At 39.5% G+C, this 72089-nt stretch overlaps 1 protein-coding gene across 1 annotated transcript; it reads left to right on the top strand.

Moving 5' to 3' along the window:
- Positions 1–23137: 23137 nt before the first annotated feature.
- On the top strand, positions 23138–58189 carry SLC30A8 (solute carrier family 30 member 8). Its single transcript, XM_007122720.2, has 8 exons — positions 23138–23208; positions 34407–34606; positions 42937–43083; positions 46214–46367; positions 50196–50346; positions 51975–52080; positions 56480–56614; positions 57892–58189. Exons 1-8 carry the CDS (start codon positions 23138–23140, stop codon positions 58035–58037), a joined length of 1110 nt encoding a protein of 369 aa, XP_007122782.1. The 3' UTR covers positions 58038–58189.
- Positions 58190–72089: the final 13900 nt, after the last annotated feature.

The raw sequence follows: 72089 nt of genomic DNA, 5'->3' as shown, positions 1-72089 counted from the left end.
AGAGTATTTGAGAGGATCGGGGAACTGGCTGAAAAGGGTGTGTGTTCTTGGCAAAGCTAGAAGTAAGTGACTATGGAAACTGGTGGGGTGTATGTATTTCTATTTTCAAATTTATACCCATATCTGTAATTTTGCTTGATTATATAAGGAATAATCATAATCACAATGCTACATGTACATCACCTTATTGGATCTCACAGTAGCCCTAAGAGATGAGATAGGCAGATCAGGGCAGGTACCACCATTCTCATTTTACAGGTGAGGATGCTAAGGTCTGAGGACATTAAGTGATTTGCCAGCATTAACTGTAGACAAGTCTGTGAAAACATAGCCAGGCAACACAGCATGGTGATTAATTACTTAGACTCTGAAATCAAACAGAACTTTATATCCTGGTTCTCCCATAATTGTCATGTTAGCTTAGGAAAGCTACCTCAGTCTGAGCCCCAGTTGTCTCAACTAAACATGGAGTTATGAAAAACACATCTTCAGGTGTTCGTGGTGATAAAATTACATATAATATATAATGCACTTAGCACTAGTTATGGCACAAGCAAATATTTGGTAAACATGACTAGCTATTATTACTGTTGTTTGCAGGCAGGTTGCCAAGACGGCACCCAGATACAGGAAAGATAGGTAGTCAGTTATCAGAAATGGTCTTCAGGTTAGGTACCAGGTTTTGGAACCTAGGAGAAACCTAGTTATCAGAATTCAGACAAAATGTAAGATCAGACTTAGTAGTAGACCTCTCTTGCTTGCCTGTGCACCATCCCTTCCCTCTTCTTTTAGTCACAGCACCCCAAGTATCCTTTGGGACACTACTCCTTCCAAGTTCTTGGCGGCTGTGCTTCAGTGGGGCTCGACGCTCCAGCCCTGGAGGGGGCATTCCCCCAGGCCCAACTAAATAGAAGCCACGCTCTGGCTCTGGTGATGGGTTCAGCCTTGGGCAGGTGGACGAGGCTAACCCCATTAGAGTGAGTCCTGGGACTTTTGTGCAAACTACTAGAAAAAGAGGCCCTTTCTCTCCCACTGGGGCTGCCGAGCTAGTACAACATAGGTCTGAGGGGCTGGAGGCCACCTGGCCACCCGAGGGGACACCTTCCTGATAGTGAGGTCAACCTGGAGAAATGTGGAGCTGACAGATGTAGGGAAACTGAGTCCTGATTATATGGTTCGAGGCAGCTAGACAGCAAATCATCTCTGCTCCTGGTTGAGGCTTTTTTTTTTCCTCTTTATAATTGGAGAGTTTGTGATTCTCAGTTCCAAAATGTCTTTCTTGCTTATCATCTGGAAATGTCCTAGATAATGAGGCTACTCTGTGTGCCAGGTGGGTGAGAGGAAGGCTGCAGAGATTAGCCAGCCAGCAGGAGCATCCACGCTGGGTCCCTCTGTAAAGAGGGGGATGACATTCCGTCCCCTCTCTTCTAGTTATTGTCCCTCCTGACCCTGCCAACCCCCTTTCTTGAAAAACTGTATCTGCTACTAAGAGTTTGTGAAAGTAACACCGTTCCTGGGTTAATTTATAAATGACAAGTGCTTTCCTGATTTCCTGAGACAGATTCAAAGTGTGAGAGTGTCTTGTGCCCCAGACCTTGAGAAATGGGATTCCTAGAAAATGGTTTAATGTGGTTTGTATTGTTTTATCTCACCAACTATTAAGAGCATTTTAATTAAGCTCTGTTGTATGCATCCCTTACTCTTAATAAAACCCTTTATTTCATAACTCAGTTCAGAACAATTAAATATTTCATTTGAAGTGCAATCCCCCATTCACCACCCTGCCTGTATTGTGCAGATAAAGGAGTTGGGGGTATATGAAAAACTCCTTGAGACTCAGCCGAGTGTCATGATCTGGGCTGAGAGGCAGAAGCCCGGGCTCTAATTTCAGCACTGCCTGAGAGGCTGGGGCAACTCAGACTTCTTTTCCAGAGCAAAAATGAGAATGCTGAAATTGGTTGACTTCACTGAGCCTTGGCAGGAAGTATTAGGGAGACAATGTCTTCAAAGCACAAAAAGAACTTGGGAAAAAAAACTTCACATTACTTTTGGGGTCAAGAAGATACTCTGATGGATGCAATTACATAAGCAAAATGCGTTATTATGGACTCAAAAGCTAGCACAGGGAGAACACTGGGGTGTGTCCCAAGAATGCTCCTGCTCTAGAAGTCCTTTATTTTTCTATCAGTTATGATCACATGGAGTTCTACATAGTCAGCACTTTGTTTCATTGACTGCTCCATTAACTCATTAATGCACTACTTATTTCCTGAGTGTTTTACTATTTTTGCAGCACTAGAGACACCCAAAGTAGCTCAAGCAAGGTTGGTCACTCATTATTTCATGAAGCCAACAAATATTTATTGAGCACATACTATGTGCCAAGCAATGGAGAAATGAAGATGTGAAGACCAGCAGCATCAACATCCCCTAGGAGTTTGTCAGAAATATAGAATTTTGGGTACTACCTCAGACATAGTGAATCAGAATTTGTGTATTCATGAGATCCTCAGGCAATCTGTATGCATGTGAAATTATGAAAAGGGCAGCATTAGGAAGGCATATGTCATAATGGAGTTTAGCGGGAAAAGAATGGACTAGCAGTCCAGAAGCCTGGGTGCTACTGGTTGCCAACTTTCTGCTCTGATGCTTGCTATGGAACTGAAACAAGTCACTCATTTATGTTATGACTCAACATATTATCTTCAAAATGGAGATAATAATATCTGCCCTTCCTCTCTCAGGTGCTATTGTGAAGATCAGATGAGAAAATACTTGCAAAAGCGTTAGTGCCATCCAAAAGCAAGGCATTGCTATTGTATATAACATTGAAGGTTTGGAGAAATTTCTGCGTATCATGCCTGGCTGCATTGCCAGGAACTGGGATTTGATTCTGATTTAACAATTTCCTGCATTATGACTCTATGTTAAAGCATTCTTATTTCTAGGATTCAGAGATGTGAATAATGGGTTTGTTAAGGCACCAGCGTGCTGTCAGGTTCTAGTGCTTTTTAACAAATATATACAGAGATTGTCGTGGTAGACATTTTATATATTCAACTCATTTTTGTAAAACTCATTACGGGCTTGCCTACTGGGAAAAACTGTTGGGTATGGCAGGCTTGGTTCCCCGCCACCCCACGGAAAGTTTATTTTAGGATGGTGATGTAATATACAAAATAATTAAAATTCATGGTATAATAATTTAGTTGCTCTGGGAGAGGTTCACACTATAGGTGAGGACACCGGTAGATGAATAAAGCAAAGAGATTTGTAAAACCAGAACATGACAGATTTTAGAGACTATATTTTTCTCACTTGCTTCTTTAGCAAGCTCTCAGGGCAGATGGGCCACAGGACATCCACAGGTGCTGGAGAAAGCCATCGCTAGATCACTAGAAAGTGATGACCCAGCTCCAGGTGGGAACGGATACCTTGTCTTAGCCATCATTAAATTAGAGAATTCAAACACATATCACTTAAAAACAGGGGCTCTTTTCTTTCCTATGATTTATAAAGTTTCTGCAAAAAAAGTGCTATCATACTGCCTGTCTACAGCTAGAAATGACTGTTAGGGGAAATTAGATTAGGATTTGGATGAGAAAAACAATGCTCATGTTCAACTGAAAGGACTGTTGGGGAACCCCTGCATTCTTGGTTCATAGCCCCCGTCCCCCTTGCCCTTCCTCTGAATTGCTAATCAGATTCCACAGCAGGGCATTGGAACCCAAGGGAGTATACTTGGTGGAGTAGCAATGATCTGGTGATGATAGAGCCTGGAAAATCAATCTGGAGGAATTAAGTTTTGTGACTGAACACTTAAGCTGTGGGGTAATCAACTAGAGCGAATTCCCCCATCAAAGGTTGAGCTGAACCCTGTCAGCTTTAAATCCCTAGCCCTCCTATTACACAGTGTTTTGTTTTTAAAAAGTGAATTAATTAGCTGTTTCATGAGCCAGAGGCTCACGATTCCTGCTTCAGCAGATTCTCAGCCATGTGAGACCCAGAGACTGGAGGATACTGAGAAAATAAGTGGGGATGGGGGTGACAGAAAGCCATCCTTTTGTAGGCTATGCTTCTCCGGCCATAGACTGTCCCATAGCTGTGTGAAAAATGACCAAGTCAGCCCTCCAGAATGACGGCTAGAGAGACCCCAGAAATAAGAATGAGGAGATCTGAGTTATATTCTAGGCTGTATGAGGTAACCATCTTCTTTGTTTCTCTAAATGGAAAACCAGCAAGAGGAACTGCTCTAGTGAGCGTGTGTTGAACGCCAACTTGTAAACAGCTAAAGGTTATCTTTGCCAAGTATTATCCCTACCTGCCACTCTGCTGTCCCTTCAGTCTTCCGTTCCAGTTCTCTTGGTTCATTTTAGGGTACTTACTTCTTCCCCTGTGCACCCTTCACCCTGGATCCCTCCTGGTCACACCCCGAAGTCCTCCAAGAGCTTTGCGCTATTTTTTAATAGAAGTAAGTATTTGTGTTACAAGAATTCTTTCGTGATGGTAGTTTTCTTTTACTCCACAAGTAGGCATTGAGCACCTACTAAGTGTTAGAAGACAAGGTCCTTTCTCTCCCTGAGATTCTTTCTGGGCAAGGGAGGCAGATGCCAAATAAATCAACAGATGAAATCAGTTCATTTCATTAGCAACAAGTGGAAGAAAGACAGTTCTTCTGACTGAAGATGGGGTATGGGTTGGGAGCCAATTTCTAGAGCATTGGGTAAATGCTCATTGAGGCTGGGGGAGATGAGCTGAGAAGTAACTGATGAGAAGGGGCCAGTCATCCTGAGACCTGGAGAAAACCATTCCAGACAGAGGAATGGCAGATGCAAAGCCATTGGCTGGTTTTAATACAGAAAGTGCTTGGGTATAGGCTGATAGGAAGGGGGGTTTCAGGATTTACTGGAAACTGCATTTGCAGAGTAAACACATTCTTTTTGCTTATATTGTGTTGATTGTGTGCTTTTATTGTGAGTGGCTTGGGGAAGATTTATAGAGATTTTTATGAGCAGGGAAGGGCTCTCTTGCCAGTGACACATGTGTGACTTCTGCTCAGAAGGGCTATGGCTTAGATATACTACAGGGTAGAATATGGGCCATTCCAAGTGTCCAAGCTATAAAGTCTGCTCTTTTCTGATCTGCTCCAAAATAATACCAGAATGTATGAGTGGCATAATTATGGGTATTACTTTCAAGTCTGCCTCTAATTTTTTTTACATAAAAAATTAGAATTATTAATTATACATTATTCCCAGCATACCTCACAAACCGGTAGGTAGTCTGGCTGTCTTCTAGATCACTCTTTTCTTGCCACCATTAAAATTTCTTCTCAGGTAGCTATTACAGTGAAACTGGAAAAATTCTGATGGCTTAGTTTGCACTCAGGTGTCCTAGGAAATAGTGACTGAAGATGTTCATTCTCCAAATATATGTATTTGAAGAGGGACAGTGGTTTTACTAGCAGAAAGTGTTTGGACATGGGTGAGTTCACACATAAGTCAGGATTGTAGAAGACCAATATTCGGGCAAGAGTCCTTCCTAGAGCTCCTGAAACTACATCCTGTAGCTCTTTTCCATCCATACAGAGTTGCCTACGATCCTAACGTTTTAGAACACTGCTCCTTCCCCCTACTACTTTGTGGGATTTAGGCTCATGAAGATTAATGTTGTGTCATTCTAGAAATGCTTAAGATTCACAAAGTAATGAAAAACAATTTTTTAGCTATCATCATTTTTGTCCTCCTACAAGGGCTTTTCCTTTGGAGAATTTCTCATTCATGTGAAGTAAGAAGGTTCTACTGAATAACGCAAAAACATGACAATTATAACAATAGCCAACATGTGTAGTGTTTTCTGTTTGCCAGGCTCTATTCTGAGCACTTCATTCATATTGACTCGTTTAATCCTTGCACAACCCTGTGTAGTGGGTACTGCTGCCCATCTCCATCTTATGAATGAAAAAATAGAGACACTTACACTTAATTCCAACACTTGTAAATGGGTGGATAATTTGGGAACTCTGAATATGCGATGTCACCTCCATGAGAGCTTCAACCATGGAGTCACATCCTGGAGAATAGGATTTACTAATCACTAAACTCATTCTTGCAGAATATGCCAACGGCTTCCACTGTTTGGGAGGAGGATGACTTATCAAGAAAATTTATTCTCGATAGAGAGTGCTATAAAGCTACAGAGAGGTTTTTGACTTTTAATTATTAACCAGTGAAACAGAATTTCAGATGACTCCCTCAGATGTAGTTTATATTGTAATGTTTTATATTGCTTTATGTACAGAAGTCAGGAAAGATGGCTCTAAATGAACTTTATAGGACTAAGGGAGAGCTAGAGGTCTCAGCTTAGCGATGAAGGCCCTCTGGCTTCATATCAGCAGGGAGCCACTAGCAGCTCAAGAACCAAGATGATGAAATCTTCATTGAAACCTGAAAACGTCAGAGGTACGAGGCCTTTCAACCTAAATATTTGGCTTTTAAGGTAAAATTGCAAGTTAATGCTCACAGCAAGGTATGTCTCATTTCTTCTCTTTTTATGATATTTGCCTTTTCCTTATGAACATGACCAAGAATTCACTTCCTAGAGGTTACCAAAATTGTGTAATTGCTTTTATACTACCTTTGTAAAGACTTTTAACTCTTGCAAATGTAACTCAGAAACCTTCTGGGTCCAGATATTGTACCCCCTCTCCCTTTTTTTCTCTCTCTCTCAAAAAAAGGAAAAAAAGCCTTTCAAAACAACAGTTGCTCACAAATAAAATAAAAGCAACTGCCCATCTGTCATTATTGGTCTTTTAAAACTATAAGTTGTCTTTCTAATTCCTCTTCAACTTTTGACATACAACTCAAAACATCTTTTCACAGACAGGTTACGTGGTTATTTCAAATACTGTCTAAAAACTCCATAAGGAGATTTGATTAAATTCAAAGCACAGATGACTGATACTCTTAAAATAATTGCTGCCTTACTGATTCAACACATGAACCTGCCGTTTATTGCACTTTTAGGTGAACTAATCTAAATTAAAATCTTCTAAGATCAATAGATCATTTTTTTTAAACCAGAGTATTCTCAATGCATTACCAGACTGGGTAAGTCATATTTTCAGAACTTGAAAGCCTACAGCAATCCAAAGCTAATGTAGATTTGGGGTAATATTTTACAGCAGGTCCCCCCTTTTATTATTATTATTATTATTATTAGGCTGCTCCACGCAGCATGAGGGATCTTAGTTCCCCAATCGGGGATCGAACCCGTGTCCTCTGCAGTGGAAGTGCAGAATCCTAAACACTGGACCGCCAGGGAATTCCTCTACCCTACCACACATTTTTTGCACAAACATATTAAAAGAGATCAGCCATCCAAAGTGTAAATGTCTCTAAACGTTCCTGTTCATTCTCTAAGCATACCTCCTCACTTGAAAGACATCGTTTCCTTTTGATGTGTGAAAGTACTGATCAGCCTGGTCTTTTATTACCTGAATAATAATTTGAGTCATTCATCTTCTCATTGCTATCAGGTGAAGGTAAAATTTTGCTGAATTTACAGAGAGAAAATAGTGGAAACCATTCAGTTAAAGTTGAAAGTCACTCAAAGTTTGGAAATCAGGCAAATACTTCTGAGCCTCTGAGACAGGCCCAACGCCCACAGAGAGTCAAAGTTGGTAGAAGTCAAGTATAGCAGCCCCCTTTTCTTGGCTTCCATGGCAAGCAATATTGAAGCCTTAATTTGGAAAGGACAGATCCAAGTTTTGATCACCTTTGTCAGTAAGAGTGTTCTGAAAAGTCTCCAGGCAGGCTTTCGTTACAAGCTAAGAGAAACTTGAATGTATAATAAACTGTGAGATTAGCAGCTCAGAGTGTTTTCTAAACAATAAACTCAGAGTTCCACTGTATTCACAAAGCACTTCACAGCATTAGCTATTGTCTCTCACCCCCTTAGTTCATTCACTTTGTGTTAAGGAAACATTTGAGACCGGCTCTGAGCTAGAATTCTTTGGGAGTCAGTCCATGCTGCCTCTTTTCCATGTTCATAATTTAGACAGAGTTTGCAAACAAGAAAGAAGACTCCTGGCCAATGCCTGGGTTCTGGCTGCTGAAGTAACCCTCTTCATTTGCAACATTCACTTTAGTCAAAGAGGAAGCTAAGGGAAATGTGAGAAGAATACATTCTCTTAAGAATTATTCTACTATCTTAACCTGACCACCCATTCAGCCCTTCTTCCTTCCTCTGCACTGCAACCTTCCCTGCCCCACAGTGTTATTTCACATCATCTTGTCATAAGTGTGGTCATTAAGCCTAAGTTTCATTCCGCATGGCTTTCACCCCATATTTAAGATGCTCTCAGGAGGCCTAGTGTCTTGAGAAGCGGTAGAAGCTATAGTACTGGGAAGGCACAGTGCTAAATGAACATAAGATGTCAAGTGTTCCTACAGCATCATCTATGGCATGTGGACTTTTACTGAAATGGAAAGCAGGGTATCAGAGTTGTCATTTACATTTGACTTGAGTCATTGGGTATTTATACTCAAGCTAATTACTTATTAGTAACTAAGGTTTAGAAGCAATGATAAGACTAGCTTTTGTCTGACCTGTAGACTCACTCTAATTGGTTTACAGTAGGATCTTAATGTGGGGAAATGAGAACAAGAGATCTATTTGCTGCTGCAAAGACTGGGCGCTGGCATCTTTAATAACAGGCAACATATTAAGAGTTTGTGGAGGGTTAGGCACTATTCTAAGCACTGTTCATATATTATCTCATTTAATAATCACAACAATCCAATAAATTAGATTTTATTATAATCATTGACATTTTACGCCTAAAGACACTGATTACACCACTTGCCCAAAGTTACCTAGCTCATGCGTAGCAGAACTGGGATTCCAACCCAGGTTTTCTGCCCCCAGGGCTCATACCCCTCACCACTGCCATACAGACCCTCCTTGTCTGTACTCATCACAGCCTCCAACAGCTGGGCTCACCATCTATAAGGACTCTACATCTGAGGTCTGACATCCACTGAGGGCCCCAGATGAAGTCACAGTTGAGGCAGGAAAATTCAAAGATTCTCACACTCTCATTTCGTAGCACTTGGTATTAGGATCTACACCACGCTCAATCTCTGTGTGTTCCACTTAAGACCTCTGAGCTGCCTGATCCCTCATCGAAGTCTAAGTCTCCCTTCTGACAAGTGAGGACCACAGAGCCTTGTGTTCTTGTTGAGGATCACGCTCTGCCTTTATTCCACAGAGGACCTCAGTCTCCCTTCCCCTCCATGGGGCTCTGCTCCTCTGTATGGGAATCCTTGAATCAATTGCTCCTTAAATCATGACTAAGTTTGCATGGTTTTTGACATTGTCCTGGGCATTCCTCTTTACCAGTGAATACACACTCCATAGGAGAGAGACCTGCCGGACTCGGTTACCATTGCAGGCAGCAATGAGAACATTTCTTGGCATAGAGTAGGTATGCAACAGACATTTGTCAAATGAACGAAAGGGAAGCTTCCACATCTTCTGTCTCAAGTTAGAGGGCAGGCTTCAGGCCAGGCTCTGTCTCCTCTACCTACACTATTTGCTTCTTGCTACTGAGAAATTAACCACCCTCTCCTGGGCCTAAGTTTTAAAACATGACAATAGACAGAATGTGCCAACATTTAAGCTTTCCCATTTTACTCAGATGACACAGAGACTAAAGGTCTATTCCCCTGACCACAAGCCTTCATGTTTTAAAAATGTGACCTCCCTGATTTTATGCAATGAATAAACAGACATCGGAATAAGACTAATGATGACATTTACATAAATAGGCCATCAATATTAAAATAACACACGATGGATGGACTCTTTAAATGTAAATTAATTAGAAACCTGAACTAATTTCATTACTAGTCATTAATACCTGGGGGATATGAGCATACTTCTTGAAATACTGAAATGAAAGTTTATGGTATCTTTTGTGTGTAAAGTAATATGAAAGTTTCATAACATAAAGCAGTATTTGGTTTTTAAAATTATAATTTTTTTAAAGAAATCATATATTTCACTTTGTCATTTTTAAGATTTTTTGAGCTTTGATTTACCACTTGTTTTATGTAGTCACTTCAAGGCTTTTTAGTACCTCTATATAGATATGCAATATCGTCACTTTCTAATTTAGAACATAACATGTCATTCTTAATATACCTCACATACAAGATAGTTGCTTATTTTAATTTCTCAATTCACTTTGAGATGTGGTGGTACAGAAAGGACACTAAGACATTGGGAACTACTGATGAAGAAAATGAGCAAAGACTCTGCACTGGGTATTACTGGTCAGTAAAAATACATATTGACTTGCTGTGGGGAAACCTCCCTTCTGTTCACAGTTGAGAAGCAAGTGCTTGGTTAGTTGCAACTTGATAGGCTCTTGGTAGGCAATGTCCAAAGCAGAGGCAAAGCTCCGGTGGGGAGTGGATGGGCAAAAAGATCCACTAATCCCCATGAGCAAATTCTCCAAAAATGATGCCTTTTCAGGCCTTAAGACTCAAAGAGAACATTGTCAAAAGGTAGACACTGTTTTAAGTGCTTATTCCCCTGAGAGTAAAATCTGGTTTAAGGGGATGCAAGTCTTTTACTGCAGGGAGAGGAGAGTGAGGTTTGTGTCAAGCCTTTGTGATAAGAACACTGTATAAGTCAGAAGAGGCTAGGTTATGCTGTAAAAACAAACAAGCCACAGATCCTAGATGCTCACAGTAGCGAAGATTTGTTTCTCCTTGTTTTACAGGTCCAGTGCAGGTCAGTAGGGAGGCTCTGCTGAATCACTGTTGTCATTTAGGTACCCAGGATGAGGCAGACTCAACTTCTACGCAGATTTTTGTGGTTGTCAAAATCACAGGGCAAAATCAATACTGGGGGATCTCACACTGACATTTCAATACCTCAAACAGAAAGTAATTCATGTAACTTTCACTCTCAGCCCATTGGGCTGAATTAGCATCCAATCTCAAGAGGGCAGAGAAGTCCTCCCCTGTGTCCAGAAAGAGAGGAGAATAAAAATCAGGGGATGGCAGTAAAGACTGCCACATGTATAGCACTATTTAATGAAACGGGGAGGGGGGAGTTGTGATACTAAAATTCTAGCGTCAGAATTATATTCAGTGAGAAAACTCTTCTCATTTGGGAAAATATCTTGGTAGGCATCTCAGTGTGAGGATTGAGAGCTGACTAATCAGGCAATAGAAGATTATCCCTGAATTACTCTGAGTGTGATAAATTTAAGAATTTGCTGTGATTCCAAGAGGAAGAAGAGAAAAGAAAAGAAAAAGAATAAAGAGATAGATGTCAGCAAGATGCAGAGATTGAGACAAGATGAGTAAAAGATCATGGAAAACCTTAAGTCCTTTAGTAAGATAACTGATGTATCTTTTCAGAACAATGATGACTACAGGTCCAGTTTAGATTTTTTACATGGCTGCAATTTAACTTCTTTCTTCATTTTAGCCTGCAATCTTCAATAAGTCTGCTACATTCATCAATGCACTGTGTGCATAGATTTCTTCTGTGAAAAAATGAAGGAAAGTTTCTTTCCTGGTTTAATACATGGCTACATAGAAACAGAAGCTGAAGGCAGACACCCTCCTGCTCTTTATGCCCAAGAAAATTGACAAAATACAGGGAAGACTTTGGATGTCCATAGGCCATGGAATTTGGGGTTAAAGCCAAATCTTTCAAGGAGCCAGGAGATCCCAAATTGGTTATATCAGTATATACCCAGGATTTTGTCAGGATAAGAAATGTAGGTGTTTAAGAAAGTTTTTTGTTGCATTTATTGAGATTCTTGAATCTAGTCCCCAAATTTGGGTATGTAACTTTGTCTTATGGGTTTTGGTTCTTTCCTTTAAATTTTTCCATTCTCCTACACTTTCATTATTCCTTCTCTACTTCACAGGAAGAGACACCAGCCCAGATTTGCATGACTCTAATGTGGTCAATGGAGGAACCAGGAGTTTATGCCACCAATATTCATGTCTACTTCTGGAGTCTTAGATAACATGTATATTTTAGGAATTTCTTTTCAGCTCAAAAAAAATTCACCAAATGCTGGTATAATTCGAGATGCACATGGAAAACTGGTGCCATCAATGGGGTGACATTATGGAGAGCAATGACTTCTATCACAGTGGTTCTTGAGGCTTGGGAAGCCAGTGTGGCTAGGATGCTGGGAAGTGCAAAGCTTCCTGCTCCAGATTTTGCCAGGTGGTTGTGCCCTCTTTTAATTTCAACTGCAATTATAAGGATGATAAAATGGAAAAACAAATATTTGTGCAATGAATGGGAAAAGCCAATTAGTTTTGCACCAATGAGAAATAACGCAGAACTCCTCGCGTCTTATAATAAAATTGGCTCTTTCCACATACATTTTTAAAATGCATATATACTGTCGAAATGTACTTAGAAATTTAAATAGCACTGGGATAAAATATATTCTGCAAGTTGTTTTTTTTTTTTGCGGCACGCGGGCCTCTCACTGCTGTGGCCTCTCCCGTTGCGGACCACAGGCTCCGGACACGCAGGCTCAGCGGCCATGGCTCACGCGCCCAGCCCCTCCGTGGCATGTGGGATCCTCCCGGACCGGGGCACGAACCCGTGTCCCCTGCATCGGCAGGCGGACTCTCAACCACTGCGCCACCAGGGAAGCCCCTGCAAGTTTTATTAAAAGAAATCAGCAATAAAGTTTCTGAATTTTAAGAAGAAAAATAATTATAATAGGATCTAGGCGTATAATAATTTAGTAAATGTCAGAGTTGTGTTTTTTTGCTTCCATAATATGTTCTTGCATGATCTTCTCTTCCCTCGTGCTGTCTCCACCCGCATCCAAAGGAAGCATAGATATATCTAAGACTTAACCAGTTAGCAGTGCAATTTCAAGCTTAATACCCCTGCCGGCTCCAATTTTTTTTTTAAGGTAGAGAAGTCCAGTCTATTATAGCTTTTTCTCTGACTGAGTTGAAACTTGACAACTAGATCTGGAAGTACTTTGTGATTTTTTTTCATATTTGATAAGACAAAAATTTCCTATGTGACTACAGGCTGGTTTTATATATGAAGTATTAATATGGATATCCTTTATTTACTAAGCAGTTACTATTAGCTTTATATGTGAAATTCATTTTATATAAATTATTGCATTTAATCTTTATAACATTTCTATTAGAAAAATCTAATTATCCCCATCTTACAGATAACAAAACAGGTTCAGAAATGTTATGATAACCCAGCTACTGAGGAGAGAGATACACAAGTCTACATGAGTGCAAAAGGTTTACTCTGAATCACTAGTAAGTACATTACTCTGAATGTAATTCTTACTAGTATCTTCTATCCACCCATCCGTCCAATCATCCATTCAATCATTCCTTCATTTATTAATTTCTAAAAATTGTATTATTCACCCATGATACTGTGTACCAAGAACTGGGGATACAACAGTGTGAAACAGCAAAGCCCCTTCCCCCAAGAGCTTACATTCTTATAGGAATAGATGAGGCCAGACACAAAAGACAAAGAAGGTAACACAGATAGTGATAAGGGCTCTGAAGGGAATGAAGAGTGCACTGTGGAGAAGAGAAACTGGATATGGCTGAGACCCCACTGCTTTTCACAAAAAGATCTGAGAAGGGCTCTCTGAGGAGGGGATATCTGAGCTGAGACCCTCAGGATGAGAAGGTGGCATCCACATTCATGGCCAGAAGGAGGAGGGTCCCAAGAAGAGGACGCAGTATCGGGGAGGTGTCTAAGAGGGCCAATTCCAGGTAATGGAAGCTTCTCTTTTAAGTGCCTATTTAAAAAACCAGGTAACTAGTTCAGTGGAAATGATCCACAATCAATACCACACCATGCTGCTTTCTAGAAGAGAGGTCACTGGACTAGTCCTCTGGTTTCTGTTGATTACCTTAAGGTCAGTATTACATCTTCAGGTGTTCATTTTAGATAACTCTCAAGTCTATTTATTGTATGTACCACATTTATTTTTGAAACTTAGGAGAAAGGAGTCTCATGTGGAAGTTCTTGGGGAAAATGATGGGCAAGTCACACTTCTCATTAGTCTTTTCACATTACTTAATGTCTTAGTTATATGACTTTTTTTTGGTATCCTTCCCATTTCCTCTCATCTACTGAATAATAATTTGCTGAGTGTTTGTAAACACTATGCTGAAGAGTAATAACTGAAATTCTCCATAAAAGAGATGTGCGATGTAGAGTGACAAGGATAATTTGGCCCTTAGGGTGTTGGAAGAGATATTATATCTTGTGCACTGCCATTACTTCCGCAATAAGACTAAGCCAGACGAGATTCACCTTCTTGTGACATTTCCCTGAAAGACAGGAAAATATCTGGACTCATATGACAAAGTAAACGTTTCATTTTAAGTTGTCTAACTCTTCAGAACAATGTTATAAGCGTCAGTGTCTGTAATTTCAGGCTCTAGAGAGTGAGATTTTCTTTTAAAGCTGTGAGCAACTGTAAGATAACGCATGATGTGTGATACTGTTTTTGATTGACAGAGCCAGATCTGATAATCCAAGGGGCTAAGATAGGAGTTCTAATTTTTAATGTGGGCATGGAAAGTGACTGGGGTTGGTGATATTCACATTAATATTCACTCTGTTCAGGTTCTGTGAACAAATGCTATATATATTCTTCAAGTATAAATATGTTGACAGTCCTGGGACATGTTTGCTGGTTTGTGATGGCCTATAGTATGTCACCCAGTACTGTACCGAATGGGTTGCTTTGCAAAGGCAGTTCTACCTTCGATTTTACATTCTCAGAGAGCAGTAATTTGTCTGTATAATTCACTAGAGCTTAGGATAAGCTTGGAGCTTAGCTATTAGCAGCAGGAATTTCATCAAGGCTTGGGAGGAAGGGGAGGATGAGATGGATGCCAAATGTTGGGTTGAACAAAAAGCTGAGGTATCTCCGAGGGCTTCTTGCTTTCTTCTTTAACTTTCCTCCCAACGAAAAGCAACTGCTGGGAATTTTAGCCTGCTCAATTTGCTGGTAAACAAGACATGAGTTGGGACATGGACCTGGATTTGCTGACTTGTGGAGGTTGTGGGACAGGAGCCACAACCATCAAATCGTCTTGGTCCAGTAGGTGGAGGACAGGCCTGGGAGTCTCCCAGCAAGAGCAGAGGAAAGAAAAGAGCTTTATTTTGATGCTACCTTAGGATTCACCAGACAGCAACCTCAGAAAAATTGGGCAAATCTGGTGGATAAAGGTGTGTGTGAAAGAGTTTTTAGGTCAGTGAAACTACTGTGTATGTTACTATAAGAGTGGACACATGTCATTCTACATCTGTCCAACAAGACAGATACAACACCAAGAGCGAGCCCTAATGGAAAGTATGGACTTTGGGTGGACTACAGATGTATCACTCTGGTGGGGATGTTGATCATGGGGGAGGCTACAGGTATGTGGGAGCAGGGGGTATATGGGAAATCTGTACCTTCCACTCAATTTCTCTGTGAACCTAAAACTGTTGTAGAAAAGAAAGTCTATTAATAATTAAGAAATGACATGTAAATAATTAACTGTTGACAGGCTTATAAGTCATTCCTAAAATACACATTAAGTTGGACTGTAAAAAAAAGTTCGTGTATGTCTGCCCATAAATGCACAAAGAATTCCATGAAGATATTCAGGATATTCTTAAAAATGGTTTATTCCCTGTATCTTAGCCTAGGATCTCAGGTAGGAGGACTTACTGTCCATGTCTACCTTCTTAAATTTTAAAGATATTTTGCTGTGGATATATGTTACTTTTTAAATTAAAAATAGGCTAAAATTTTTATGTAGGTGGTATTTACCTTAAGGCATGTTTCTTTGATTTTTTTTTTACATAAATGACTTCGCAATATTTAATGTGAGTATTTAACAATATTAAATACTTCAGAAGTGCTTCTTTTCTTTTTTTGGAAGTGCTTTTTTATATCTGAAAGAGGAAGGGGATTACTTTTACTCAGAAGAGTCTTCTGAAGTAGCCATCATTCAACATTTTCTGGTTAGGAAATTGGGGCAGAAAGAAGCAAACATATTCATTGACACATTGAAAATTTGTAAAAAGGACAGAATTAGAACTCGCAGCAGCCAAATCACAAACTGGGCACATTCAACGTGACAGCATGGTCAGTGTAGCAGCAGCGTCAGTTAAAAACGGGCGGCTGGGCTGGATCCAGGTGTCAGATAAGCTAGCCCTGAGGAGCAATATCCTCAGAGAAGAGTTCAACAAGGGAAGTAACCGTGCTGTCTAAGCCATTAGGCAGAAATTAAATAATTGCATCTTCCTAGCAAAGAGTTTGAATTAGTAGCAAATGACCATGTGGATTAGAGTGGAATGCCTGAGGCCTGTAATCTGGCCTGTAATCTGGCCAACCAAGAGTGGAAAGGGTATATTTGAGCAGACAATGACTCCAGTGTGTTCAAATGTTAGGTCTAACCAGTCTACCTCAATTTAGTTGGGGGCCTGGCCTTTATTAAAAAGGAGAAATGACTATGTATTATAAAGCAGATTAAAAAGAACTATTCCTGATATATTTTAGATAGTAACCCCTTATTGGATATATCATTTGCAAATATCTTCTTCCATGTGGTAGGTTGTCTTTTTGTTTTGTTGATGGTTCCCTAGGCTGTGCAAAAGTTTTTTAGTTTGATATAGTCCCATTTGTTTATTTTTGCTTTTGTTTCCCTTGCCTGAGGAGACATAGCTAGAAAGGTATTACTAAGACATGTCAAACAGCGTATTGCCTGTGCTTTTTTCTAGGAGTTTTATGGTTTCATGTCTTACTGTAGCATTGTTACGTCAATGAAAAATAAATTTATAAAAGAACTATTCCCCATCTGCTGACAGCAACAACCATAATAACAACGATTCTAAGAAGTGATGGAGAATTAGTACTCATTGGGACATTACATTAATCATAGAATGGATTTCTCCTTCTGGTTCCTTCAGTTGAAAATGGCCAAGGGGCATCTGAGTTTACTATTTACCAGCTTTCTTGGAAACTAACTTGTGACTAGGAAATGCAGGTTATGACAAATCCCATTCTAGCAAACTTGTATCAAAAACTGTTCATACTGTTTTGTCATGTTGATTCTTGTTGCATAAATAATATTTAAAATATAGGAGGACATTGATTGCCAGTGTCTGTGTCTTGGGTATCATTTTTGTAGCAGTTTAATCTAAATGTTTATAATGTTTAAAATGAAATGCTTATTCAGTGATTGATGAAGTATCACAATTCTGGTGAAGACTCAGAAAAATCTTAGTTTCAGATTCTGAAGGGTAAAGGGGAATATTAGGCACATTAAAAAAATCTTTTGCCAAATAGAATATTTTCAATGATGTGTTATGTGTTAGCTTGTTATAATTAAATATTTTTCTTCTCTTTCAGAGTTAGCTAACTGTGAAGGAAATGGAAATTCCCATCTTTTTCTCACTGACCAATATCTGGGTGACTGAGAGTCTTGGGGTGCAAAAGGTAATATGATGCCTTACTTGTCTTACTGGATGCAAATTCAAAGAACTCATCCCCGGGCGGTGGTGGTGAAATTTGCTACAGTTGGATTAGCAGCATTTAAGAATGTGGACTCACTGGATGCAAATTCACTGATACCAAAAGAAGAGATGAGTTAGTTGTGATGTCTTGTGGTTGTGCTTCCAAGCAGAAAACCCTGCTGCTGTCCTCTGACGCACTTTGTGTTTGACATAAAAAGTGATGGCTCAGCCTTTCAGAGGAAAGCTTCGAGGCAGCTTTTGTCTTATCTCCTGGACTATCTCCTGAGAGGCAGGCTTGTCAGCTTCGAGTCAAATAAATCCAGGCTTTGAGATTCGGAGGAGAAGATGAGCTATGCCTTTGCTCTCTTGGCAGTCATCTGGGGACTTGCTGTGAAAATCCTTTGCCTAAGATGAATTATCAGCCCCTCAAGACTTTCACTAAAGGAAAGTAAACCGTACTCATGAAAATTAAATGGTGGCATTCCAGATAATGACAAGAGGGTGCTCTCTCTCTCTCTCTTTTAAATTCAGGAATTCAGTGCTTTGGTTTTCAGCGATGCTCTGTGCATTTATAGATCAAGGAGCTGGAATATTAGGAAGAGTGTTTTTGTCTGCCTTTCTTATTCCAATGCCTTAAAATCATAGCTTAGGTCCTTGGCACCTTTTCTTGCTTGCCAATGTAAATAACATAAAGAGAGACACATACTGTGGTGAGAATATGAAGTCAGCAGAAAACTGCTTTGGAGTTTGCAAGACACAGTCAACTATATCTAGCTCAGAAGGTGCATTTAAGGGTTAATTAGTTTAAGTTGCATAATATTTGGAAAAGGAAGCATGAAGCATGGAGACTAATCAATAAAATATACACTTCGTAAACTTTTTAACCACCTAGCCCCAATATTTCTCCCCACCAAAACACTGTTTGTTTATTTTTATATTATTTATTTGCATTTATCAGCCTTAATAAAATATTTCTTTTATTGTTTTTAGTATCGATATTTTATCAAGTCTTTCTTTTCTCAACAAATACAAGCTGTATTTGCACTGGAACATTTCTATAGCTCAAACTCTTTAAAAATAAAAATGCCGCCCCCCCCAAAAAAGAGTTAGTGCCAATTTATCAAGAAGAAAATAAAACTCAGATGGCTTTCAGTCCATATTCAAGTAGAGTATGAAATATCAGGAGATGGTTTGTGTTTTATACATGTTCACTTTAGATTAAAATGAAAATTTCATAATGTTCTTTAAAATACAATCCAATTAAATTTCCAGTGTCTTTGTTTACAAGTTCCTAGATGGAACTTTTGAAAGGCTCATACTGTAGTAATAACCATAAAGCCACCTTGCTAAGAAAATGTTACCCAACTTAGAAATAATGTCTTTAGAGTCTATGTGGGAATACGTAAGTCCAGAATCTTTAGTAGGTGATTATACTGATTGAGTCTGCATTTTCTCTCCTGTTGTGTCCTCTTTATTGAGGACACATTCTGAATGGCACTCTACTACCAAGTGCGGAGCATAAGGCAGGCACAAATCTATTATTTGAGAAAGTTGAGCCCTGAGAATTTGAGGCAGCTACTCAAAGTCATACAGCTGATGGCGGGTTCAAGTTCCCAGGTCTTGTTTCAGAAACCTCTGCTTCCATTACTTGAGTAATTCTTAGCCTCTACTAAGGCTGGGGTCAATTTCTCAGGGACAGCCAAGGTATTATACTTAGACATGGCCAAATACATAGCAACTCACATCTAGATCAAATTGGTTACATGGTAGATACTACACTGAGAACTTTTATACACAGTATCTCTTCTACGCTTCACAAGAAGTCTGTAAGATGGATTCTATTAATGTCCCCATTTTACAGATGAGAAATTGAAAACAACAGAGGTCAGGCAACTTGTTCAAGGTCATATATATAAGAAAATGGCCAAACCAGAAACTGAAACTAAGTCTGTCTGTACATCTGAAAGTCCACACATTAAACCACTCCACTCCATGGCCTCTACACATAAACAAGAAAGATACAAACAGGATGAAAATCCACATTTATTATTTAAAACAAGCACATTTTCAAATGTCTTTTTAAGGAATAGTCATATGCAAACAATGACAAGATGAAGTATTCCTGAAATACGAGTTTAAATTTTGGGAATGCAAACAGTGAGAACTCAGTACTTTAGTGTGTAGGGATGATTACAATGGTTCTGCATAAATACACACATCCTTTCTGCAAGTGAAATAGCAGACTATGTGTAAGACGTGTGTAAATTATTTTTGCACCCGTATTAGCTACCACTTGTAAAATCCTATTAAGAGGGCTTCCCTGGTGGCGCAGTGGTTGAGAGTCCGCCTGCCGATGCAGGGGACACGGGATCGTGCCCCCGTCCGGGAAGATCCCACATGCCGCGGAGCAGCTGGGCCCGTGAGCCATGGCCTCTGAGCCTGCGCGTCCGGAGCCTGTGCTCCGCAACGGGAGAGGCCACAGCAGCGAGAGGCCCGCGTACCGCAAAAAAAAAAAAAAAAAAAAAAATCCTATTAAGAAATTGTTGTCGACAATAGCCAGCACTGGGGAGCAGAACGAGATCTTTGGTTGTGTCAGTTATGTTCTCGTGGCTGATGGAATATTTATTCCCAGAATTAACTGTTATAAATTGTATGTTGCCCCTTCAGTTGCTACAAGCTTGAGATGGAGAGTGGGCAGAGAGGACAACCTGTAATTCAGGATGGTTTGCAAGCTGGTTGCCTAGGAAACCGGGATGAGCAGCAAATGCCCACCAAAACTGACTTGTCAACAAGATAGGGGATTTTCTTTTTGGATCTGCATTGCTTTCTGAATACATATTTTGTGACCCATATGGAGTCTGATTTGGGCCATTAGCCCTTGGTGGGCTGTGTATGCCAAAGTGGGCCAAAGGTTAGCCAGGGAGGATAGGAGATTTTTCATAAACATTGTGCTGACAAAATACTGGGGGGAAAGGGCATGATGGTGCAGTTAAAAAGGGGGTTATAAGATAAGCTAATCAACAGATGAGTATTTTACATAACATAACATGCTTACAATTCTTATCATAACTTTACATCTAAATTTGTAGTAGCAAAACTTACTTTTCTTTAACATAAAAGTTTTATTTGTTGTAATCCACTGTTCCCTGCTCTTATACCAGAAGCTTTGATTTATAGTAGAGTAGTTTTCTCCAAGGGTAGCACTTGGAAATTCACAAAACTTTGAGGAAAATAGTACCTAATTTCCCTATAGTTTTAAAGCATGCACACGTAATTTTTTATTTTTAAATGTATCACACATGTACACATATACATTTTATAAGTATGTATACATGGTGCATATATATTTAAGTAGAATCATATGAAATTGCTGATTTTAGACTATATTGGGTCTACAAAAATGGCAATTTTATATATATATATATATATATATATATACTTCAACTTATAAACAGGAAAGATCATAGAATACATTTTTTTTTCTTGTCCTTTTTTGCTTGGGTTCCCATTTCCTCTTTTCCCATCTCCACCTTACCCTTTCTATATCAGCCCTACCCTGCCCTTCTCATATATCCTCATTCTATCCTTGCCTCACAAACAATTCACATTAACAAACTATCAATAGTATATATCTTCATAGTCATAGAATCATAAACATATGTGCAGCTATATATGGGCTAGCGACCAAACTTATGGTGTGGAACCTCAAACTTCCAGATTGCTTTTCCCCTGTTGAAATCTATAGCCAAATATTCTCTTTCCTGCATTTAAATAATTCTTATCTCCTCTGCTTTGCACTAATCTTTAATGGATTTCAGCCTGGTTTTACGTAGTTTCTTCACTTTTTGACACTCATTCACTCGAATTCTTTTTCTCTTATTATGTGCTAGAAACTACTCACAATTGATTCACATTGTAAAGTATGGCAACACATCACACGATAGATTAGTAATTCTTTTCTGGTTTCTTACTTTTGCCTCCACAGAATAGCCTATTATTTGGCAAAGTTAAGAGTAAGAATGTAAGGGAAGGAAATACTTTACTAGACCCAGAATTTCTCCTGCAAAGAAAAATGGCCTCCCAGAGCCATTTCTCCAGTTTCCATCTGTCAGAGCAAAGTTAATGACCAGGTAGGCTATGGGGCCATATGAAAAGACCTTAGAATTTATGTTCCAGAGGAGAGTGTTTGAAATCTTAAAATCGACAAGAGGTACAGCTTCACGACGGATGTGATAGAAGACCTGGTGTTCTCACGCTCAGCCAAAGGTGACTTCTCCTCTCACTGCTTACAGCCATTGCCATTGAATCCCACTTTCCTTACAGGAGACAATATTTATTCTACTAGGTCACTGTGGGCGATCTCTGCTCAGCCGTATGGGCAGATTCCCAAGATGCTGAGCCACTGGACTACTCCAGGACTACACCACTCTGAGTGCTCTCCCTAGGGACTTAGTGTCAACAGATGAAGAAGGAAATGAGGACTTAGAGGTGGAGGGTCTACGCCCTCTTCTCCTCTCTGCACTCGCCTGCCCCTGCATGCATCTCTACAGGTCTTGGATGCTCTTTGGCCCACATGTAAATGCCTGCCGTGTGACGAGGCTGTTGTCCTTGGACTACAGTCCTTTCTCTTATTTGGAAAGGAAAGTTCTTTGTAATGAAATAAAATTCATAGGAGTTTGGGGGTTGAAGGTCTCTTGGGATCAACTCAGAAGAGCCCATTTCTAAGAGTTGTGATGGGTTTGCCTGGTAGGGGTTCCTTGGGCTGGTCTTTTATCCTCAGCAGAGGGTACCCTGGCCAGGGAGAACACAGCTCATTCTGTTTCTTTTGTGCTTGAGGGCTGTTATTTATTTAGAAGCTGAGACTGCCCTTCTCCTGTCTGTCAAAAGGGTTTCAAAGCTGCTGCACCAGGAACTGTTTCAGATTAGAGACTTCAGTAACTAATGATCCATGTCCTCTTCAGTAGTGAAATCCCCAAATGGTCCTAGGAGAAGAGAAGTAAATCTTGACAGATGCTTAGAGGGCATTTTAGAACTAAATCCTAGGAGAAATGCTTTTAGGTTCAGAAACAGACCTCCCCACCCACTGCCAAAAAAAAAAAGGAAATTTAAAGAGGAGGGAAAAGATATTAGTGTACAGAAAGGCAGCTGTTTGAGCTCGCCCAAGTGTGCTCTGAAGACCAGATCCCTACATCAGCAATTAGCGGGTAACCCTTGAGCTCCTCTACCTCCTAGACAGCACAGTGGAATCAGGTGGCGTGGGAAGTGCGCGCGCGTACCCATACACGTCATGTGATCCTACCTGCAGGAAGGTAGTTTCTGTGGGTGAGAGAATGAAGCCAGGTAACATTCCAAACAGACTGTAGTTTTAGCAGATCAATCAAGAACATTGACGTGGGAGGCTTGTTATTGTAATCCCGGAAGCCTTTTCATTTTTTCTTTGGAAAGTGTGTGAATAATCGTAATGCTGTTTTGTTTCCAAAACTAGACAGTGAGTTAAAGAGCAGCAGCCGTCGCCACAATAACAGCACCACCACCACCACCACCAACACCAAAATCTTTTATCCTGGCCACCATGGAGTTTCTTGAAAGAACTTATCTTGTGAATGACAAAGCCACCAAGAGGTACGCCTTCACACTAGACAGGTAACCGACATCTGATACTGCTTCACAATTCTCTGTGTCTTGAGTATTCACTAAGTCCCTAGATCCTACTGCTTCAGAATTGGAAACTTTTGCTGTTGCAACTTGGGGGCGTTTTGTAAAATTTTATAAACTGTTGGCCAAGTTATATAATTCTTATCCTGAAAAAGGCAATACTCTGTAGAGTTGATTTGCTTCCTTAAATATCCTGAGTGTACGAAGGACATATTTTATTAGTATATTTTTCATCTGTAGATTTTCTTCTAAAAAACAGACACATACAATCTGATGTGTTTTCCTTTCTTTTCCTCAATTATTCACACTTTTAAGATAGATAGTAAATTTTATTAAATTATATTTAGAAAGAATTAAGGCTTTTCAACTACGTGACAAATTGTGGTCACACTGATCTTAAGTTAATTGCTACTTTCTTAATTATATAATATCATTATCACATATACACACCTATAATAAATATAGCTGAGCTTAATGTTCTACATAGCTCTAGTTCTTTTTACTATCTCCCACAGTGCCATGTGCAATATATTCATTCATTTCCCCCTTATTTAACAATAATTGATTGAACGTGTGTATATATACTGGAGACTAAAATATTCCTAGTCCTATATCTCTGTCCTCTTGAAAGCCTGAGTCTAATGTGGAATGCATATAAGAAAGAGGCAATTACAAAATAGCATATGTGTTATTCTGGGGGTATACAGTAAGAATACCTCAAGGGAACCTAGGTCTTTTCAGAAGTGATAGGCTGAGAACTGAAAAAATAAAAAGGAGTTAGAGTAGGGTTAGGGAAACCCTACATAGGAAGTAGGGTTAGGAAAGTTTTCCTGACTGAGATAATTTCCTGGCAAAGACAGAGACAAATAAGAATGAGACTTTGGTGCATTTGGGGAATTCAATCCAAGTGGGGAGCAAAGAGAAACACACTCAGAATACATAGATAAATGAATGAGAATCTGAAATAAATTCATGTTAGAAGCAGAATTTAAGAGAATACTTACCCATTAATAATATGTGTAATGTTTTTGTGTCTTTCATGAAAACAAATTAATATTCCAAAGAGTAGCGGCATTGCGTTTGATAGCATCGAATGTTTAAGCAACTGCAAAGGGACTTTTTCTTAGGATATTTATAACTTTGCTTAAAAAATATATATGACAAAGAGTCTAGAACATCTATTATCTCACACTGTAAAAATTATTTTTCTAAGAAAATAATATTAGATGTGATTTATTGAGATCATAAACGACAAAGCCTCACATTAGGTCAGGTAGAAATTTTGAACAACAAATTGTTAACACTGTGGACACTATTAATAGAGCATCTCTACATTATTAAAATAGCAGTATTTCCCTTCTCATGAAACTAGACCATTAGCACTCTGTTATGCAAATAAAGCCAACTGTTTATGGTTATAGGGTTTCATTCACCTCATGAATTGGTATGGTTTTCAGGATACAGTGATGATAAAAACTGTCAAACTAATTTTTATTTTTTTTCCAAATAAAAACAATTGAACCTAGATGAGATTATTTATCCTGATCCCTCATTTCACCAGTTAGGAAAGTGAATTCCAGAGAGAATAAATGCCATTTTAACGGTTGGATGTCTAATTATGGCAGAGTTGGGAAGTGGACCATGCCTCCTGTTTGTGAATTTTGCTCCCCTCCCCGTCTCCTGCACACACACTTTCACCATGTGGCCTCCTGGGTCCTTAATCTCTTTCCTTCTGAGCTCATATGAACCTTGATCCCCTCACTAATTCACTTTTCCTCACCTCTCCCAATCTCCTTTCTCATATATTTTGTTCTATCTCTATTTCAGAAGTAACTTTGTCCCCTGAAGGTCCTTCTCTTTTCTCCTTCCTTCTTTATTTTTCTACTTATCATCAGCTTTCCATTTAAGTTGTTATCATCTGTTAAGAAACTTATCTAGAAGCAATCTGTATTCTCTAATTACACAACAAGAGTGCTTCAGTTATCTATTGTTGTGCAAGAAACTACCCCCAAAATGTAGTGGCTTAAACAACAATCATTTTATTAATCAGAGTTCTCACTCCATGTGGAGTTATCAAGGCTTGCTTGTGAGGCTGCATTCTGCTGGTGTCTGGGATGTGCTAGAAGGTCAAGGATGGCTTCACTTACTTGTCTGGGGTCTTTGTGTTGCCTTTGACTGGTCTTCGTGCTCCTTCCCATGGCTTCTCTCTCTGTGTGGTGTCTCATTTGATCAGATTAGCTTGGACTTTTTTATATGGCAGTTCAGGGGAGCAAGAGAGCAGCAGTGGAATCTGACAGGTGCCAGACAGCCTAAGACCAGAACTGGCACAGCACCATTTTTACCACATTTGATGGGTTAAAGCAAGTCCCAAGTCTGAGATTCAAGGGGTGGCACAGTGGATTCCATCTCTTGCTGGCATGCGCATATAAATGACAGGAATTGTTGGACATAATTTTAGAGACATTTTAGCAAAGGAAGTAGTAATATTAGGCCCTGTAGGTGCTATTGTGTAATCTCTCCCCCACCAATCCCTCCAATTCCCTTTCCAGTGATGTGATTCCCAATGCTAGGGGTCATGGTAGCAAAGAGATAGTTGTATAAAGTTGACCTACATACTCAATATGGTTTTCTTGGTACTGGAAACAAGCTTTTGTTCTTCCCAAGTTGTATATTAAAGAAGTGCAGGGAATGTGAGGGCAGGGCCAGATGGTAGGGACAAAGTACTGGAATCTTTTCAATGTGAAGTCTTAAATTGTGTGTGTGTGTGTGCGTGTGCGTGTGCGTGTGTGTGTGTGTGATGGCAGGACTTCTGGAATGGTGGTGTAAGTAGCTCAATGGACCTCCTTCCCCAGTGAAACATTTTTACCATTTTACTGGTAAAAATAATATTTAAAAAACTCCAACAGTTTAGTCACCGGAAATTGTCTTAAGGGCATACAGGAAACTGAGATTTATTCAAGAAAATCTACTAAATCTCAGTATAAAGCAAGAGTCTGTGGCATTTGAGCCATGATCTGCCCTACTAACCTCTTTCCCCTCCAAGCTTGTTGTGATGGAAGTTCTACTCTGGTTGGATGTGGCCAAAAGACAGGGATCTCTCTCCTCCCAGCTTCGAACTGGGGCTACAGTTCACCCCTAGAGCAAAGGGCTGCTGGAATCTCTAATTGCCCCAGCTGCATATTACAGAACCTGTATTCAATGCAGACATGGCCAAGAGGACTGGGGCCCCCTTCCTTCACCCAACCCCTACTCATAGTCCAGGAGCAGCAAGCTCCTGAACACCCCCGTCCTGGCTCACACATAGGGTGAGGTTCTTCACCACCCACTTATGGAGCAGAGGTGGCACTCCAGGATAAGTGGGTCACTGTTCCTTCTCTCAGTTTTGGGGCAGTGATGCAGAGGTTCTGCCCATGGGAGAATCAGGCTATAAGAACAGAGAGCTATGCATCGTTCCCTTAGAGGACTGATGATACATCACCTAAAAGTTTACTTGGAACAGAACATGGGATATTTCAAGCATAAGGGCACTGTCAAAAACAATGAGCATCTTGCTGTTGAGCAATCAAGAGCAGGCTGGTTGCTTCATCAGAGCAACAAGCTAAATGGTAGACCAGTTAGAAGTTTAACAGAAACAGCTAGGGAAAGACAGGTAAAAAGAGCCCTCCTGGAGTTGGCACAAGCCACAAAGATTAGCCTCAAATACTATCCCTGTAAGGAGGCTCTTATGGACTGACTGTTTTTGTCATCCCACAATTCATACACTAAAACCCTAGCTCCCATGTGACTATACTGGAAACAGGACCTTTAAGATGATTAAGGTTAAATGAGGTCATTAGGGTGAAGTCCTGATAGATAGAACTAATATCTTTATAAAAGAGGAAGAGATACCAGAGAGCTCTCTCTTTCTACCATTTGAGAACATAGCAAGAAGACAGCCATCTACAAGCCAAGACCACCAAAACCAGATTTCTAGCCTCTAGAACTATGAAAAAATAAATTTCTGTTGTTTAAGTTACCCAGTCTGTAGTATTTTACTATAGAAGCTAGAGTAGACTAATACATGGCCCAACTTTAATTGGATAATATTGTAATGTATGCCTCAGGATACTGTTGAAAACATTAGAGCGATCAGCAAGTTATTAAGGAGGACAAGAGCTGAGTGTGATACCAACACAGGCAGAGCAGCCAGAAGCTTAACAGTGATAGCATGGAAAAAGACAGTCAAGGCAAACATGATTAAAATGATCACCATCCCTGGGAAAGGGGGTAGGGGGAGGTAAGGATAACTGTGCACATGTCCAAGGCTGCCCTCTCTGAGGAATGGCAATAGAGTCTACACAGCAGGGAAGGTCAAAGAAAATACTCCACTGAACTAGACAAGCCAATTCACTAACCAAATAAAAAAGCAAACAAGTAAGCAGCAACAATAACAAGCCCACTGGGGATCAGTATTCAGAATTGCTACAATATATTACCTAAAACATCCAGTTTCCAGAAAAATATGACAACCTATGCAAAATAACAGTAAAAAGAGCAGGTAATAGAAACTGCCTTTGAAAGAGCCCCCATGCTGAACTTAGCATTCAAAGATTTAAAGCAGCTATTGTAAATATGTTCAAAGAATTAAAGAAAATCATGTTTAAAGAATTAAAGAAAGGCATGATGACAACGTCTCATCACATAGAGAATATCAGTAATAATAGATAGAAATTATAAAAAATAACCAAATTCTGAAGTTGAAAAGTACAATAAATGGAACAAAGGGACTCAGCAGTAGATATGAGCTGGCAGAAGAAAGAATCAGTGACTGTGAAGACAGGTCAATAGTTATGCAACATAAAGTACAGAGAGAAAAAGGAATGAATAAAAATTAACAGAGCCTCAGAGAAATGTGGTACATAGTTAAATGTCCTACCATATACATAATGGGAATACCAGAAAGAGAGGAGGCAGAAAAGGAGCAGAAAAACATTCAAAGGAACAAATTTCAAAATTTGGTGAAAATATTAATTTATACATCCATGATAGTCAACAAACTAAGAAGAATCAAGGCAAACAGATCTATACTCTGACACACACATCATAGTTAAAATATTGAAAGCAAAACACACAGAAAAATCTTGAAAGCAGTAAGAGGAAAAAAGACTCATCGTGAGCAAGAGTTTCTCAGTAAGATTAACAGCTGACTTCTATCAGAAACAAAGGAGACTGGAAGGCAGTGGGATGGCATATTTAAAGTACTGAAAGAAAAAACAAACCCTGCCAATCAATCAACTTTTATCCAACAGAACTATCTTTGTAAAATGAAGGTGAAATAAAGAAATTCCCAAATGAATAAAAATTGAGAGAACTGTTTGCTAGCAGATTCATTTTACAAGTAATAGTAAAGGAAATTCTTCAGGCTTAAAACAAATGACACCAGCCATTAACTGGAGTCAACACACAAAAAATCAAACAGCATCAGTAAAGGTAATTATGTAGATAATTATAAAAGACAGAATATTTACTCTCCTTTTTTCTCTTAATTGATTTAAAGATAAATCACATAAAATAAAATGCATGTAATCTTTGATGAAATGGAAAACTTCATAGAAAGATATCAGCTACCAAACTCGAGAGGAAATAGAAATCTGAGTAGACCAATAACAAGTAAAGAGATTGTATTAGCTTCACACAAAGAAAGCCCAGATGTCTCACTGATGACTTCTACCAAAGATGTAAAATAGAATTAATATCAATTCTTCCAAAAAATAAAAGAGTGAACATTTTCCAACTTATTCTATGAGTTCAATATTCCACAGATAGAAAAACAATAGAAATGAAAACATACAACAGAAATGAAAACATACTTCCACAAAACCTTGTATACAAATTTTCAAAGCAGCATTATTCATAATAGCTGAAAAAATGTAAACAACCTAAATGTCCATCAGATGTATATCCATACAACTGAGTACTATCTGGAAATAAAAAGGAATAAAGTACTGACGTACTGATATTTGCTATAACATGGATGAACCTTGAAAACACTATACTAAGTGAAAGAAGCCGGTCACAAAATCTATATAATGTATGATTCCATTTATAGACAATGTCCAGAATAGGAAAATTTATAAAGACAGAAATAAGATTAGCGACTTCCTAAGGTAGGATTGTGTGTAAGAAGACTGGGGATTTACTGGGTATGGAATTTATTTTGGGGGTGATGAAAATGTTCTAAATTAGATTGTGGTGATGGTTGTATGACTTTGTAAATATGCTTAAACCCATACACATTAAATGGGTTGGTGGTATATGAATTATATTTTAATAAAGCTGTTTAAAAAAGGGGTGGAACATTGGATAGCTGGTCTGGGACAAGAAATTACACCTGTTAGGTGAACATTTCTATTCTCCACTCCCTCATAACATTTAATCAAATAAACGGTCTCCATATTTTGCTCACTATACTCTAGCATTCCAAGCAACACCCAAAATGATCATTTTAGAAATGTGAACCACATAATGTTACTTCTCTAGTCAAAACTTTCCAACTTCCTCCTTTTACATTTTGAAGAAAATGAAACCCTTTACAATGGCCCACAGAGTTCTGCATGATCTGACTTCTGCCTACTTCTTTGACTTCATCCAATTTCACCCTCTCTTCTTGCTACAGTGGCCACTATGTAGTTTCCTTTCTGTTCAAGACAAGCTTCTGAACAAGACAAGTTCTTTCTTGCCTTTGGGCTTTTGCACCAGCAATGCCCTCTGCTTGTGATGTTCCTTCTTCATGTGGGTCTGCTCCTGGTTATCTTTTAAGTTACTGATGAGATATCATCTGCAGAGGTGCCTTCCCCTACCACTCTATTTCAGGTAGCCTCACCTTTCCTCTCCCAGTCACTGCCCATGATACTACACAGCCTCTGTTACTATCAGCTGGTTTGCTGTGTTCCCCTCTGCTAGGATATAAGCTTCTTAGGTCAAGAACTTTGCTTGTTTCAAAGGCATGGTATCATTAGCACCTCTGATGGTGCAGGCAGGCAATACATTTGTTGCATGAATGAATACATGAAGTGTTGGAAATGCATGGCAGGACGTAAGATTTTATCTCCTCTCCCAACAGGAGGAGTGATTTAAGGCTCTTGGGAAAGGTAATGTGAAAGTACAAAAACAAAGTGATTTTATATAGTCAACATGTGAAGTAAGAGTGTGACAAATATTATCAGCTCCACTTAAGAGATATAGAACCAAAGGGGTTTGACTTCTACCAACAGACAAAAATAAGATACAAAATTAAAAAAAAAAATGCTTCTCCAAGATCACAAAATAAAGCTCCATTTTCTAATTCTTATTTCAAGAGATGAACTCTAAGTTCTAGGCTATTGACATCAACTTTTGTAATATTTCCCTATTTTTCTTCTCTGTTTCTCCCCGTTTTTTCTTTTTGATGCTACAGTAAGTTTCTTTGCTCTGGCCGACTGTTCCTACTCTTCAAAGCGTCAGTGACCTCTGGTGATTTATTCTTTGAAAGTAAATTCACATTTCATATTTTGATGCATTCTAGCATTTGCTTTTTAGAACCTTCATTTTAAAATTCTTCTTAGAATTTGCATCACTTTTCAGATCAAGAGCCTGTACTGCATCTAGAGACACTTAGACCACTTTGCTCTTATGACATGATGAGGAATATATTTTAACTTCAGTTTTTTTTTTGTTTTTTTTTTTGCGTTACGAGGGCCTCTCACTTTTGTGGCCTCTCCCGTTGTGGAGCACAGGCTCCAGACGTGCAGGCTCAGCGGCCATGGCTCACGGGCCTAGCCGCTCCGCGGCATGTGGGATCTTCCCAGACCGGGGCACGAACCCGTGTCCCCTGCATCGGCAGGAGGACTCCCAACCACGGCGCCACCAGGGAAGCCCTGACTTCAGTTTTTTAACTTCTTTTGGAATCACAGACCCTTTCAGGAGCCCAGCGAAGACGGTGGACTCCCATCTCCCCTCATAAAACACATACACACACATGTGAACACACTGTATCCAATTTCAGTCCTGCTTTGGATTTCTGGCTTAGTGCTTCAAGGAACAATCTCAGCTCAAAATGTATCCAGATTGGTTAATCTTAGGTCTAGGACAAGGTAGCAGCATTTAAAAGTAAAAATTGGCCAGGTTTCTTGCACTTTTCCTCTTGTGGCATTGATCACAGGCTGTTCCCCTGGTGGAATTCCTGCCTTGGTCTGCCTTCTAAACTGTTCCAGGATAAGTTCTCTCTCAGTCACTCACCACCTGGTTTTCTCTGCCCACAAGATTCACGAAAAATAGAAAATAAAGTAAAGCTTCATATGGCCAGAGTGGTCATATGAACAATGCCAGAATATTTGGTGACCCTGTCCTGCTCACACTGCCTTCTCAGCACAAGGAAAAAGGAAACCTCCACCATGTTTTCTTATTAGTTCTCTGGCCCCTCTGAGTCGATGACCATTGGTGACTAACACTACTACCTTATACGGTTGTTTATTATCAAGGTATGTATCACATTACAAAGGTGAAAATTTATAGGTATGAGTACTCTATGTGCCTCTTGCCAAATAGTTCTTATTCCAATATGAAGATTACTTAGAATTGCTCAAAATCCTGAGTGCTATTAACATCATCGGCAAAAACATTCTGAAGACAATTTGGCGATATACATCAAAATACTTAAAAATGCAGATACTCTTTTTTTAAAAATAAATTTATTTATTTATTTATTTATTTATTTTTGGCTGCGTTGGGTCTTCGTTGCTGCACGTGGCCTTTCTCTAGTCGCGGCGAGCAGGGACTACTCTCTGTTGCTGTGCGCGGGCTTCTCACTGCAGTGGCTTCTCTTGTTGCAGAGCACAGGCTCGAGGTTGCTTGGGCTTCAGTAGTTGCAGCACGCGGGCGGGCTCAGTAGTTGTGGCATGCAGGCTCAGTAGTTGTGGCTCACGGGCTCCAGAGTGCAGGCTCGGTAGTTGTGGCACACGGGCTTAGTTGCTCTGCGGCATGTGGGATCTTCCCGGACCATGGCTCGAGCCCATGTCCCCTGCATTGGCAGGCGGATTCTTAACCACGGCGTCACCAGGGAAGCCCAAAATGTAGATACTCTTTAGCCAAGTAATTCCCCTTTCAGGATTGCATTTTAAGGAGATAATAATATATTTAGCAAAGGATAACTATAAGGATATGAATCACAGTGGTGCCAAATAATTGGAAAAGAGTCAATTGTTCAATAATAGAAAATAGTTACTTATGTTGTGACATATCTATACTAAATATAATGCTCTCTGTATGTTAAACTAATGATATAGAATATTTAATAAATTGAGAAAATGTTAACAATATATGCAGTTAAAAATTAGGTTCCAAAGCTGTATCTTTGGCGGAATCCTATTGTAACACTGTCATTTCATCCACAATCTATTCCAGTCCATCCCCACTGAGTTGCAGTCATGTGATTTGGGTAGCATTTACCCCGCTGTCAGCTCCAGGAGTCAGCGTTGTTGGGTTTAGCCAATCTTCTGGCTGTAACAAGGTCTAAGCCAATTAACACATCCATAGTCCTCTGGCTACAGAGGCTGGCCAAATCAGCATGCAACTCAGGACTCCTGTTTTGCAGTTGGGAGAATGAACACTCTTTATCTCTGTATAAGAAAAAACAAGTACACAGTCCTGACTATCTTGGGCAACTATTCCACTACATGAGGAAAGCCAGCCTGAGGTTGAAGAGTAGTTGGGAACTGCAGAGCAATGGATCTGGAGCTTTGATAAATCAGGCTGAAGCCTAATACTTCTAGATGTTTTCAGGTGCAGAACCAATAATTCCCATTTGTTAATTTACCTAGCATGAGCTTTGTTTTCTGTACTTGCTATCAAAAACATCCTAATTAATATGGACTCTAAGTAAAAGCAGTATTTATTTATTACAAAGCTAAACAAAAAAACTGTCAATAATAGTTGTCTCTTGGTGGTAATTTATTAGTGATTTTTTTCCCTCTGCTTTGTGCCTTTCTGTAAGTCCAGGTTTTCTATAATGAATATGTATGTTATTTTATTCAGGAAAACCCCCCAAATATAAGGATAATTAGAATTGTAATAATAATCATCATTTAAGCCAAAACCATCAGATCTTTTTGTGGATGGTGATAAGACAAAGTAATTCTTCAAGTGGAGGAAAATAATTTATTTCCATTTTTATACCTTTTAGAGTCATGAATGTAAAGTTCTTACTCCTAAGAATCTTATTAATGTCTTCTAATAAGTTTATTAAAAAATACAAATCTAATTAGTTCAAGATCACGGCATCAGTAAAAATTGGTTTCAGGTGTACCGATGTTCAGGTAGAGAGTCAGTGTGGGCATAGTGGAAAAAACACTAGGCTTGGAGTCCCAGCTCTCCCATTTCCTGGCTATTTGACCTCAGGCAATTACTTAACCTCTCTGAATCTTAATTACTTCAGGTAAGAAACTGTGGGTTGGACTAAATGTTATCCACAATCTTTGCATTTGTGAAATTCTATATTTCTATAAATGGCTCTATATTTCTATAAATGCTTTATATTTGAATAGAACTGATAGGCACTGCCTGCTTTGGGAAGTATAAGTAGGTTTAACTCTCATTACAACTTTGATAGATTGGTAGAGATTTCTGCAAAGCTGTGTTAAGAAGGTTTCTGAGGGTTCGTATGGACTCAGCAGGAAAAAGTGCTATGATCTATTAACAGTGTTGCTGTGCAGAAGAAAGGGAGAGTGTTGCCATGCAATAGTGAGTGTCTGAATCACCAGGCTGGCTCATATGCACATTACTCGTTAATAATAATAACCTCATTACTGCCCCTTTTAAAATTTATAGCAGTGTCCAAAATGTTTTCAAAGTGAAGTGACTGTGAAGGAAATGCACCAAAATGTATCTGCTTCCTTTCTCCTTTTCCTTTACTTTCTTTTAATCACTGGTAGTATAGACTGAATAAGAGCTTGCCTAAATAAAAGCAAAACTCTTTTTGTAGTTGAGAATTCAGAAGGAAATTTCTTGCTTGTTCCTTACATTTGATATTTCTTGTAGAAGGAGCCATGAATTATAAGTTCCTAGCTAGTCAGCAAATGTCCTCATAGCAGTTCTGATAATGGGTAGGGCTGTCAGTGAGAGGTTTATTTGCAACCATGTTCACTTCTTGCTTCTGTCAAACTCATCCTCAGCATGGAACTCCAGCAGAAACCCTTGAATAAAGATCAACATCCTGGAGAGAAGCCAGAGGAGCCAGAGTCAGGAGCCATGTATCACTGCCACAGCAACTCCAAGGCCACAGAGAACAGGGCAAAGGAGCAAGTCTACGCCAAGTGGAAACTCTGTGCTGCTTCAGGAACATGCTTAGTTTTCATGATTGCAGAGGTCATTGGTGAGTATTTCTCAAGACTTCTCTGATTAAACAAGCAAACAAACAAAACCCTGCATCATTACAGGAGAGTTGCCTAAGTTCTTTTAAAAAAAGACTGAATATTTTCTGTAAATATAAAGTAACAATATGCTCATTTTAGATACGTTGGAAAGCAGAAGGAAACAAAATAAAATTCATCACAATCCCACTTTTGAGTGATAATCTTCAATAACATTATGGAGTATTTTTCTACAGTATATTTTCTATTCATAGCTCACAATTTTTTTAAACATAACTGAGAGCACACAATGCTTTTGGCCATGCCATCAAATACTCTTCAAAAACATTTCTATGCCTGAACAATATTCTATAATATGCTCTCCTGTGATTTACATAACCATCTCTCTCTTGTTAGAAATTTAGGGAGTTTTTTCCTGCTTATGGACAATGCTGCAATGAAAAATCTGGAATAAAACTCTGCTTGCTTTTCTGGATAATTCCTTCAAAGAGATTCCTAAAAGTGGAAATAACTAGTTGAAGGACATGAATATTTTTATTACTTCTTTATGCACATTGCCAAACTGCTATCCAGAAAGCTTGAAACAATTCCTATGTCTGCCAGCTCTACATGAGAATGAGTCTTTCTCCAAATCTTTCCCAGAACTTATTTTAATCTTTCAAAAATCTGTGCTAATGTATAGAGGAATAGGCTTTATTTTAATATGCATTCCTTTGTTACTATTAATATTATTTGCATGTTTATTAACGATCTGTATTTCCCTCTGTTAATGAATTTCCTATTTGCCTCTTAATATCTGTGGCTCACTTGTTTTTTCAGATAATTTGTAATTCTTTATATTGATCTCTGGGAGCTCTTTATATAGTTATTAAACTTTTGTTATATCTGTTATAAATACTATTCTAGTTTGTTGTTTACTTTTTAGTTTTTGTTTACTTTTTGGTTTGACTTAGAGAAGTTTCCAATTTTATAGAGGTAATTGTATCAAACATTTCATTTTGAGCTGATTTCTTTACCTACTCTTTCACTATTTTAGTGCTTAGTAAGCCTTTCCTATCTACTGAGAAGATAAATATCATTTTGTTGTTGTTCAATTTTTTTGCATTTACTTTAAATCAATGTGAAATTATCTATGCTCTTAGCATTGAAAATTCTCTTTCTAAAGAGCTAACAAAGATTTACACATCATTTATGGAATAATTTGTTATTTCCTCCATTGATTTTTCTCCATATTACTTTTATCATTTATCAAATTTTTATAAATAATAGAGTTAGGTTCTAAGGTGTTTTATCTGTGCTGCTGATCTCTGTCAGTAGTAACATATTTCAGGTAGATTTACATGTTATAATATCTGTTGTTCTTTCCTCATTATCCTTTGTTTAACAGAAAAAAGGTAAAGGCTGTTCATTCCTGTTTATTACTCTAATTAAACATGAGAATAATTTTGTTCAGTTTCCTCCAAAATCTAATTTTGATTTTATTGTTATATAAATTAATTTGGGAACACAAATCTTCTTAAAATACTCAGTTTTTCCCTCCAGGAATACAGTATGTTTCTCCATTTATCCAGATAGTCTACATCTCTCATCAAGTTAAGGTTTTATGTTTTTAGTTTGCTTGTTTTAACACAAGGACAACCTACTTCTTGCTAGAGTTATTTATAGTTATTTTGTGTTTGGTTTATTCTTTCCAGAGGTGAGTGGGGTCTTCCTTTTCCCATGTCCTGCTTTCTAAATGGTTACTTTTTGGATTTTGGAAAGTTTTCATTTTGTATATTCATTTTGTACTCAACAGTGTATTTGAACTACTGTCATTCTAAATGTATCTCAGTTAATTTTCCTTGTTCCTCTCTCATCTTTCCTCCTAGGAGATAATCCTCTCTTGTTAAAAAAAATTATATTTCTCCTTGCTTTCAATAGTTATGTCTCTTCTGTATGTTTCATATTTTTATCATGTTAAATAATATGCTAAATCAAATCATATGTTCAACTCTTTAGCTGTTAAGTGAAATGTTTCCTGAGGGGTTAAGTATTTTTATTATGTTAATGAAGTATTCTCCTTGTCCTAGTTTTTTAATGGTTAATGGATAATCAAGGATGAGTGTTGACTTTTATCAAAAACCTTATCTTTTAAATTCATTCTGTTTTAAAACTTTTTTACCCATTGTTGATGTGTATTATATTAAGAGATCATGATGCATTTCTGTATTATGATGACAACAGCTAATATTTGTTTAATGCTTACTATGTGCTGGGAACTGTGATGAGTGCTTTCTACGTATCACCTTACTTAATCCTGATGAAATTCCTGAGAGGTAGGTCCTATTACGAATTGCACTTTATAGACCATAAACCTGAAGCACAAAGAGTAAAGCACTCGACTTTAACAACATACCTATCAGTGAGCAGGCAGTCTGAATTCCAGAGCTCATGTTCTTAGGCTCTCACTATGGTGACTAGACCTTGGTGGACCATTCTTTCAAGGCATTGCTCAATCTGAGTCACTAATATTTTTGTTAGGATTTTTACGTTGAAAAATCATTCTAATTTTTTTGATTATTGAAATTTAACTATAGTTTTCTGTTTTGGAGCTATTTTTCTCGTTTTTTAAATCTGAGTTATGCATATTAAAATGAAAAGTTTAGTTTTAATAATTTCCTTTTTATATACTGGGTTGGCCAAAAAGTTCATTCGGGTTTTTCCATAAGATGTTAAGGAAAATCCAGAACGAACTTTTTGGCCAACTCTATAAAAAAGCTAAAACAGTTTATATGACATTGTAATTATTCTTTCTTTATAAGAACTCCCTGATAAATTGTCTGACTTCAGAGACATTCTTGGAGATAATTTTTTCATATATTTTAGCTTCTTCCTCATTCATGGACATACTCAAAATTTCTACTTCTTGAGTAAATTTTGGTTATTTATAAATCTCCCAAGTCATTCATCTCACTGAAATTGTCAAATTTATTATCATACAATGGAACATGATAGTCTTATATTGGTATTCTCTTATTTATTCCAGCTCCTTTCTCATTTTAATATTGTTTGTATATTTTTACTTCTTTTCCTTGATAAAACGTTCCTTTATTTTATTGATATATATATTTTTAATTGAATATATTATTAATTTTCCTTCTGTTTTCTAATTCATAATTTTGGCTTTAAAAATATTTTTATTTCCTCTTTCTTTTCTCAGAGTTGTAGTCTTATTGCATATTTTAATATCTTAAGTTATATCCTTATTTAACATATTTATATCCTTTCTTTTTATTAATAATAAAGCTATGTACAGCTATAAACTTAATCTAAAGATTTTGGTATGCTGTGGTATCTTATTTATAATTTTTTTTTACCAAAAAATTAACAAGAACACTATAAGCTACCTATATAGTACCATAGACTACTACCACTCTTACCACTATAACTTGTTACACTCTCTTACCAATATTTTGGCTTCATTTTCTCTTTATTACCCCAAAAGAGTGCTAAATTAATAATAATCTGAGAGTGGAGGAGAAGCTGTTAAGCTTTTTTCCTTTTTTAGCACTATAATAACAAGCAATTAGAATTAGTTTCTTCAAGTTATGAAGTCTCCTGACCTATACACGTATACTTTTATAGCTTTTGAAAACTGGAAGACAGCTTAGACCCAATCCTGTCCAAGATGAATCCAGAGTTGGTAAATAACCTTCCAGTTAAAATTTTTTTTAAAAGTTGATACCACACAATTTCTAGAGCCAGGGTGAGTCTTTTGAATGAATGACTTAATAGCTTGATAGAGCTGCAAAGAATTTACTTTTAGCAGCTCCAATCTGGAAAACTCCCTCTGGAAATCCATTGATATCTACACTAGAGGGGCATTCTTTTTTATTATTGAAAGTCATGAGACTATGGACAATTTTCAATTGCTCACGTAAGAGATCAACAAAACGGAAAATCTAAAAAACATAATCCATTTGAAACATGATTTGAAAAGCTGACGTTCTGGACATTCATAGCCTTCCAAATAAAGTACTGGCACAGCCCCATGCAAACACAGCTCAGCAGGATGTATAAACTGGCTTGTTTTCTGCACAACTTTCTTCTCTTGCTTTTCCCGGAAATCATGTGGATGCTGAGAATAGATGCATATTCTCCCCAGCTGATATCTAATTAATATTCTGAAATAAGATGGCCTCCCATTCACAAAACTCAGTTTTCTCCTTGTACCTTTCCGTATGCCCTGTCAATTTGTTTCTAAAATTTTTAGAGGGGAAATGGGAAGCTATTCACTTGGAGTGAGCAAATCAATCTCCTCCTTTCCTTCTCATTCCTAATAATTAGTCTATGAGTTCAAATCTGTCTTTAGGGTCAGAAGAAAGTGATGTTGTCAGTAAAGGAATTAAGTGGATACTGACAGAAAATCATTTGGAATTTGAGCTGTATTGATGTTGAGCTAATTTTCCTAAAACATTGCTCTCATCGTGTTAATTCTGTTCTCAAAATTCTTCAGTGGCTCACGTTTGCCATTTCAGTCCTTCACAACCTTTTTCCCATCATGTCAAGCATAGTAAATTTTACTGAGCACAGCGGCAAACTGACGAGCATTCTTGTAGCAGAAAGAGGCTGGTTCAGGGGCCCTCTCTGTGGTAGGCCCTACTCAGCTGCATCAAGTGAGGAGAGATCAATATATTGGAAAACTCTGGCATCCTGCACAAAATGAAAAATTCTTACTTTGGCTTTCAAGTTATTCCACCATTTGCCTGCCAAACTGACTATCAATCTTTTTCTTTTACTACTTCCTATATGACTCTTCTGTTTCAGCTATTTATTCATTCTATGCAAAATAATCATTGCACTTAAGGTCTCTATAACTTTTGCTTATGCCTTTTGATTTACATGGAAAACTCTCTCATTCTCCATAGTCATCAAAACCCTGACCATCATTCAAGACCCCAACCCACAACTCACCTCCTTCCTAAAACCATTTTTGACCATGTCAGAGAAAGCAGGTAGTATTCTCAGATGACTTTTGGGAATTTGGGAGGTCCTCCTACAGGATATGGGATCTGAGCAAAGCCTTGAAGGATGAGTAGGAATGGAGAGGTGACTAAGAGGGAGATGAGAAGGGCCTTTCAGATGGAGGGGATTGAATGCGGTCCAGGAGTTAGTAAATATCAGCCTTACCTGGAAAGATTTTGAGTTCTTAGGTCAGCAATAGGACAAGAAATCTGTATTCTTAGAAGGAAATTCAAGTGATTCTGATGTGTTAGCCACATTTGGGTGACACTTTTTGCAGTGGACTGGCATTGCCTGCCCAGCAAGCTTTCTCATACTTATTGTCCTGGTTGCAGCTCTGGTCCTCCTGGCCCAAGTACCTCATGTTCACAGGCACGGCTGGATGTGAGACACCAAGCTGGATTAATCAGAGTCTCTGGGTCTTTATATAGGGAGACTGGGAAAAAAGCTCTCTCTCTTTCCTTTAAAATACTATGCTGAAATGATATAAACCCAGAGGCTCACCATTTTTTTTGCTGAGCGGGAGGAAGTCTGTCTTCAGCAGAACAAGAAATAGCAATAGTTGGAGACAGAGCAGAGCCCCAACAAAAATTTTTTGAACCTTAAGATTAGGCTGTACCTGACCCAACCCCACCCAGATTTGTTCTCAGTTATTTGAGCCAATAAATGATCATTTTGTTGTTAAGTTAGCATGCCCTGGTCCGGAAGGATCCCACATGCCGCGGAGCGGCTAGGCCCGTGAGCCATGGCCACTGAGCCTGCGCGTCCGGAGCCTGTGTTCCGAAACGGGAGAGGCCCCAACAGTGAGAGGCCCGCGTACCGCAAAAAAAAAAAAAAAAAAAAAAAAAAAAAAAATACAGATCTGAACATGTCACAGCCTTGCCTCAAAAGTTCTTCAGGGCTCCCAGTGAGAGTGGCTTTCTGATCGCCCAGGCCGTGATGCTTGTTTTCTATGCAGTGAGTGTTAGACTATGGGATCACTGAAGAGAGGAACTGTGCCTTGTTTAACTTTGTTTATTTTTGTATACCCTATCCCTGTGATGTGCACAGTAAGGTCTCACTACATCCCGGCTGGATGATTGAATTAATTGTCAATAATACCCCATGCTTTCAGAAGCAAATGCAAATTCAGTCACAGACTACCTCTTACAAACAGTTTACTCCATAGGATTCAGCATGATTCCCCACAGTTTTTTGGATTGTTCTTATAAGCAGCTTGGATGGTTGCAGAATGCTTCTCAGTTCCCGGGTCTCCATATAAACATGCTTCTTCCAAAGCAAGCCCTTTTTCTTTCCCAGTTACCTCCTGACTCAGCTGAGCCTGTCGAAGAACCCCTGTAAGATTTCATTTCCTTGACTTAAGCTATAATTTTAGCCCAGCATATCATCATTCATCACCATCATTCATTGTTAAGATTGCGGCATGCTGCTTATCTGCATGTAGTCCTTCCCTGGGCAAGAAATAATGCATCATTAACACAGCTTTATTATCAGGCCCAAGTTTGGCAGACAGAGCAACATTAGAGGATAATTGGAAGGACAGGTGATTTGTTAGCAAAATGTTGCTTTTTGGCTAATGAATCATTCTGATTTTTGCCCTGACAGCTCAGTAACAAGCTTGAAGACTACTTTGCTTCAGACCATTAAACTTTGACAAACCAGATATTTCACTATAGCTAGAGCCAACGGTCTGTGGGGCTTATTGCAGTTATGAACCTTATATGCAATTTTTTAAAATCATTAGTTGAGACAAGGTGAGTCTGATATTGGAGGGGCTGATGACTGACAGTCTCCGTCGCTTTGTTGCACACAAGGCAAGAAACAGCTTCTGGGAGGACTAATCAGTCAGCTGAAGCTCTTTGCTGGGAAGATGTAGTAACAACAATAAAGGTTATTGCACTCAAACAACAAGCCCTGTTCGAGAAGGAAAAGACAAGGTTGTCCTTCTGACTTCTATTTTAGAGGTTGGAGGTCTTTTCACAAAGGAGAACTAGATAGAAGTACAGGGAACACACCAAATGGAGAGAAAAACAAGGCAGGTGTCCTATGGCTCGGGTTCTCTTCCTGTGCTTTATTGGACTGTTGGTGCATTCAAGATTATCATACTAAGTGAAGTAAGTCAGACAGAGAAAGACACATATCATATGATATCGCTTATCTGTGGAATCTAAACAATGATACAACTGAACTTATTTACTAAACAGAAACAGACTCAGACATAGAAAATAAATTTATGGTTACCAAAGGGAAATGGGGTGAGATAAATTAGGAGTATGGGGTTAACATATACACACTACTATATATAACATATACACCCTACTATATATAACATATACACACTACTATATATAAAATAGATAATTGGGCTTCCCTGGTGGCGCAGTGGTTGCGCGTCCGCCTGCCGATGCAGGGGAACCGGGTTCGCGCCCCGGTATGGGAGGATCCCACATGCCGCGGAGCGGCTGGGCCCGTGAGCCTTGGCCGCTGAGCCTGCGCGTCCGGAGCCTGTGCTCCGCAACGGGAGAGGCCACAACAGAGGAAGGCCCGCATGCCACACAAAAAAAAAGATAATTAACCAGGGCCTACTGTATAACAAAAGGAATGCTACTCAGTATTCTGCAATAACTTATATGGAAAAAGAATCTGAAAAAGAATAGATATATGTATATGTACAACTAAATCACTTAGCTGTACACCTAAAGCTAACACAACATTGTAAATCAACTCTACTCCAATATAAAATAGAAATTTTTAAAAAAGAATCTCATTGGAAGGTACCTGCCCTTTCTTCTTACTCCTCCCCACTATTCATAACAGTGATCTCAAAACCAGGTGGATAACATAAATTAGTGGGGCAGAAAGAAGTGGTAAAGACTATGGTAAAATTACAGTCAAATGACAGCACATCAGTGGGCCAGAGTGTGTCATTTGGTTTACAGACCAAAGTCCAGGTCCTCAGTCTGGAGCCCCTTTCAATCTGGCCTGCACCTCTCCAGCCTCCTCTTTTTATATTTCTTTTGAATCCTCATGCCCCAGTCTAACTTGGATGTTCTTCAAATGTTCCCCACATTTTCTTTTCTCTGTACCTTAGCTCTCCCAGGAACGGCCTCTCGTGCAATTCACTTCTACACGTTCAAATCCTACCCACTCGCTGGATCTTGGTTTCTTTACTCGTCAAATTGGGAAAAAGAGGTGGATTAAATCAAAGTTAAGACCCTTTCCCGTCTTCAGTTCTGTGAGTCTGTGGCATTTTCACCAGCTGCAGTTAGTATGTATATGATCTAGCTGCACTCTGGGGCCCTAACCCCATATCCCATTCTGCATCCCCTAGGTGGACACATTGCTGGGAGTCTTGCTGTCATCACAGATGCTGCCCATCTCTTAACTGACCTGACCAGTTTCCTGCTCAGTCTCTTCTCCTTGTGGCTGTCATCGAAACCCCCCTCCAAGCGGCTAACATTTGGATGGCACCGAGCAGGTACAGTTCATCAATTGAGCGCTGACACAGAGTAATGCTGCAGAGTCAAACCAAGGATAAAAGTGGAAGGGACAGTGCAAAGCCTTGTTTGAAAATCCCTTAGAGGCACATCTCTGGTTCACAGAGTGAAATAGATGTGTAGGTGGTAATGTGTGTCCTCAATGCTAATTCCGCTAACAGCCAGATTAATGGCGCTACCTCAACTCCAATGGGACAACAGGAACACATACATCACTTTAGCAGCCACCCCAGTCCAAGAATCTCGGTGTGTGGTAACAGCCATGATACTATTCATTAAATGACTCGGCATCTGGGAGAGAGGGTGGGGTGAAGCTTCTACCATTTTGCAAAGTAAAGCACAGAGAGCCCAAGAGAGTTGTAGAGATTGAACAACTTCTTATAGGGGGGTTGGGAATAGAATATGGACTTTCCTGCTCACACAGCATTTAGCCATTCAGTGAATGGCTCAGCTGGATATCTTGTTCAATCAGCCATCAACAACAACAAGAAAAGGAGAAGGAAGAGGAAGAAGAGGAAATGAAAGTTTATTTTTCCTCTTTCTTAGATCTGGTTCTTTGACGAGTGATGGCTTGCTCTTGTCTAGGAATGGGCCCAGGTATGATGAGGGTTTACTACCTAGGAAGCTTTTACTTTGGCTCATTTTTACAATCCACCCCCCCGCTCCAACACATACTGTCACTCCATTTCTCCTCCTCTGTATTATTCCTTATATCAGCTGGAGGAGCTACTGGCTGAATGTACAAATCATGTGTACAAAGAGTTACAATTCCATATTTTCACACCAGTTGAGAAAAATCAATGTGGAGGAGATCTGAGGGCAGAGCTTTGGGCAACATGCTAACACGGCCAGCCTTTACCAAAAGGTGCCAATAGCAGAGACCACAGCTTGTAGGCTGACAATTGTGGATTGTGGTTTTTCAAGTTTAGAATGATAGGAAGTTCTAATTTCATGTCAAACAACTTATCAACACAGGTGTTTTGGATTGCCTTTCCTTTAACACTGAGTGAGAGAGAGAGAGAGAGAGAGAGAGAGAGAGAGAGAGAGAGAGAGAGGTGAGGCAATAAACACCAATAAAAAGACTTGGTGACAATGTGATTTAAGATGCTTTTCAGTCCCTGAATAGGGCTACACTTGGAAAACATGTACCTTTGGCTGAGCACCCATCATTTATCTGCATAAATTTTTACATGTATTTCACCCTTTCCGATACCATTGGTCAAAGCTGCTTTGTAAACACAGGGAAGACTCAGAATTTAGATTGCTGCTTGAACTTTCTCATCCTGGTGATGGAAGTCCATGAGCATTGACACTGTAGAAGACCAGGACTGTTCAATAGGGCTTTCTGCTTCAAGGGAAATGTTGTATAATAGATAATACAATGTGGTCATGGAGCACTTTAGATGTGGCTAATTCTAGTGAAGAACTGGATTTTTAATTTTACTTATTTTAAATTTAAATAGCCACATGTGATTGATGGCTACCATATTAGGCAGCACCTCCATAGACATATAGGTGAAAATCAACTAGCACATGTTTGTTTACATCAAACATGTAAATTCATCGATAACTTTGTTTAGGAAGAAGCTAAGTACAAAAAGTGAGTTTATGTAAAGACAATGGTAATACATGCACCCCAATGTTCATAGCAACATTATTTACAATTTCCAAGATATGGAAGTAACCTAACTGCCCACCAACAGCTGAGGGGATAAAGATGTAGTATATATATACACATATATACATACGTATACATACACATACAATGGACTCCTACTCAGCCATAACAAGAATGAAATTTTGCCATTTGCAACAACATGGATGGACTTGGAGGGCATTATGCTAAGTGAAATAAGTCAGACAGAGAAAGACAAATACTATGTGATATCACTTATATGTGGAATCTAAAAATTACAACAAACTAGTAAATATAACAAAACAGAAGCAGACTCACAGATGTAGAGAACAAACTAGTGGTTACCAGTGGGGAGAAAGAAGCGGGGAGGGGCGTGATAGGGGTAGGGGATTAAGAGCTACAAGCTATTATATATAAAATAAATAAGCTACAAGGATATATTGTACAACACAAGGAATCTAGCCAATATTTTATAATAACTATAAGTGGAATATAACCTTTAAAAATTTTGAATCACTATCTCATACACCTGAAATTTACATAACATTGTACATCAACCACACCTCAATAAAAAAATAAAATAGAGTGTTAAGTGGCCAATGAGACAGGGGGCATGTGAATATGGTAAAAATCATGAAAGCGTATGTAAATGACTGAAGTCTGTGAAATAATATGTTACATTGCTCTGTTTTAAAAGGGGGAAGATCGGAATTATGAAATGTGCCTGACCACTGACTCACAGAATGTTTCTAGAGTCTTGTAGGCTTTTAGAACCTATTTACAAGGTTGAGTGAAAGATCAAGGTGAGGTGTAAGGAACTTCTAAGTGAGCAAACATACTTCCCTTAGAGGGAAGCTTGAACACTATCTTATCTTTAAATGTTCATGTAAATGTCTCCATTCTGACACTTCTTTTCCTTACTCTTGCTTGTAAAATGCAGTTAGAGTGTTGATATACCTTGGAGTTTGCCTCTGTGTTTATAATATGTTGGGTTGGCATATGAAACTCATTTTCATTAAGTCTCTGAAGGCTTCCCTTTTTACTATTTTACAGTGCTGGCAAGTTGTAAATGTTTTATGGCAAAATTAAGAGTTTCTAAACACATTTTACTCTTTGTGTCCCATTATTTCATCTCCTAATAAGTTTCAATCATTTTAGCACCTGTTTAAATTAAAATCCCTCAGGAAAACAGCAAGGGCAGGCAGCCGTTAATATGATTTAAAAATTTGCTGAAAATTACTTAGTAATATGGAGCATAGTGAACTCAGACATGTTTTATGCATACAACATTAAAGTGTCTCATCTTAGTGCTAAAATCCATCCACACTTTTGCTTTGCGAATCACCGAGTGAGCTAGCGTGAAGCCTCTCTTTTTTTGGGGGCGGGATGGAGCATTAATATCTTATGACTCTTGGGGAGGTTAAGGTGATTCACAAATTCTTTGTGTATGCGTGTCTGTGTGCTTGAATCCCTAGAGATCCTTGGTGCCCTGCTGTCCATCCTATGTGTCTGGGCGGTGACTGGTGTGTTGGTGTACCTAGCGTGTGAACGCCTGCTGTACTCCAATTACCAGATCCAGGCGACCGTGATGACCATTGTTTCGAGCTGTGCGGTGGCAGCGAACATTATGTAAGTCACCCCACACACTGCCCATGAAGCTTGTCTGGACATAGATTTGTGGGTTTGTTGTTGTTGTTATTATTTGGTTTTAATTCCCACACTTGTGAGGATGGTAGAGACCTGACAGAGTGTTCAAATGGCTCTAAGACTGAAAACAGGGCTGGTTGTGCTAGTTTAAGTTACAGTGTGTTTTAATATTGACTTCTAATAGCTACCATTTTGAATGCTTCCTATGTGTCAGAGACTGCGCTGAGATCTTTTGATCTATTTACACTATCGAGCTCAATGTTCACAACACTCATACCATACAGATTAGGAAATTGAAGCTCAGTGAGGTTAAATAAACTGCCAATGAGGCAGTGCAGAACAGGATTTGAAAATAGACCCACCAAACCCAGAATTGAGCTTCTAGCCATTCCACTCTCTCACCCAAATTGATGGTTCCATGTGGGATGTGACTTACTCCTATTCTTTTTGTTACATGAACACATTATGAGTTCCCAGAGACCTGGGTTGGAAGAGATCATAAATTTTATTTACTTCAGTCCCCTTTCTACTTTTGAATTCTCTTTTGCAATATCCCCATAAAGTGGTCATTAGTTTCATATATTTTAACAGAATAACAGGGAATTTATTTCTCTCAAAAGCAGTCTATCTTATCTTTGCGTCATTATGATTGCATGAAAACTCTTAAGCTGTGCTAGCTAAACTCTCTCTTTAGTTTCCATCTCTTGGTCCATTCTCTCATCCAGGCAGTCTTAAATCATTCTTAGAGGAAATGTGATCATGCCCTGCTGGACATGTGACCATTGCCATACTGGTCTGGTCTTCCAAATGAACTCTTTGATTGCTCATGACAATGCGGAGTTGAAGCCAGGGCTTTGATCCTTTTTGGTTGATTTGATCTTTCCTATTTGATAGTCTGATTTTGGGCAACCTTACTTAAAACTCTGTCTATCTATACATCCATCCATCCATCCATCCATCCATCTACCTACCTATCATCTGTGGTGGACACAATAACGGCCCCTCAAAGATTTCCACATTCTAATCCTTGGAACCTCTGAATATGTCAACTTACATGGTAAGAGGAACTTTGCAAATGTGGTTAAGGATGGCTCTTGAGAAGGGGAGACTATCCTGAATTATCCAGATAAGCCCAATGTAACCACAAAAGTCCTTCTAAGAGGGAAGTATGAGGTCAGAGGGGAGAGAAGATGCTGCATTGCCGGCTTTGAAGATGGAGGAACCGGCCTGGAGCCAAGGAATGTAAGTGACCTCTAGAAGCTGGAAAAGGTAAGAAAATGAATTCTCCCCTAGAGCCTCCAAAAGGAATGCAGTCCTGCACACTCATTTTAGACTTCTGACTTCCAGAACTATAAGATAATAAATTTATGTTGTTCTAAGCCACAAAGGCTTTGTGGTAATTTGTTACAGCAGCAATAGAAAACCATCTATGTATCACCTGTCTGTCTATCTTGCGATGTAACATGATACATTCAATGAGGTAGGTTCACGAATGGAAGTTGAAGACAACAGTGACGAAGAATGGCATTTTAAACAGCGTTTTTTTGTTTTTGTTTTTTGAGAGCGGGCACAAAGGAATCCCTGGAATTAGAGGGTAGTCTGAGCGAGTGTACTTTGAATAAGTTCCTCCAGGCACTTTCATGTCCTTAGCTTGTACCTGCCTCAGCTCCTCATCCCTTAGTTTGGGACCCGTTGCTCAAAATCTCTAAGCTAAACAATAAGAAGAGTGGTATCTGATCTGCTGTCACTGACTAGATCACTATTTCTACCCAGTTAACTTGAAAATGTGTTTCATATTGGCACTGGGAGGAAGAGTATGGGAAGATCAATGCAAATCTATCACTACTAGGAGACAAATAAGCCAGACCACATGGCCTGCTGACTGGGAGTCAATATCATCATCTTTGCATAAGAGGAACAATATGCCCCCGAGGCAGCAGGAACAATAAAAATGTTAATCATTTCCCGAGTCACATGTCACATAGGTTGTGTGTATGCTGCATACAGATGAAGAATGCACCCAGTTAACTACCACATAAATCTGGCACCTTGATGATCGAGTGTGACTTTCTAAATAGATACCATCCAAATTTTCTTTTTGCTGCAACTGCTTTCGAACTTCGACCCTAATATTGCATGTGCTTTTCATACTTACAAAGACCAGGGAATTGAAGTGCAATGACTTCCCTGTGCAAGCAGGCAGTTACTTATGGATAAGGGTACTGAGTGAGTAAAATGTTTACTCCCAGAACTGGGATTACGGGTTTCAAGTTCTGCTAGATGCTGCATTGTCTGACCACAGAGATATCAGAACCATAATTTGGGAATAAATCTATTTCTTGGGAGCCCCAATTCAAGGTAGAAAGTTCTAACAGAAGTTGCTAAGGGATTCTCGATGAAGATTATTGACAGCGCCTTAAGGCTAAGTTTTTCTCTGCCTGCAACATTTCCTAGCCTATTTAACTCTAGTATAACCTTTCAAATCCAACTCAATTGCCTTATCTGTCTAACTAAATCAGAGTCCCCTGTTGTACTATCTGTAGCACCAGTTCTTAATAGACTTAGTATAATTAGAATTTTCCATTTATGTGTGTCTTTCTAAAATCTCTGCCATCTCCATCATACTTAAAGCTACAATGGGGGAGGGACTACGTCTATTTTCACCTTTATGCCCCAAGCATTTAATAGTGCCTGGCATATAAGAATCCCTAAGTAAGTTTTTTTTTTCATATAAAATGAGTAAAAGAATGAATAACAATGTGATGAGCATACATGGCAGACCTAGAAAGAAAGTCTATTAACTGCCAGGCATGTTAGGTTGTCTGAAGAACTTTAAATGGTAACTCCTCATTGAGGATGAATTTCTGCCCAAACACTGGCAATCTAAAAACTGTAAATTATGTAATGTTCACATCTTGGTGGATAGCAGTCTCTCCGCTTTGTGATGATGGCCTGAGATTTAACAGACACTTTACCTGCAAATAGACTGGGATACATGGTACTGAAAAATTATTTTTTTAAACCTTTGTTCCAAAATGTACAGAAAGCGTTTCTAGGCAAAACATAAGAGATATTACTCCTAAAGTTGTGGATAAATAGAATCAGGTACATAATTTATAGGGCCCACTATTAGTCTCTTTGACTTGGATTGGAGCTGTTAAATTTTGCAATGTTATACATAACATTTATATACATTATAATACATTAATATATTTCAGTCTCTTGATAAATAGCTACATATACATAAACACAGTACTCTCATCATTGGCCGTTAGGGAATTATTCAAATTTCCAATTCTCATGGAAATGAACAAAATTAAGTAAAATAAAAGATTAAAAAATCCAACTTTGATGAAATTCACTACTTATTTTGTTTTATTGTTTTCTGCTGCTTTTTTGCATTTGAAACCAGCACATTTAATTAAGCTCCCACCAAAGCTCAATTTTAAGCCTAGCTCAGTGTCTGACATTCAGGAGACCCTCAATAAATGATATTTCCCCTCTTCATTGTCAAATACTTGGCATTTACCTAAGAGGTGATGGTTTCCAGTTTTAAAATGAAACAGAGTGGCATTAATTATATGGAAAAGAAAACTAAGGTGAATCTTCATTGTCTATGCTTGTGTGAAATTTTTTAAATTCCATGATACCCTTGTGTTCAAAATTAGTTCAAAATAGTCCACTATAAAGCATTAATGTTTCAACTCTTCGCCATTTTGGGTAATACATGCTGTCGTCAGCTCCCCAATTGGGCTGCATAGATTTTTAAGGGTTAATCTCGTGGGCCAAGGACATTGTTTTTTCTTCCAGACTAAGTGTGATTTTGCACCAGAGACACCCTGGCCACAATCACAAAGAAGTGCAAGCTAATGCCAGTGTCAGAGCTGCTTTTGTACATGCCCTTGGAGATCTATTTCAGAGCATCAGTGTGTTAACCAGTGCACTTATTATCTACTTTAAGGTGAGTATGTTTGAGTTTACTCACTGTCTTGTAGTGATTTTATAGATTAGGTGGTACAGAAGCTCACCCTCCATTATTAACTTAAATGAGGGTGGACAGCTGGTTTGCCTACACAAACTACTTTACTAGGTTTAAACAAAGAAACTTTCAAAGCTTGAAACCTTAGACTTTCCAAATTCCTAAGAGCTATGTCTTTAACTGTAGGGCTGCCAGCCTTTCAAGAAAGTAGTTCCTTCTGTTCTGAGGTTAAGATGGATTGCAATGGAACCATGAATAACTTAGGGTTCTTGTGTTGTAATCAACAGAAAAGATCTGTAGCTCACTTAAGCAAAAAGTAGACTCATTGGCTGAAATTTATTGGATGTACTCCTCTACAGAAATCAAGGTAGAATAAAGAGCAACTTTTGGTATCTAGATTTCAGAAACTATCCAACTTCTGTCCTAGGCACCATGCTGAAATGAATGTGACTCAACTAATTTCTTTCCTGTTCTTGTCACTCTGCTGAAGATTCATATTTCTGGGAAATGGAGCCCAACTGACATAGGTTGGGTCTTGTATCTGCTGTTTGGCTGGGGAGGGTAGAGCACCTGATTGACTCTCCCACCATGGGAGACAGGTAACCTATTTCCAAAAAGTCAGGGTGTCAATTGAAACTTGGAATAGATCCTGAGTGGGCCTCTGACCCCAAACAAATATTCACTACCAATCTCTATTCGGTAATACCAAGAACCAACAGAGTTGGGTAAGCGTGGAGGTAGGAGGGTAATGGAGGAGAGGAGCGTATAGCTCTGTCTGTTCGCATCACAACTGCCCAGTCAGCAAGGACTCTATTATTTTTACTGGAAAATGAAAACATGTAAATAAAAATTACAAAGACATGTCTGAATTCAATTGAGCAAATCCTCACTAAAAGCTTTAAGTTTAAGACAAAATTGTTCAAAATTGTAGGGTGAGTGAAGTTGCAGAGTACTCTTACCAAGGTTATTCTTGCCGGGTTTCTTAGAAGTAATGAGGCACACATTTTTCTGTGGCACAAAACTTCATCAAGGGCAGAACAGCAGGTGTTTTCCCCTGAGGCCAAGGGCTCCGGTGGTGAGAGGACATGAGAATGAGGCCTCAGTACATATTCTTTGGACTGTATCAAAGATGCCTGCCTTGAGTATGTCATATTTAAGAGGGAAAGAAGTAAACTAACCCAGTCTGCCAAGACCAAGCTCTGGCTATACCTTGGTTACATGCAACCTCTGAACAAATGATATCCTTTCTTTTCATCATAATTAAGGCTGAAAAGTGTGCATATTTTCATCACATTCTCTGTACTTCTATTAATTTGAGAGAAGTTAAATCAGGCCTTTTGAGAGAGCACTCAAGGATATCTCTCTTTTTACTTCTTAAATTGTGGGGAGAGCATGTCCTATGGTCTCCCTTTCTTGAGTCACTGAGAGTTGAAAGCTTAGAAGAAGGACTGAGTCTTCAGGAAGTCTTGCCTCTGAGTCGGATGTTCAGTGTCAGGAGGGTGACTGGGTGACAGGGAGGGAGCCAAGCGTGAAGGTTTACCTATTTTATCAATCAGACTTTCCGCATGGGAGGCCTGGATTCAATTAACTGAAATCCCCATATTTTCTAGCCAGACTATAAAATGGCTGACCCGATCTGCACATTTGTCTTTTCCATCCTGGTTCTGGCCAGCACCATCACTATCTTAAAGGACTTCTCCATCTTACTCATGGAAGGTAGGAATGATTTTCTTATTATTCCCAGCATCCGTGTTTTCTCTTCCTTATAATCACAAAAGGGAATGGCCTCAAGGCATGCTCACTGTGAGTTTGCATTATAGGGAAAATGTAAACTTACAAGAAATTTTTGTGACAAAAATTATGATTTTTATTCAAATGGGAATACATAAATAAAAAGGATTGGCTTCTGTTTTCTTCAGCAACTGTTAAATGATATGGAATAGTATAAAAACAATACGTACAAACACTAGAATGAGTGATTCAGTGAGGGAGATACAGCAAAAATATAAATTTATCCCTAAATATGTGGCAAATACCTAAGAAAAATTGAATAAATCTATCCCTCAGGCAGCATTATAGCTACTATGAAGGACTTGCCTAAAATGCTCATTAGACTAGGCCAGCAGTTCTCAGACAGTGGCATCAGAACCACTTGGAGGGTCTGTTAAAACACAGACTGCTGGGCCCACCCAACAGTTCCTGAGACAGTAGGCCTGGGGTGAGGCCTGAGAATCTGAATTTTAACAAGATGTTGCCGCTGCTGGGCGGAGGCCCGTATTTTGAGAACCACCGGACTAGTCTCTTCACACCCCTGAAAGGGTTCTTCCATGAGGGCACTTGGAGCGGCACTTAGAAAATTCAATCACAACCAGAGGTTTGCATCTTATCAAACATTCAGATGATCAAAAATAGCCATACGTCGGCTGAGCTTCTCTTTCCTGTCCAGCACATTTTGACCGAAGGTAGACACAGTCTCAGAGTATAGCTGCCTTCACGACAGCTCACCATTCCCTAGCTTAGCATTCACTGCCCAGTACACGTTTAAAGGTTTTATTCTCAGAGGGCATGATAATCGTTGGTAGGTGATAATGTTGATTGACCACAGTGAAACAGAAAACGGAGTCAAACATCACTGAGTAACAAGTGAATGTCCTCGCTCAGAAGGAGACAATATTTGGTTTGTCAAGTAACAGATGCATCCATTTCCTTTTCTGAGGGCCAAGTGCTGAGCTGCAGCTGTTACTGCTGTTACGGAACTTACTGACTTGAAGGTGGAGAAAAGACAGATGTGTGTACAATGTGAGATGACTATATTCCACTTTATCTCTCAGTACAGACCTTCTCTCATGATTATCATTTTTTTATTTAAGCAAAAATGTAGCTAATTATTGAAACTGGCAGGTAACTCCTATCTGGAAGATGCTTAATTTTTAAATTAGGTTTTCAAATTAGGTTAGCATAAAATAATACTTGTACTTGGTAAAATTTTTTTAAAAAGATGGAAAGGTATAAAATGATAAGAAAAAGTCTCTCCATTTTTCCACCTTTGAATTCTCAGTCCCATTATTCAGGAGTAACACCTACTAATAAGTTGTCATATATCTTTCCAAAAATATCTATGCATTTACACATATATGTACATGTAATATACATACATACATGTGTGTATATATATATAGTGCGTGTGTATATGTCTTTTTTATACAAACTGGGATTACCTACATATTTTGTTCTGCACCTTGCTTTTTTCAACTGGAGATCTTTCCATATTAGTACATACATAAGATACACCTCATTCTTTTTCATGGATACAAAGTATTCTATTCTACTGTAAGCATGTATCGCAATACCTGCTTATTGACAGACATTACAAATAATGCTGCAATTATATTTTTAGCACTTGTATATCTGTGGAATAATTCCTAGAAGTGTATTGCTGTTTCAGAAGTTACGTGCATTTAAAATTTTGATAGATACTGCCCTTTCTACCAAAGATACCATATCAATTTCTTTCTTACCAACAGCATATGAGAGTGTGCTCATTTCCGCACATCCTCACCATCACTGGATATTGTCAAACTGTTGATTCTCTTCTAATCTGATAGGTGAATATTATCTTATTGATTCCATACACAAGTCTTTAATTATGAAGAATACTGAGTGATTTTTCATATACTTATTAGCCTGGGTAATTATTTTTTTGAAAACGAATCTGGGTATTTTCCTGGATGCATTAATATTTTTGCAGGCTCTCCCCCAGAAACAAAAAGCTTTCTAAGGTGTGATGAAACATTGAGGCCAATGGGAACATATCCTTTTGCTTGTCAATATTATTTCATAGAGTAAAATAAGTAACAGTGGACTTGCATTCTTCATAAAAGTCAAGTGATAAAGGAGGCAAGAGAAAAAGAGGTATAGTGTGATCATGACTTCATCTCAAGGGTCCTAGATGAATGACAGCAGGTCTTCAAAGGGTCAAATGAAACTCTCCAGAGATGACACATTGGGCATAATAGTCAACTCTGGGTTACAGTACATGGAGTCGAGCATTTGCATGACACTCCACGCCCAGAGCACATACCTTAGAATCTGACATCCCACTTACCTATGTGGCCTTAGCAATTCTTCTTAACCTCTCTGATTCCCACTTTCTTCTCCAGTCAAACAGGAGTTGTAACGCTCATTAACTAGCTCTTAAGGTTCTTATAACTATTAAATAAAATAATCACTGTAAATAAAGTGCTCAATACAAACCTTGACATGTAGCTTCTCAATAAAGATGTTATTATGATGATGTTGTAACATTTTCACCCATGACTCCATGCACATTCTACGGCTAATCTCAGACAAGAACTTCTTTGTTTCTAGTACCCTGAGCTTTGTGCAGCTCACAGAGTAAAAAACCACGTTGACAAGTTCTATGAAATATGAAGTGGGACTAAACTAAACCCAAACTGTAGTGAATTTTAAGTTAGCCTCAAGGAGGAAATCCCCATGAGCAAGGTTCTTAAATGCTGAAAAAGGAGAGTTAAGGATTCCCTATTCCTTTTAAGTAAGTGGTTCTCTACTAGCTGCTCATTAGAGTCATCTGGGAAGCTTTTAAAAAATACTTATACCCAGGCCCTAGACCCAGAGATTTTGATTTAATAGGGGCTGGCTGTGATGTTTTTCAACATGCAGCCAAGCTTGAGAACCACTACAAGGTAGAGCTGCCCAGTAGCTGGTAAATATTAGTGTAATGGTCCTCTACCTTGACTCAGAATCACCAAATGAGCTAAGCAAACACTGATGCTGTGTCTTATCCCCAGAGAATGACTTAATTGGTCTTGGGTGTAACCCAACAAATCATTTTAGAAATTTCTAAATTTCTTGATCATTTTAGAAATCATCAGGATTTCTAAAATCCCCGGTGACACTAATGTGCATCCAAGGTCAAGAACCACTATGAAAGCATATAGATTTCAGAGCCTCATCCATAGAAATTTTCTTCAGGAGCATTTTAATGGAGCCAAGGCATATTTATTTTTAACAAACACACCAGGTGTTTGTGATGTATGTATACAATTGAAGTGGAAGCTAAAAAGTGTTTATCCTTCGAAATCTCTTCTACAGCATCCTCTTTGGATCACCTTTAGTAGACAAGGATTTCCTACTGTATCAAATGGCTTTACCACATTTGTACTAGTTGAGTTGATTTTTTTTTTTAATTCTTATATCAAACGGATGTCTTCCATGATGTTAACCAACCACTGACTCAGGCCCTTACACTTTCATATCCTGTCATCTTCTATGTGACGATCCTTGCAATGTTTGAAAACAGTGATCCTACTTCCCTTAGCCCTCTTATCTCGAGGCTAGAGACACCCCAGTTCCTTCAGCCGCAAAGAATAGCTGATTGGCTGCCAGACTTCCCACCTTCCTGTGTGTCCCACACTGTTCCTTTAGAAACAAGGATGAAAGTCAAACTACTACGTTCTGTGGCCCAAATATTAAACCCTAAGATACCTAAAATAATAGAAATTCTACAGACTGAATAATGAGATGGTATTACATTAGGATGCCCTCTTAACACCGTTCACTAAGTGACCTGTTGGATAACTAACATTTGTATGGCAGTAGAGTTTACAAAGGACAGATATTTTCTGAGATATTTTCAGAGTCCCCAAAGGACTCTGTTAACTACATATTGTTCTTATCATCCCTATTTTACTACAAATGTTCTAAGGATTAGACGAGTTCCAAGAGTTGGGTAAATTCACAATAGTTGTAGTCAGAATGCCAACCCGCGATAACTTGATACCAAATCCCATGTGATTTCCTTTTGCTTTCCAGATAATTTCAAAGATAACTGGGTAAACCATACACTCTGAAAATGAAGGGTGATGACTGTTGTTGATGATTGCCTAGTAAAATCCCCAAATATTCTTTGTGAACCTGTGCTTGATGGTAAAACCTCTGAAATAGGTGAATCTGCTTTGTAAATATTTGAAATAAGAAACCATAAATGGAGAGGGCAAGTTAATATTTTACGAAGGACTCTGCATCCTCGATTGGCCATTGCACTGAGCTGTATTTAGTGAAATAACAACAGCCTCCCACTCTGTCCTCTTGGCAGGTGTGCCAAAGAACCTGAGTTACAATGGTGTGAAAGAGCTCATTTTAGCGGTGGATGGGGTGGTGTCTGTGCACAGCTTGCACGTCTGGTCGCTAACAATGAACCAAGTGATTCTCTCAGCTCACGTTACTGCAGGTCAGTGAGTTTTGTAAACACCCTGGACAAAATCCAGTCCTTGTCCCGTAAAGTCCGTAGTTTCCCTCCTTTTGGTAGAGGAGCCCTTAGTGTCTGTTGCCCCTGCCAAAACAACTGTAAAGTGTTGTGTGCGACCAAAAGGGCCTTTGAAAATCATCCCCCGTGCCAGCGTCGTCATGGCAACAGTGATACTTATGACACCCTGGAGGCCGATTGCAGAGGGTCAGAGGGTAGAACAAAAGGCTACAATGCCACCCAAACTTCAAGGCCTTAAACTCTGTTTGACTTGATGTCCTATCGGTTAAATAAGAGGAAGAATTTAAGAAGAAATCTTCATTGAGTATCTTTGGTGTGTAAGATGCTTTGCCTATCACCAAAGAGAGAAAGATGGTCCCATTCTTAAGGTTCTAAAAAGTTAAAAGATATTCTAGTCAGAATTAATGCTGGCTCCTTTACTGAATGGTTAGAAATTCTGTAACCATGTGAGATAACTCTTAGGATTTGGGGTTTATCCTAAAAACTACTTTTTCAAGTAGAAGGTGATTTTGTTCGTGATACATCCTAGGGCCGAGAAAATGGGCACTGCCTCGGGAGACAGCTCAGGCTAAGGATGACATATTAGGCTGCTAAGAAATAACTCATGAAGTTACTTAGAGGCAGGGAACAGGAAGAGTCATTTGAGGACTGTGCTTTCTCAGACATCCTCATCTTTTCTGAGAAGCATGGATCTGGCTGCAGGGAATTTACAGCCTCTACTACACCAATATTTCACTCCAAATGGAAGAATCTAGTAAACAATCAGGTTACTACGGAGGGAACTTTACAGCCTCCTGATACCTTTTGGGACAAGAGAAAAGATGGCAGTGAGGTTTGCTGCTCTAAATGCTTCCTGGCTCTTGTCACTATCCTCGATATAAATTGTGATCAGCTATAAGGGTGGCAACCCAGGGAACTGGTGAGCAGGGCTGTATAAGAAATAATAGTTTTGACTTGGCTTTTTCATGGCTTATCTCCACTTTCATACTCAGCTCTTAGGAGTGCCAGACTCCAGAGAGGCTGTGGGCGAGAAGAGTTCCCGTAGTGACGGGGTGCTTTGCAGCACTAGGATGTCCCCTGTCTTGTCTGTGTGAATGTCGCTGGTTGTCAGAGCCATCATGGCTCCTTCTGAGTGCACTGCCCGTGCCCCACCCCACCAGCTCAAAAACAAAAGCTGGAGATGAGACGTCGCCCTTGTGTGTGCAATCAGTGCCAATCTCACTGTGGTTCTTTATCAACAGCAGCCAGCCGGGACAGCCAGGTGGTTCGGAGAGAAATTGCGAAAGCCCTCAGCAATAGCTTTCCTGTGTACTCACTCACCATTCAGATGGAACCTCTAGCCGACCAAGACCCCGACTGCCTTTTCTGTGAAGATCCCCGGGACTAGCTCAGTCGCACTGCCAGCTCCCCAAGTTTGACAGGCCACTACGTGCTGCTCTGCAGTTTCTAAGAAACCAAAGGAAGAAGTTTGAGAAATTCATGATACAGTTCAATGCACATTTTATCCTTCTTTATTTAGCTCCATCCACCATGAATGAAAATGCGTTTAGATTCATCAGTCCATTGGATTATCAACCCATCAGTAGCTGTGTTCAATTCCAGGAATGTGTGTATAGATTATTCCTGACTGGGGCTGAAATAACAGCTGTTTGTAACCACAGGTGATAAAAAGTTCACCTCCCTTCAATAACGCATCCCGAGGCTGAGTGGGTAACGCTGAACTCACGAACATCTTATCAGGAATCAGTGGAAAGGAAAGAGTCACAGTTTTTTTCCAAAACACGAAAAGCAAAAATGACAGGAGCCAACTCAGGGGTAAAAGAGAATTTCGAGGTCTAATACTCCCTTAGAGCTTGACTTTCCCCCTAAGCTGTAATATAATTGGGGGCATTATCTTTCTACTCCTTATCAATATCACTATTCACTAAATGGGATAGAATTCCCTCTCTTTATCTTGCTTGCACACTATGTTGTGATATGTCTGAAACTGCTGAATTATATTTTACTTCCTTGTATAAAAGGCACCTGTACAAATGAAAAATGATGAAACTGCTGCTTTTTGAGTGTTTTCATATGGTGTGGCCTAGTAATAAAAGAAAACGAGGAGGCACAGAGAGGCAGAGTATTTACCCCAAGTCACATGGAAAATAATTTAGTCAAAGAATTAAGATAAGAGCTCCCAGGTCTTGAATAATATTTATGGAGCATCAATTATTGTCCTAGTTGGCTCTTATCTTATACTGGGCTCTTTAGATATGTCCTCTTATTTCATTCTAATGATAACTTTAAAAAGTTCAAATTAATACCATCATTGTATAGATATGGGTGTAAACGTTAAGTAAAGTAACCAATGTCATTTATTCATTCATTTAAAATACTTTTTGGGGGGCCTCCCTGGTGGTGCAGTGGTTGAGAGTCTGCCTGCCGAGTCAGGGGTCGAGGGTTCGTGCCCCGGTCCGGGAAGATCCCACATGACGCGGAGCGGCTGGGCCCGTGAGCCATGGCCACTGAGCCTGCGCGTCCGGAGCCTGTGCTCCGCAACGGGAGAGGCCAGAACAGTGGGAGGCCTACTTTTTGATGCAGGCTATGGGCTGAGCATTGGTTAACCAAGATGACATGGCCTTTGCCCTCATAGAATTCTTTCCCCTATGTGGGGAGGCGGGCATTATACTAATAAACACCACCAAGAATATACTACAAATAGCAGCAAGTGATATGAAAGAAGAGGCTGATTGAGATTGGGGGAGGTCAATGGAGGGCCGCTCTGAAGAAATGGCATCCAAGTTGAGACTTGAACGAAAAGACAGTTGATAGCCAAATGCCTTGCAGAGGGAAGCACATTCTAGAAGAAGCCAGAGAATGAGTGGACAGCCTGAAGAAAGAACTGGGTGCATTTGAGGAATTGAGGAAGGTCCCTGTGGCTGGAGCGTACTAAGTGAAGGATGAGTTAAAGAATATGAAGGACCAGAGCAGGAGGAATAAGCAAGTCCAAGTTAGAAAGTAGCTGAAACCAGATCTAATTTGGCCAAAATCCCATCTACACTTTGTCTTTGAACGCTTTTTTGGCTGTTTCTTTTTGACCAAGTAATCTGCATTGACAATCAACCATTATTTCAGAAGTGCCTGCTAAAGACGAGCCTACATTCCTCCAAGAATGGGATAAATAAATTGCTGAGTTTAAAAGTAAAGGCATGACAGTGCTTCTGTAATGTACCCTGTCTTAGGTAGCACTAAATTCGTATCTTGTCTACACAAAAGTCTGGCGAAAGAAAGAGGAAACCTAAACTAATGGAAGTGGTTGTAGGCTGACCTACCAAAAGACCTTGCCCCCAGCGACCCTGAATTATACCAGTGACAATGGGGACATGAAAGGGAGGGAGGAGTGACATGGTGGAAACAGGGGACTCTGTGGTGGAGGAATGAACGTGAGAGGGAATTAGAAACTCCGGTGTGGGACTTTCCTGGTGGCGCAGTGGTTGAGAGTGCGCCTGCCGATGCAGGGGACACGGGTTCGTGCCCCGGTCCGGGAAGATCCCACGTGCCGCGGATCGGCTGGGCCCGTGAGCCATGGCCGCTGAGCCTGCGCGTCCGGAGCCTGTGCTCCGCAACGGGAGAGGCCACAGCGGTGAGAGGCCCGTGTACCGCAAAAAAACCCACAAAAAACAAAAGAAAAAAAAAAAAGAAACCCCGGTGTGAGTCCCTTTCTGCTGCCTTCCAGATCTGTGACCTCCTTCAGGGGCTACTCCATTTCTCTGAGCTTTAGATTCTTCATCTGAAAATGGGGATTATATTTTCATCAATGGGTTTCTGTCAGAATTACATGGGATAATTTCTGTTAGAATTACATGGGATAATGTAAAGAACAAGGTTCTTGGGACTTCCCTGGTGGTCCAGTGGTTAAGACTCCGAGCTCCCAATGCAGGGGGCCTGGGTTCAATCCCTGGTCAGGGAACTAGATCCCGCGTGCCGCAACTAAGAAGCCTGCATGCCGCAACTAAAAGATCCCATGTGCCGCAACTAAGACCCAGTGCAGCCAAATAAATAAATAAATATTAAAAAAAGAACAAGGTTCTTTGTGTGGTAAAAAGTGAGTGCTCCATAGATATTCTTTCCAATCCAGGGTTTCTCAACCTTGGCATTATTGATATTTGGGGCTGGATCAACTCTTTGTTGTGGACGAACTGTTCCAACACAACAGCAGAAAGTTGTTTCTGCACATCATAGGATGTTTAGCAGCATCCCTGGGCTCTACCCACTAGCTACTACTAGCACTCTCCCACACACACACACACACACACACACACACACACACACACACACTTATAGACTAAAAGGGAAAATATAGCAGTTGAGTGGGGCATAGAGGTCTTGGCACGCAGGATGGCTGCCTTTTGACCAGAAGCCAATGGGATAAGAGGAAGTAATTTGAGACTGCTCCTTACATTCCAGGTCCACTTCTGTTCACTTTCCAGATCCTCCAACAAGGGGAGAGGAGTATTTAACATGATTTGTCTGAGACTAGGACGTTCTCTGGGCTGTGGTTTTCTCCTAGACAGGGTTACTGTGTCTTATAGCCAGGGACACATGATCTCATTTTTTCTCTCCTTGCCTCATGGTAAATAAACCCAGGCACGGTGTGTCTCCTTGGTCCAGGCCAGGCATACTTCTCTTCTTTTCTTTTCCAACTCCCCTGAGCAGAGAGCTGAGTGGGTAAGTTAGGCCAAGGCCTTTTGTGCAGATCTGGCCATCCATCTTTCCTTCCCACCCCGTCTTTGCACAGGGGGAACTGAATGTGCTGGTCTCAAGATTTAGATTTAAGTAGTAGGAAGGAAACGGAAGGCTCACTTCAGCCTCCAGCTGGAGCACTGTGTTCTGAATGTGGAAACATTTCACGGGGTTATTGGATCTTGCCTCAGATATTAAGGACGTACTATTTTGATTTGTATTCTGCTATTATTCTTTGCGTGGCTCTCACCTGTGGAGAGTAAAACAAAGATGTGCAGGCCTCAGTGGGTCTGGTTTGGAACCTGAACTTCTGTATTTTTTAACATACCCGGAGATGATTCTAAAGAACAGCCAAAGTCTAGAAGAACCTCAGCCAAAGGAGATCATTAAGTGGGGGATTCAGACACATACCCAGATACCTATAATAATTTCTTAAGTTGCAGCCATGTGGACGGGGTGCGAAGGGAGCATAGAGTCGTGGGGATTGCAGTGTGGACATGGCCGTGGAGACTTCATGCCATTGAGCTGACAGCCATGCTAGACTTTGAATTACATATGGAGGTCCTCCAGGCAGATGAATAAAAGGGCATTTGAGACAAAGGGAAGACTGTGTGTAAGTCATGCTTGTGTTTTTCTGCTGGTTTTTAATTTGAAAAGCAGAATATATGTGGCAAAGAAAACAATCAACTCTGTGATGTTTAAAACGATGTAATTTTTGCTACTTTGTCATTATTATTGAGGAGAACAGGAGTTCTGCCTTTGATGAATTTTATGTCATTGTCAGCATCTAGCAGGGTGCTGGAAACCTAGCAGGCATTAATAATTGCTGAGGCAATGACTCTGGGGCTATATGTGGGCCTTGTCATTATTTTTCATTTACATTTGTATTTTTCTGAAACTTTGAGGGCCAAGAAAACATTGACTTTGACTGAGGAGGTCACATCTGTGCCATCTCTGCAAATCAATCAGCACCGCTGAAAGAGCTACTTAGCATTCTGCTGACGGCTCGCCCTCCTCAGTGGAGACGAACAGACATGTCCCACACCTCAGGAAGCGCGCTTAGGCAACCAGAATGAGGGGCACTCAGGTTCCTAGTGGCTCCTGCCTCAGTTGGTTCTCGGAACAGAAGGGACGGTTCACGCCAACTCGCGTCTCCTGTCTGAAGGGCCGCTGAATGGTTTCGCTTTTCTATAGTTTGTACAGGACAGAGTTCTAAAGGACAGATGACCCGGCAAACACACAAGTTCTAGTGGCATTGTCTGCTCTGCTTTTTTTTGAAATCGTGTTAATCTTCGATTTTATGTCAGAAACACATTGAATGCCAGGTAATCATAAGGGAGATGGACTTGTATGTCAACCAAAGGAATGGCCCATGGTTCCAAGCCATTTCTACTATTCCCATGAAATCCTACTTCTTTAGTTGACTAGATTGAAAACTCTGGATGGTAGATGTTTTTGTGTTAAAGTCAGACAATCTGCAATGGGGATTTTAAGGATTTGAGATGAAAGAGCAGCTGCCACCAAAGGACTTCATGTGCCAGCCATCACTGGTGAAGGTCTGTTGCTCCCTTTTCCCCCTCCTTGGCATGGTCAGAACTCCAGGCCATTGACGTTACTGGAATAGTGGAGGAGAATTCTTTACTTCGTGGCATTGTACTCTCTCTGGCTATTGAAACATTAATGATCGTTGATGACTTTCAAAGCAACATGCTTTATTCAGCAGAATACTAAAAGCAGGCCAATTGTACTGCCACCCCCCTCCATCCTTAATATGCTTCACTGTCATCCAGCACCTCGTCAAGATTTATCTAGGGCTCTAGGGTGATGTTAGGGCCCATAAAAGAAATTTATGGGTTCCATATGTTTGGTTAGAGATGGAAAAGGGGAATGTTGAAGGACATGAAGGAAAGAATGCTTATCCTTTGAACAGCCGTTCTGTCAACTGCCTGAGTTTGAATCTTAGTTCTTCCCTTTATTAGCTCTGTGACCTCAAGCTAGTTACTTAAATGCTCTGTCCCTGTTCCCTGATCAGCAGAACTTCCCTATTCAGAGGCACGAGAATTTAATAAATGAGGACACTTAAGGAAGTTGCATTTGTGCATAGCCGGTAGTTAGCACTCAGCAAATCTTAACTGTTATTTATTGTTATATACAAAACGAGTCTGAATGCATGTGTGCACAGAGATTTTGTTTTTTCACACCTGTATTGGAGTATAATTGCTTTACCATGGTGTGTTAGTTTCTGCTTTATAACAAAGTGAAGCAGCTCTACATATACATCTGTCCCCGTATCTCCTACATCATATGCCAACTTTTAAAAGGTTTCCAGTCATCAACACACTCCCACAAGAGAATGGCCAAATTATTGGTGAGAATTAAACAGGGCTTTCTCTCACAGGGAGCGACTGAGGCTTGCTGAGATGAAGCCTTGTCTGAGAGGGTGTTACCTAGTAAGGGAGTCCTGGATTCATTAAAATAGTTAAGTCCCTTTCTGACATGCTTTGAAAACTTCTACCTTTATCTTTGAAGTAAAAGCTGAATGAGTCACTCAAAGTGCGTTTGTTAGCAAAGTCTAACTGTCCAGTTCAATGGAGGCAGAGTCACAGACCCCCTAGACCTTGTACCCTGTTCCTATGAAACATCACTTCCTTGGTTTCTTGGTGTCTCCTTCTCTCATGGAGTTGAGACTTGCTCGAACCAGGCACATTTCCTTCTGCTGGCCTCTAAATTGTCATTGCCGTATTCAGATCATTTACTTACCTGTTAAATTTTGCAAGCCAACAAAGGCCTTTAGCACCCTGGTGTCAAAAAAAAAAAACAAGTGCTCCTGGGCATATACATTTTATAGATTCTTGGAGAATGTTGCTCTCCTGTGCTATCCCCACCCAATGAAACGGGAGCCAGAGAACCCCGCAAAGAGAGAGACCTCATTTTCTGCAATTAGCTTTCAAGTACCTTAAGGAAATGATTTTCTCAGCTCATCTCCCTGGACTCCCTGTTTGGGATCACAGGGCAATCTGCTTAAAGGACTAATTACAGAAATCATTAAAGGCACCAAGCAAACGTTGCCTTTGAATACCCACCTCCCTAGTTTTACAAGTCCTGCTTGGCCTGAAAGTGATGAAACCACTTAATAGTCCAGCTCAGGCGGATGTTAAGAAAAAAACAGTGACCATATGTGGTTCAGTTTCCTAACTTTCAGATTTCACACTTCATGTTTGTCATTCTGTTACTGGGCATCTGTTTAAATTCTATTTTTAAATGTTAATATATGTTTAAAACAAAATGAGGAAAAAGAGAATTTGGGTTAAGTCATTATCTTTTGATCACTAAAATCATGACAGAAAATGTTTCTCATGACACCAATCAGGACTGTATTGAGAATACACACATCCACTCTCAGTCTTTTATTGGAGGGAAGAACCCATTTGAGGAGCAGATTAGTCTAAGAGAGATCAAAGGTGACCTAAGAATCAGAGGCACTTCTGAAATCATCCTGGTTATTGCTATGAAACCCCAGTGGGGGAAGAGGACGGTGGTCAGAGGCTATGGTAGCCCTTGACAGTTGTAAAAAATCAAACACACTTGTGCTTCTTCAACCATAAAGGCCAGGAAGTGATGAGAGATGTCAAACTGAATTGTACCCTTTTCAGGTATGTCAAGCAAGACCCAGGAGATAATGTATCAGTATAATTGCCCTATATTTCCTTTCTTCAAAGGGGTACCCATTTGCTGAGAACATAATTGTCCTATTTGCAGCCATTAAAACCACGTGGGTGACGTACACAGTCCAATGGCACCGTCACATGCTATTTCCCTAGACCTGTAGAGTCTAGGAGTGTTTTGGGGTACTACAGAAGAAGAAAGGGTGCCAGCTGCACTGAAGATATTGTAAACCATGGTGAGTTAACCCGTACAATGGAATCAGCTTCAGATGTGACCTTGGGGTCTTCTTTGAAGTTGAACCGAATTCTTCAAATGGGATTCAGCAGGAAGGTCATAAACTAATACCCTGTTTCTTTTCCATCCCCTCCCCTATTTTTTTTACAGAGATGAATAGGGGATTTTCTTTGGCCTGTACATGGGATTGATCAACAATTTCTTTTACTGTCCCATTCTCCACTCCAAATGTGTCTCTGACATGGCAGAAGCCACAACCAGAAAAATATGAGTACTCTGTGTTGACGTTTCATTAGAGCAATACCTTCTATGAGTAATTAATAGCCCAGAAAATGAAGCCTCCTTTTCTGGTTTCCACTTCCTCATAGAGTTCAGCATCTTGTATGAATCTGGATGAGGAAAGGACAGTTCAGATTTCCCTGGCTCAGTAAGCCCTGAATTCATAAATAAGAAGCAGATTCTTTTTCCATTCAATCTCTAATCCTTTATAAACAGAAAACCATGGAGAAGGTTTTTCAGGATCTCAGATGAGATCATCTTTAATGTTGACTAAAGACAAAATTCTGAAGGAGGCACTACGATCAAACATAGCTGATGAGAATATGCAATTATTTTCCTGCTCCTTCTTCTCATAATTAATATTATTTTGATAGGTTTTAAACACCCTGGACTTTACCACTTATACCCCAACTATGGAGGATGTTTTACCTGGGTATAAATATTGCACAATATATACTGCAGTATACAGATTTTTAAAGAAAACTTCTAATTCCCTACCCTGAAACTTTTCATTAACTCATTAATTCATGTGATTCATTTTTTCAACTGATTTTACTAATACTTATTGATCAAATACATGTCAGGCACAGTGTAAGGGAGTACGATATTGGTCAGATACATTTATATTAGTCTAGAAGACTTTTATTTATATCAAAGATTAAGAAATGACTGAATAACTAAACCCTGGAGGTCCTGAAAAAATCCTAATACTTATATGCTAGACATCAACTCTGAGAAGTAAGCACACCTGCATTGCTTCTCCCTTAAGAAATGTATTTTATAAAGATATTGCTCAGGTGCAATCAAATCATGAAATTAGTCACATTTCCTAATGAAATTTTACTGACAGTTCTAAAACTTGGTGAAGTATTTCACTTCACTTCCTTCTCCAATTACTGAGATATCAGTGTCTCTCACTGTACAATAGCAATTATTGGGCAATGACTTGAGGGTTAGATAGGCTTGGAATGTTAGTGCTGGGATAAATAATAATGAAACACTTAGGAATAAATTTAACTAAGCAGGTGAAAAATCTGTACATTGAAAACCATAAGACACTGATGAAAGAAACTGAAGAAGACACAAATAAATGGAAAGATATCATGTGTTCATATACTGGAAGAATTAACACTGTTAAAATATCTATACTACCCAAAGTTATCTACAGATTCAATGTAACTAATATCAAAATTCCATTGCAATTTATCACAGAAATAGAAAAAGCAATCCTAAAATTCGTATGGAACCACAAAAGAGCCTAAAGAGCCAAACTAATCTTGAGCAGAACAAAAGCTGTAGGCATTACACTTCCTGATTTCAAAATATATCACAAAGCAACAGGAATCAACAGTATGGTACTGTCATAAAAACAGACATTTGACCAATGCAATAGAATAGAGACCCCCGAAATAAATCCATGCATTTATGGTCAACTGATCTTCGGAAAGGTACCAAGAACACACAATTTGGAAAGGATAGTCTCTTTAATGATATTGGAAAAACTGCAGATTCACATGCAGCAAAATAAAACTGTACCTTTATCTCACAGTGTGTACAAAAATCAACTCAAAATGGATTACAGACTTAGAGGTAAGACCGGAAATTGTAAAACTACTTGAAGAAAATGTAGGGAAAAAGCTTGACATTGGTTTGGGCAATAACTTTTTTGGATATAACCTCAAAAGGAGTTATAATGCAAATCTGTAGGACCTGACAATATTTGGAAGGTATTTAAAGCAAATTGCATTGAGATAATGCATCTAAAATGCTTAGCACAGTGCCTGTTTTGCTAGGGCGCTAGCCCAGATAATAAGTGTAAATTACTTTCCTATTGTGCACAGAAATAGAATAAACTGGGAAAGTGGAGATATGCGGTGGAGAATGGGATATGATAGAGAGAAGGGTAAGAGGTTGAGGATAATAGAGTAAAACTGATTCATAAGTTACACATATCCTGGATGGAGGACATCAAAATAATGTGATGCAAGTGTAATAAAAGACGGCTGTTTCCCTCCATTCTTAGCAAAGTCAAATAGAAATTGGGGTATTTTAAATACTAATGCCAATGTAGGGCAGAATTTAAGTCACCTAAAACTGCCTTTGCTTTTTCATCCACTTGTTTATTGAATGAGAATTTAATGGTTAATACGTGCCAGGCTCTGTGACAGACATGGAGATCCAGGGGTGATGATGATACTGACATTCTAGTAGGGGATATGGACAATAAAGAAATAAAGACCTAAATAAGACATTTTTCAGATTGGGGTAAGTAGTGAGAAGAAAATGAAAGCAAATGATATGGTAATGACTGGTGTGGGATAGAGGGGGGCAGTTATCTATACAGGGTGATCATGTAGGTCCTTTATGAGTAGATGACATCTGGGTTGAGCCCGGATGTTAGGAAGGAGCCAGCCATGCAAAGTGGTGGAGGAAAGGGGAGGGCAGCATGTGCAAAGGCCCGAAGCAGGAAGAACTTGGCATGTTTGAAGAAAAGAAGTCAGTGTGCCTGAGCATATGAGCAAGGCCAGGGAAAGAGGGACGTGCTGGGCTGGGCTGTCAAGGAAAAAAGCTGGAATTTTAGTAAACGCAAAGATCTCCACTGGATGGAAGGGGGAACTACACCAGAAACTTGGTCTGCTACAGTTCTATAGCTTTGCGTTTTGTGTTTTTGCAAAATACATTTTCAGACAAATTCATCAAAGATTTACCAGGTATCAAAAAATCCTTTGTAAAGAAATGCTTCATTTTTAAACACACACACACACACACACACACACACACAGACACACACACACACACACGGAGAAAGTGAAACACTACACTCAGGGAAACACACCGCATGATCAGTGTGTGGAGAATCATCAGGTGGGAGGGGGAGACAGGATGACTAGATGAGTAGTAAAACTCCACACTCCTGGGATGCATCTCTCCTCGGGAGCTTTTCTCCTATCTGCCTTCACCAACATTTAAACAAGATTATGATAAAATAAACCCAAAGTTGGTTTTCTTTTTCTCTTTGTTTTGTTTTGGCTTTTAAGGCATGAATTCCTCCTCTGGGTCTGTAGGAGCTGTCCCTTTCCTTCATGCAGCCACAACGGAAAAGGCATGGAAAACCTAGACAATCCCCACCATTGACTTCAAGGCCCATATCTTATCCATACCTGACCTGGGACAATCTTGGCCTTTCTCCAGAGAAGGTATTTTAAAGTTTATTATTTACAAACCGTGTTGCCTTTTAAACAATTACATTCTGAACATATACGTCATACACAGGGTTAAAAGCTAGACTGCTCAGTTGAGGTCATCTGGCCTGATTTCACCTTCCAGTTTCATCTATGATCACTGTTCACAAGGATCCTATACTGAGAGTCTCACCTGTTCACAAGCAGGCCTTCACAGTTCACGGCTCTATTCTTTGGCTCATTTCCCTTCCTAAGCTGCCCTCTCTTCCCTTTTCCTCCTCCCCCAAAATCTCATAGTCTACAGATTTCCAGTTATAAGACAAATAAGTTCTGGGGATGTAATGTACAGTAGGGTGACTATAGTTAACAATACTGTATTGTATATTTGAAATCTGCTAAAAGAGTAGATCTTAAAAGTTCTCATTACAAAAAAATGGGACTATGTTGATGTTAACTAAACTTATTGTGGTGATCATTTTGCAACATATACATATATCAAATCATTATGTTATACACCTTAAACTTATCAAATATTGTATGTCAATTACACCTCAATAAAACTGGAAGAAAACCACCACAACAAAAACTCTCCTATTCATCCTCCAAAGTCTTGCCAAAGATTGACTCTGAAGTTTCTCTGCCTTCCTCCTTCAGAAGTTAGTTCCTCCATCTTCCTTGTTTATTCAACACTTTGTAGGAACTTATCACATTCCACAAAAAATGTTTATTTACATAAATATTTAAATTTTGACTTTCCCAGTTAGATTTTGAGCCCCTCAAAAGCAGTGATCTTTATCTTATTTAGCTTTTTATCCTCCCCTAGAAACTGTCATCGTGCTTAGCATCTAAGTAATCGTGGGATAGCTTGTCAAATGAATAATAATGGAATATATCAACTTCTGAAACATAGGAGCAGCTCATGATCTCTGATCAAGCCCTTAAGGAAGTGGAGTGTAGGGGGCAGATGAGAATAGGTGATAGGAAGTGTAACAGGACAGGTGTCAACAGAGCCAGTTCTGTCCTTGTAAATTAATCACAGCTAACTCTGGAGTTCTGTCTCCCCACAAGTAAAATGGGAATAAGAATCTCCCTTCAGTTGTTACAGAGACCAAATGGGATAGCATAGGTGAAAGCACTTTATGAACTGTAAACCGTCATAGAATCAACAGATATTATTATTATTATTTTTATTTTTATTACTAACTGCAGTGGTTACTGCATGGCACTCTATTGTAGAAATTATACAATAGATTGACCTGTGTCCACAAGAGTATAGCTGCCTCCTCTCCCCAACCTTCAACTACCGAAAACACACACACTCACATACACTTTTTGCTTGTCTGAGCTGTGGAGAATCGCTTATTGAGATCTTCCTGTAAGACTACTTGACTGAGGGGCTACAAATACAAATCCATGGAGGCTGAGAAATAATTCTTCTGGTAGTAACTGTTGTTCTCATTTCAGCAAACATTGACCGAGCAGCTTTATACGCCTTGCACTGTATCTGGGGAACTCAAGGTAATTCAATGGAAAATAAGGCAGAGCCATCTCAAGTTCCCCGGGCCCTGCCCCAGCACTGTAGGCCACCTTTATAATACAGGGTTTTAATATGAAGGTCCTGCTTAACTTTTTGTGAGCATGTTGGCACAATTAGACTTCTCTGTATGCCATTTACCTGGCTGAAGCAGGTAATGAAGTAAAGAAAGCAATTACAGGATGCATTTTGTGACTTAGAATAGAATCTTATCACTAATAAACATGATAGAGGAGACAGCTTCTGTAGTACTGTTATGTTGGAATTCAGGGCACCCTTGGCCTTCAGACAATTTTTAGAAGTGTTGGAAGTCGAGGGCTGGGTGGTTCTAGAAGGTACGATTGGTTCAAAAAAGCTTGACCACTATCCTAACAAGAAGAGGAATCTGGCATCTGTTCCAGGAGAAGTATTATTGGAGTGACAAAGCCATAAACCGCCAAACGCGTCTCTTAAAGTGAGAGTTTGGCAGTGGTGTTTATTCAAATTAGGGTTTTGCTTTATTATAAAGGAAAAGTCTCTGTTTTCCAGTGGATCAATCCAGCTGACAGGAGTGAGATGAGGCAGAAGAAAAATCAGCATCCTGATTGATGTGCGCGTCTATATATCAAATACCTCTTTAGGAGGAATTAGCATCTTAGACAGGAGGGCTGGGGGAATGTTAATGTTAAGTTGATTAGAAGCCAAATAACTTGGCTTAGTCAGAGCCCCTACAGGTTTCCTGAGAGCCCTGACTGCACTGGTCCAGATGGTCTCTTTTGGCTGTGCTACCTTCAACCGCACATCCAGCCAGCTTCATGCTTGCAGCTCAACTCAGAGCAGGAGAGGCTGCCCCTACCTCCTCATGTGCCCCACAAATGCTGCACCATCTCAGTGCTCAGTGAATATTAAATAATCAAAATAGCAATAACAGCCCAAACTTGGCATATCCCTTCAAAAGTCTTGGACAGGGGACAGGAGATACTGAATTGATGGCTGGAAGGAGAGAATAGGGTCCAACCTTTTCCTCATTATAAAGGATAATCATAATAGTGATATATTGTTGATATAATATCGATAATGACATTAATAGGGTCTGACAAGGTGTCAGGTACTGGGCTGAGAAATTAAATACATTTTCTTATTTGACCCTCAACCAAATTTCATGATGTATGTATGATAACCTCCACGTTACAGATGGGAAACAGCCCAAACTGTATGAGTGACCTGCCCAAACCTAACATGTAACAGAACTAAGATGCAAACCCAGGTTTGTGACATTCCAAAACACATGCTCTAAAACTTTACTTTATAAACCTCCCCCCGCCCCAGCTCATTATGGCTACATGAATAACATGAAAAATGACTTAAGGGTCAAGAGGGGGTCTTCAATTCCCTCATTTGTCACCAAAGGAGCAAAATTTCTCAGTGAGGTGACAAGATGGGGGCTGAAGTGAGCAGTCTAGAAGTGAAGAAAGTCAAGTGATGCTATTTTTTTTTTTTTTGCATTCTGTCTCTTGGACCCACTACCCTGAGGAGTAGGGAATTTTGCCTCATTTGAGAATGGCAAAAATTATACTAATCATAATGGCGATGATGATGACCACATAGCTTCAGAGAAAATGTTCTCAGCTGTCGAATAATACTCAAAAGATTATCAAGGTTCATTAGCTATAGAATTATAAATGCAACTCACATGCAATGTCCTGAGAACACTGAATGTCCTAAGAAACCAGCTGATCTTGAATATGCCTCAATTTTTCTACTTAAAGAATGAGGAACTAGAATTTTGTTTATGTACATATGTATATACATATATGTGTTTGGATATAAATATATACGT

This window comes from Physeter macrocephalus, chromosome 15 (genome assembly GCF_002837175.3).
Source record: "Physeter macrocephalus isolate SW-GA chromosome 15, ASM283717v5, whole genome shotgun sequence".
NCBI lineage: Eukaryota > Metazoa > Chordata > Mammalia > Artiodactyla > Physeteridae > Physeter > Physeter macrocephalus.
The sequence above is the reverse complement of the archived record's forward strand: the minus strand, read 5'-3'. Positions and strand labels throughout refer to the sequence as shown.

Coding starts and splice junctions, on each gene's coding strand:
- SLC30A8 (XM_007122720.2), top strand. CDS start 23,138: ATGGAGTTTCTTGAAAGAACTTATCTTGTGAATGACAAAGCCACCAAG. Junction 43,084..46,213: donor ATTTGGATGGCACCGAGCAG/GTACAGTTCATC, acceptor TTGAATCCCTAG/AGATCCTTGGTGCCCTGCTG. Junction 50,347..51,974: donor CACTTATTATCTACTTTAAG/GTGAGTATGTTT, acceptor CATATTTTCTAG/CCAGACTATAAAATGGCTGA.